General features: G+C 39.4%; 1 protein-coding gene and 1 non-coding gene across 3 annotated transcripts; both read left to right on the forward strand.

Moving 5' to 3' along the window:
- The first annotated feature begins 657 nt into the window (after positions 1-657).
- Positions 658-58,416, forward strand: LOC114216115 (ABC-type organic anion transporter ABCA8-like). Of its 2 annotated transcripts, none has more exons than XM_088027259.1 (38): positions 658-753; positions 1,840-2,044; positions 5,281-5,445; positions 8,343-8,446; positions 9,691-9,917; positions 11,500-11,641; positions 11,982-12,167; positions 14,189-14,336; positions 16,343-16,511; positions 18,294-18,352; positions 19,055-19,165; positions 20,407-20,582; positions 21,232-21,351; positions 21,594-21,732; positions 22,328-22,418; positions 25,520-25,659; positions 29,117-29,236; positions 30,111-30,309; positions 32,045-32,211; positions 35,301-35,434; positions 36,450-36,587; positions 39,045-39,152; positions 43,213-43,386; positions 43,581-43,694; positions 45,426-45,572; positions 46,427-46,468; positions 46,922-47,013; positions 48,217-48,337; positions 49,203-49,320; positions 49,971-50,062; positions 52,610-52,770; positions 53,603-53,678; positions 53,754-53,848; positions 54,597-54,716; positions 54,928-55,068; positions 56,512-56,591; positions 58,133-58,188; positions 58,318-58,416. In XM_088027259.1, the coding sequence occupies exons 1-38, from the start codon at positions 658-660 to the stop codon at positions 58,414-58,416; spliced, it is 4,872 nt and encodes a 1,623-aa protein (XP_087883385.1). The 2 variants fall into 2 exon arrangements, with proteins under 2 accessions (XP_087883385.1, XP_087883386.1); XM_088027260.1 differs by having other exon boundaries at positions 45,426-45,545; positions 46,403-46,468.
- Positions 39,853-39,959, forward strand: LOC114216339 (U6 spliceosomal RNA). The gene has a single exon (XR_003610761.1). It is a non-coding gene; the product is annotated as a U6 spliceosomal RNA (small nuclear RNA).
- Positions 58,417-72,089: the final 13,673 nt, after the last annotated feature.

A 72,089-nucleotide genomic window follows, 5' to 3' on the forward strand; every position in this document is an offset into this window, starting at 1 on the left:
GTGTGTTTAGATAGGTGTTGTTGCAGCCCACGGAAAGTCAAGCCATGGGCACAAGGAGTGCACTGACTTTGCAATAGGGAATCCAAAGGAAACAAAACTCTGGGGGAAACGCCCTAGCTGTCTGGGGCTCCCAGATACATTACTGATCTTGAGTCAAGAGTTATTGAAAACACACAGTGAAACTTTCACCGTCCAGGCACTTTGCATTGAAGAAAATCATTTAGTCTGAGCAGCGGGGAAAAAAAAATACAGTCTCCAGGAATGGGGAAAATGGACCACTCTGACATCAGAAAGGAAGGCCTCTTCTTCCTGCAATGTCTCTTCGATCCTCTCTGCTGACAAAGCTTTACATTATGCCGGCTGGCAAAGAAAACGACTTAAAAGGCCGAGATCCATTTTCATAGAGCTGAGGCAATACGTTGGTCACTGACACAATGCATCACCAAAAAAATAAGGGAGTAAAGAGTTTGGAAGTGGAAAGAAAAGAAAGCCAGGGGAGTCATAACATGCTAACTTTGGAACTCACAGAGTCCAAGCACTCATTTATAACACTGCAATTATCAGGCTGCTCTTTTTCTGTTTGCAGGGTATGTCTTCTCATGAAGATCGTCACATTTACGTTATCTTCTCCTTTTCTTTCTTATTAAACAGGGCAAAATGATTAAGAGAGAAATAAGTGTGTGTCAACAGACATGGGCATTATTATGCAAGAACCTTCTGAAGAAATGGAGAATGAAAAGAGAGTCCTTGATGGTATCATTCAGTATCTCTGTCACTTCTTATTTACAGTATGGAAATGTGTATTTCCTGGGAAGTAACTATACTTTATCTCCCCTTCCAAAAACCAAACCAAACCAGAAAACCTCTCTACAAGAGAAAGAGCTCTTTCTCAAACTGCAATCTGTCTGCAGACCTTTCAGTTGACACAGATCCCAAGTTGAGGTCTAAAGTCACTGATGCTGGCCAGCAATAGAAAATCCAATAAATGTTTTAAAAGTCAGTGGTCACATGTTTGCTAGGGCTCCTACTTATGGATAGTCAGGTTTAGACACTGAGATTTTGAAGGCATGGTTAATTAACCCACGGAAGTAGGTAACTGGTATATTCTCTTTTGAATTTCTTTCTCTTTTTAAAAATAAATCATTCTCTTCAAAAGAGTAGAAAACTTGGAAATGTTATTAGTACTAAGAAGAAAATTAGCATTAGCTCCTATCATTTTACCATATAGCAAAAATCCTGGTTGAACTTCAATATCTTCTGAAAATCAGATAGATATAAATTAGTAGCATTTTTAACTAAATTAGAATTTTACTGTCTAATTGTGAATTTTTTCTATCATCATCCATTTAGGAAATAAAGTGATGTCTTATTGGAAGTTTGCAGGTGACCCATAATGGTAACTAACAAGACAGTGTTTCTCAGTTGCCTGAAATGTACTGAGTTTCCAATACCAGGATCTTGGCATGTAGCCAGTATATTATTACTCAGTAAGCAGTGCCTTGGAACTGTCTCATGGAACACTAGGCTCTCAAGTAGAACCAGATACAGCATGAGTAGGTCATACCAGCTGGTAATAATTTATAATAGCTTGCCTCTCATACTTTCATGATCAGTGCATGCTTTAGACTGGTGCTGTGGATCAATACACTTGAATACCTATTAAGAGCTCATTGGAATTACTCAGACTGCTGAATTTTGTACTGTACCTATTTTAAACAGTTCATAATGTGGCGTATATTGAAAGCAGAAAAATGCACAAGACAAACTGTATGACCAAATGATTGTGGATAACTAATTCAAAATCATAATTTTCTTTATTCTTTCTCTTGGATTGTGTAGGAATGGTTGACCGCATTGCTCCTCCTACTTTGTTTGTATCTATATCCTACTAATCATAAAGTTAATGATTTCTCTTCACTGCCTGCTGTGGACCTGGGACCGGTAGACTCATTTAAAGATTCTACATTTTCTATTATATACACACCTGTCACCAATTCAACCCAACAGATAATGAGTAAAGTAGCCTTAGCCTCCTTCATGAAAGGTGAGTTTTCTAGTAACCAAGAGGAATTCCGGATGTCAATTTTTGGTTCATTTGACTGCAGACATGCATTTAATTTGCATTTCAGTTGATAAACTGTGTTGTCAAAATTTATAGATTATGTGAAATTGAGTGCACGGTCTCTCAGCAAAGAAATCTTGATCTTGCATAGGGTTTGGGGAAGCATGGAATATAGTGTTTGGCAGACTTTGAAAAGCAGGAGTGTTTAGGGAATTGTTGACATTTGGCTGTGGAAGCCTTATTACTAGAATGAGACTGTCACTCTAGTATTTGCTTATTATTAGAGACAAAAACGAGTCTTCTCTTGAATTTGATTATGGGAGTTCCCTCTCCAGCTTTTTACGACCAAAAATTGTCTTACTATATTTGAAGATTCTATTGATGAGTATTCTGAGTTTCAAGTTTCCACCCTTCAGTGTTAAGATACTTATCAATGAAAAGTAAGGAGAGCATTATGACTGTCAAAGTCACTTTCCTTTAGAATAATTTTCTGAAATCAGAAGAGAAACAGCCTAGTGCAGAGGCAAGAGAACTAGTCTTAGAGTCAAAGAACATTTGACTAAAAGTACTTCTGTTACTGGGTCTGCAGTGGATTTTGCAAGTCATCAACTTCTCTGAGCCACATTATCACCATATTCAAATAAGATTAACAGTACTATATTTTTCATGAATACAAATGAGAGAATCCCAATTCAACTTGTCTCATTGAGAGGGGAGTATCTTTTGTCTAAGTTTAAGGAAATGAGTATGGATAGAGATGGGTCATCAGTAGAGGAAGAAATATGTCTCCGGTTGTCAGGTTTATAGTATTGTGTGCTAGCCTCATCTCAGGTTGGCTCTCCCCAGATAGAAGCAGACTTAGTCTGCAGAAGCTCCAGATTTATGACCTACCAAAAACAACTCCAGTGAAAAGTGTACAGACCTTTCCCAACAGTTCAAAATAATTTCAGAAATTAGACCCATTGGAATGATAGTCTACTTTGGATTAGTGTTGGTCTTGGTCCACCAAGAATGAATCTCACTGGATAGAAGAATAACAGTAATGTCACTGCCCATTGGTTGGGTTCCTAGGTCATGTTGCAAACCATATTGAAACCACGTAGTATGTGAGTGGAAGAGTGGCAGTATCCCAAATGAATTTTAGAGTGTTTACTAGAAGGGGGACTGAATGTCAGGCGAATAAAAACAATTCTTCTTTGCAAATATAAATGCATACCTCAAAGGGAAATCTATGGTGATTGGCCCATAAATGTGAGTTGAGTTATAATTTAAAAACAGTTTAGAGCTTGCACAACTTTGTGAATATACTAAAAATAATGAAATTGTACAGTTCAAAAGGATGAATTTTATGTCATATGAATTATATGTCAATTAAAAAAAACATAAAATGTGACTTGGGAGCACCTGGGTGGCTCAGTTGGCTAAGCATCTGACTCTTGGTTTTGGCTCAGGTCATGATCTCAGGGCCGTGGGCTCAAGCCCCACACTGGGCTGTGTGCTAGGCATGGAGCCTGCTTGAGAGTCTCTTTCCCTTTCTCTTTGCCTCTCCCCACACTCAATAAATGAATGAATGAATGAATAAAGTGACTTGGAAGGTACTCAATATCAATTTTAAACACCATAATTCCCCACCAAGAGTATTACTGTAAGGGGAACTTTTAGATCTTGCTCCACCCAGTCACTGGAAGTCTATTTAAGGTCTCTTCTGTTTGCTAACCTATGTCCCTGATTCTACTACAGCTTATGTAACCATTAATTTTGTGCTTGGATCCTAACTGTATTCAGTATCCAGAAGTCCACCTCTCTGTAATCTGTGTTCAGTCTCTTGCTCTTTGGAGTCTCTTATGGCCACAGTTTCCAAATTATGTTGGACTTTTCCTTCCTGTCCATGCTTCATTGCACACTGCTAGGACAGGTGGATGGTTTACATCTAAACTTGCTTCCCCATCATGCCTCACCAACCACCACCCCCTTACTCCCACCTGAATTGGCATGTTTGCACTGTGCATCTTGCCTACCAACACTGACTTCACTTCTGATTCAAGATCACAGTCTGATCTGCACTGTCCACCTAAGGTCTGGTCTCCCTGTCTATCCCAGGGTGTGTTTGCCTTCACCCTCTGGTTCACAGATGTCCTCCTGGTGGGGTGCAGGGCTCACAACACATAAATTTGTGCCTCTCAACAACACCCTGGTTCAAGGTCCCATGCAACTGGGTTAATAAATATTCATTAAATGACTACTGTGTGCAAGGTCTTTACATCAAGTTTATCTTTACAATGAATGCATTATTATCTTTGTTTCATAAATGATATAACTGCAATTATGATAAATATTCATTAAATGCTCTCATGCACTAGATTTTATAGAGCTTTTATTCTGTAGTAATAGAATATTATTCTGTGATAATATTATTCTGTATTATATTTTTCTGTACTCTGTAGTAATATTATGTACTAATAACAGATAATATTGTTTATCTTACAAATAATGGAAATTGAGTGATAAAGCTTACATGACTTGCTCAAGATCACATGGATTTAAGGAATAGATTCCAGAAAAAGAATAGTTCTATTAAAATACGTGCTGCCTTTTTCCTCCACTTGCAGCTTCAATACTCCCACCCCAGTCCAGGACTTTCTTTGCATTCCTTCTCATTCTTTCAGTCTTAGTGAGACCTCTGTATGGCATTAAACACAGTATCTGCTGAAAAGAGGGATTATTTTAGTGATGTCAATATAATCAATCGACGTATTTTTAAAATTTTTCATTCTTCTTTTTTTTAGTATATTTACCATACTGTCAGGATTATTAAAGGAAAGTGAATTTTTATAATTATTTCCATCTGCTATAAGCCAGAGCCTAATTGTGATTTAAACACAATGACCTACCATTTGTGACCATTTTTTTTTACTACCATTGTAGATTTATTGCAATGCTAATTCTCCTGTGAATAGTTTAATTGGTATGGAATGATATTATATGTGATTGAAATTGGTTCAAGAACTACAAATGAAAATAAAATAACTAATTTTCATGTAGTTCTTCTGAAGAGCAATGTCTCTTCCTAAACTTTACTCTGCCTGACCTACTCAAAGTTGATATTTGATTTTGTTTTATTTCCATAAAGAACTCTAGTAAAAGTAATTTATCATGACATCCTGAAGTTGATCTCCTAGTAATTTACTAACAAATATATTCCCATCTTGTAATGGCAGATATAAAAGTTTTGGGGCTGTCCAGTGAAGAAAATATTAAAGAATTAATGCCAGATTATCCTGAGGAAGTAATACAAGTCATCTTCACTAATACATTCTCATATCATTTGAAATTCTTGCTGGGATACAGAATCCCAGCAAAAAAGGAACACAGGGACCATGAAGGTAACTTTCCAGCTATGTAATTCCAGTGCTCTCCACTTCAGTTATGTCATAAGTTATATATAGGGATGGATGTTAATACAGCAAATTTAAAAATCCTTATCTGCAATGTGATGTCAACAGGATAATCGACAAATCTTAAGAATGTACATTGGTTTTTGGATTTATTAATATACTGTATTAGATAGTTGTTATATATGGTTATATATATATATAATTCCATATATGTGTGTGTACATATACATATATATAAAATGCAATATGTGGTTATAATATATATTGCTGAAGGAAAGTAAAATTGTTTATGGATAAAATAGAAGAAGCTTCTCTTCAAATGTCTGAGTAAGCTTATTTTTGAGGGCCTAAAATGAAGAGGGCACCAAATCCAGAGTGATTGATTATTGTTAATGCTCTATGATTTTGCCAGTCTCACCAACCAAGAGGTTTGGGTTTTAGCTACATGAGAACAGGCGAGAAGATCTTGGGTTTATATGAGATGGACATTTCTGTATTAATTTGGAACCTGGAGAGACTATATACCCAGTGAATGCATAGACAAGAAAAAAGGCCAAGATGGTTTTTAAAAAGAATTAAATAAGTAATTAAGAGAGTATGCTATTACCATACTAAAAGACAGATAGACCAATGAAATAGAAGAAAGAAACCTGGAAAGCTCTCACATAAACCTGAAAACTAACGTATGACTGAGAAGACACTGTGATTGGTGCTGGGAAAAGCATCTCTCCATAAAGAACAAAATGAAATTGTCTCATACTAAACAACCAATTTCCAGGTACAGAACTCAGTGAAAAAAAAAATCCTGTAAACTTTCTAGAAGTCAGTATAGGAGAATATCTTTATAACTGTTGGATAGAATAGAATTCTTAAACAAAACAAAAAATACATTAACTATAAAAGAAAAGTTTGCTTAATTCAACTAGATCAAAATTAAGTAAATATCTTTATCAAAAGACATCAGAGAGTGAAAAGTAAGGGCAAAACTTGTGATGAAATATTTATGCAAATGAAACTAACAAAAAGTTAATACCAGAATATATAAAGATTTTCTCTGAATAAATAAGAAAAAAAAGCATAGAAATGGGAAAGAAGTGAAAGATATAAATAGGAACTTCATAGAAGGAGAAACACAGATCAAGAATAAAGACTTGGACCTACATTAGTAATCAGGGAAATGCATTTTGAAACCACATGTGATATCATTTTGTATTTAACAAGATGGGCCAAAAACAGTAAATAGAACAATACAAAGTATTGACAAGGCTTTGTAGCAAAGAAAACCCAATATTATAAAATATTTTAAACATTTAAAATTGAGAAATTTTATTTTTATTTTTATTTTTTTTATAATTTTTTTATTGTTATGTTAATCCCCATATATTACATCATTAGTTTTTGGTGCAGTGTTCCATGATTCATTGTTTGTTCATAACACCCAGTGCTCCATGCAGAACGTGCCCTCCTCAATACCCATCACCAGGCTAACCCATCCCCCTACCCCCTCCCCTCTAGAACCCTCAGTTTGTTTTTCAGAGTCCATCATCTCTCATGGTTCGTCTCCCCCTCTGACATACTCCCCTTTTTTTCCTCTCCTGTTATCTTCTTCTTTTTCTTTTTTCTTAAAATATGTTGCGTTATTTGTTTCAGAAGTACAGATCTGTGATTCAACAGTCTTGCACACTTCACAGCGCTCACCGTAGCACATACCCTCCCCAATGTCTATCACCCAGCCACCCCATCCCTCCCACCCCCAACCACTCCAGTAACACTCAGTTTGTTTCCTGAGATTAAGAATTCCTCATATCAGTGAGGTCATGTGATACATGTCTTTCTCTGATTGACTTATTTCACTCAGCATAACACCCTCCAGTTCCATCCATGTCGTTGCAAATGGCAAGATCTCATTCCTTTTGATGGCTGCATAATATTCCATTGTGTATATATACCACATCTTCTTTATCCATTCATCTGTCGATGGGCATCTTGGCTCTTTCCACAGTTTGGCTATGGTGGACATTGCTGCTATAAACATTGGGGTACACGTACTCCTTCGGGTCCCTACATTTGTATCTTTGTGGTAAATACCCAGTAGTGCAATTGCTGGATCGAACGGTAGCTCTAATTTCAACTGTTTGAGGAACCTCCATACTGTTTTCCAGAGTGGTTGCACCAGCTTGCATTCCCACCAACAGTGTAGGAGGGTTCCCCTTTCTCCACATCCCCGCCAACATCTGTCGTTCCCTGACTTGTTAATTTTAGCCATTCTGACGGGTGTGAGGTGGTATCTCATTGAGGTTTTGATTTGGATTTCCCTGATGCCAAGCGATGTTGAGCACTTTTTCATGTATCACCTTCTCTTTAATGCAGTTTAATACTCGATGGACTGGTAGGCTTTTTTTTTTTTTTTTGATAAGATGTTTTTTCTTCAAAAGATGTTCTGGTTGACATGATTTAAACATAGTAAGTTATTTCCTCTGAACTCCCAGTTGCTCATTATTGCCTGTGTTGTATGTAATGTTAGGTAAAGCTCTAGTTCTCAATCTATATGGTTCTCAATCCATAAAAGACCTACTAACCTTTGAAAAACATAAAAAGATTGTTTCGACAATACAAAATGATAGAAGGGAAAAGCTCCACAAAATTCTTGATTAGGTGAAGATAGTGTGAGAAAGCATAGTATATTCTAATATAATGCAGAACATCCCCTATAAGTGCTCTGTCTGCCCTGCTTTGAGAATCATTACTCCAGTTTATGTTTTCACAGGCCTTGAGTCAAAATAACAACATTTGGAATGTGAAGCCATTGTAAAGTGCACTGTTTCCTATAATCAGGACTGAAATAATCCATAATGATATTTATGGCTTTCTTTTTTTTCTTAAAGCTCATTGTTTTAAAATGAGTGGAGGTGTTAACTGCCAAGTTTCACAATACTGGGAGAGAGGTTTCGTCGCTCTTCAAGCTGCTATCAATGCTGCTATTATAGAAGTGAGTACAAATGTTCCATGCTAACTAATGTTGCATGCAGACTAATGGTATTAGAGGCCTCAAAAGGTTCATGAAATAATACATAAATGGGTAGCCTGTTCTTTCACTTAATCACTGGTTTCTTTAGTACAAAGTTTATTTAAGTTTCTATATGCCATGGGGGCTACAAACATAAATAGAAGAGAAATTTTCTCTCCCAAGAATTCAAACTTGTCAAGAAGCCAGGCATATAATAGGAATATTATTAGCACCCAAATATCCATCAGCTGATGAATGGATAAGGACGTTGTGATACATATATATATATATTTATTTCCTTTATATTTGTCTTTATATATTATCACATATATATTATATATATATCACATATTATCACATTATATATATACACACACGCATATATATAATGGAATATTACTCAGCCGTCAAAAAGAATGAAATCTTGTCATTTTAATGATGTGCCTGGAGCTAGAGTGTATTATGCCAAGCAAAACAAGTTAGTCAGAGAAAGACAAATACCATACGATTTCACTCATATGTGGAATTTAAGAAACAAAACAGATGAACATAAGGGAAGAAAAAAAAGAAGAAAGAGGAAGGCAAACCATAAGAAACTCTTAACTATAGAGAACAAACTAAGGTTTGCTGGAGGGGAGGGGGGTGGGAGAGGTGCTAAATGGGTGATGGGTATTAAGGAGGGCACTTGTTGTGAAGAGCACTGGGTGTTGTATGTAAGTGATGAATCACTAAATTCTACTCCTGAAGTCAGTATTATGGTATATGTTAACCAACTAGAATTTAAAGAAAGAAAGAAAGAAAGAACATTATTAGAAAGGGAGAAGTAAGGTATCAGGGAGGTATAAAGGGTCTGTAAGTAAACAAGCCTAACTTCTCAGCCTAGAGTGCCATGAAAGAATTCCTAATTGAAGTAACATTTAAAACTGAAGCTTAAGGTAAGATTTGCCAAGTATACAAAGTCATAAATGTATTTCAAGCACATTATAAGGCAGTGTTAGGCAGGGAAGTGATAAAACACATCGTAAATTTTGAGAACTGTGAGAAGCTCAGAATGCCGGGAGTCAGGGCCCCAAGTGGGCCAATGGTGGAACATGGAAGTGAAAATTTAGGCTAGGATCAGATCCAGATTGATCAGTTATGTGTTCAGAGGAAAACAGATGACTGAAAGAAAACAGAGCATGCCATCCATGAATATACAAATTTTGTTTATTAATATATTTCTTCAGACTGCAACAAATCATTCAGTGATGGAGGAATTGATGTCCGTTACTGGAAAAAACATGAAGATACATCCCTTTGTCAGTCAAGGGGGCATTGCAGCTGATTTCTTCATTTTCTTCTGTGTTATTTCCTTTTCCTCATTCACTTATTATGCATCTCTTAACATTACAAGAGAGAGGAAAAAGATGAAGGGCTTGATGAGGATGATGGGTCTTCAGGATTCAGCATTCTGGTAAGTAAAGTGTAGGACAAATAAATGTAGGGATTCAGGAAGAGTGGGCCTCTTCAAAGCATCAGTATTCAAACCTAATGATTTTCTAACTCTTCCCTATGAATGGGATAAATTGTCATTGATGTAATGCTTGCCAAGTTAAGGTTGCAGGTTACTGTGCTTCTCAGACTGAAGAAAGAATAGCAGGTTTGGGTTTGTGTGGTGGTTGTGAGGTAGGGATAATGAGGGATGGCCAATGAGTCTACTGGTTGTGAGGTAGGGATAATGAGGGATGGACATTGAGTCTACTGCTAAGAGTGCTGTAGAAATGGTAGATTTGAGTGTCAAAGCCGGATGGAAGTGGAATTCAAGCCAGCATGGACGGAAAGGGGGAAAAAATAGGTCTAAGATCAGGAGCTCTTTTGAGACTAAAGATCTGGTATGATGGATATAGTTGAAGGAAGAAGCTGGCAGAACAGGATTGTGAATAGGGGCTGGGTAGTTTGAATTTAAAATGTCAGAGGCTGTGTAATTCCAAGGATGGACAAGGCCCTGTGTGAGAGAGAACTTGAGAATGACTGAAAAAAGTATGGAGGTGATGTTCGTAGTGAAGAGAAAGTAAAGTAACACAGAGGCTAGGAAGCCAGGTGGAATATGCAAATGTCAACGAATTTGGAGTCTGGAAGAAAATGCTATAAGTCAATATTGAACTGTTTATTGAATTAATATTGGAGGGAAGTATGACGGAGCAGCAAAATCTAACGACTCTAGAGCCAAAATTCCTGGACTTGAAATCATAGTTACTTAACATCTTTGTTCAGTAGGTTCTTTGTCTAGAAATTAAGAAAATAAGGATGCTCCTGCATAGAGCCTTTGTGAAAATAAAATGATTTTCTATTTGCTAAGTTCGTAAAACATTTTCTGGCACAGAGTAATTGCTATATGCGTAGGCTATTACTTTGTTGGTTTTGCTGCTGTTTTTGTTTTTCATTATTTCATTATACCCTTCAAAGAATAACGATCAACGTGATAAAAGAATTGAAGAAAGGAAAGTGAACTATCCTATATCTTTGAGGAAATCCATGAAGCTCCTCACCCCTAGAAAGGCCTGAGAGGAGAAAAGGATCTGAGATTCACTGAGGAGTTACCGTGTCCTAAGACAGTGTCCCACATAGACATAACTTCACTGAACTAAAACTGTGGTATTATTCCTAGTGTACAGAGCAATAAAAAAAAGAAAGAAAGAAAGAAAATGTTGAGGGATTACAGAGTTTGCTCAAGGTCACAGAGTATGAAGGCAGCAGAAAAAAATGTTTGAACCAAAATCAATCAGACTGGAAGACTATTTTCTCCTTTTCCCCACAGTGGTGTGTGTGTGTACCTGTAGGTGTGTGTGTATTTCTGGAACTAATTTTAGGACAAAAAATATCCCTAATTCCTAAAGAATTCTTCCCAAAATATTTATCTTGTACTTACATATCCTGAAACTCAATAAGTATCTACTGAAAGAATGAATGAATCAATGAATAATGTTAGAATCCATTCTAGATCCTCCTTTCAATGGAACATGAAATTCTAAAATAACATCTTGTTTCCATCCTAGGCTCTCCTGGGGTCTACTCTATGGTGTTTTCATCTTTATTATGGCACTTTTCTTGGCACTTATTATAAAATCTGTCCAGTTTGTCATTCTGACTGGCTTCATGGCGATCTTCACCATCTTTTTCCTCTATGGATTGTCTTTGGTGAGTTGGTGAATTAAATTGCTTTCTATCCAATTTACCAATCTACCCTAAGGATCAAGTGTTGGTTTCTAAATAGGTAATTATTCTCCATATCCCTTTTCTTCACTGTCTGCTCTTTGCCCGAGAACATCTATGTGTATCTATGTATTTGATTTGTAGTGTTTTTTAAAAAGATTTGCAGTGTTTTGTAATGTCAACTTATAGTGCAATTTGTAGAGCACAGTTTTGTATTATAGACAAAAAAATGTAACTCTAATTTTGTATATTCAATCCCTTATTGTGTTATGCTAAGAATAATCCTTAGAGAAATATAAACCAACTGGATCTTCTCTCATTTTAGATAGCTTTGGCTTTTCTAATGAGCGTCTTGGTAAAGAAATCTTTCCTCACTGGTCTGGTCATGTTCCTTCTCACCGTCTTTTGGGGAAGTTTGGGATTTACAGCACTGTACAGGCAACTTCCTACATCCTTGGAGTGGATTTTAAGCTTTCTTAGCCCGTTTGCCTTCATGCTTGGAATGGCCCAGGTGAGAAACAATCCAATTGTTGATTGATGGAATTTCAGAAACATCTTTTTCTGTCTGGAATTCAGTTGTCTATAATCATGTCTATGATTAGCATTGTCAGATTTAAAGCCTCCGTGCAGATTACTGTGACATTGCAAAGATGAACTTTTTAAAAAAGATTTATTCATGTATTAGAGAGAGAGATTGGGAGAGAGAATAAGGGAGACGGACAGAGGGAGAGGGAGAGAGAATCCCAAGCAGACTCTGTGCTAAGTGCAGAGTCCAACACAGGGCTCAATCCCAGGACCCTGAGATCATGACCTGCACTGAAACCAACAGTTGGTCACTTAACTGACTGAGCCACTCAGACACCCTGCAAAAATGAACTTCTAAAAGCTTTGAGCATACTGAGCTCAGCAAAATAAGCCATTTGGTGAGTGAAAAAAGGGAAGGTCAGCGTATCATTCTTCATAGATGATCTAAAGCGTTTTCTTGACTATTAATTATTATTTTTTAAGATTTTATTTATTTATTTGACAGAGAAAGACATAGTGAAAGAGGGAACACAAGCGGTCGGGGGGGGGGTGAGAGAGGGAGAAGCAGGTTTCATGAGGAGCAGGGAGCCCTACGCGAGGCTCCATCCCAGGACCTGGGACCATGGCCTGATCCGAAAGCAGACATTTAACCGATTGAGCCACCAGTGCCCCTTTGGCTCTTAATTAAATATGGATTTGATATTGCAAATCTAATTCTAATTATTCCAGCTCGTATTTTGACTTCGTAACTGAACAACATACATGAATCTATAAACTACCGTATAAAAGAAAAGAAAATCAAAAGTTAAAAACACATTAATTGACCAGCAAATTACATTTCTCCTTGTCAAATGTCATTTCTCTTTATCTGATTCTCAGATTGAACTCACTTTGCTGTCCCTGCATTTAAATGGTAACGTCGATCATTGCACACATACCCGTTATTTAGTTCTTAATGAAAGGATAATTAGTTACAAAAGACCCATTAACTTGAACATTATAGACAAGCCCACTTTTCCCACAGGTTCTCCTTAAACACACCAGTTTTGTTTTGTTTTGTTTTGTTTTTCCAAGAGCATGAATTCTCTCTCATGTAGCCATTTTCAAGGAGGACCACACTTTTGTCCTATATCCTATTTGGTAAAAATTTATCTAAGGTTGAACTCAAATGTCATCTTTTCCCATACTTCCCTGCCTCCTCCTGTTAGGAGTTCATTGGACACTTAGGTAGTCAGGGCCAGGGTCCCCAACAAGAAAACAGAGACCTGGACAGCTAAGACAAAACCATTCTAGCATCCTGTTTTACGGATTAGACAAAACCACAATAGCATCCTGTCTAGTAGCCTCTGCAGAAGTGACTTTTGCAAAACATCCTGAAACAAAACAATTAACCATAAAACGTGGGTCACTACCACAAGCTGAGGCAGTTTGTGTCCAAATGTCAGCCCAAAAGACCATCAACACATGAACAATAACCCAATAGGTAGACAGGTGTGTGATCAAAGCCCTGATTGGCACACAAAGCCAATCCACAAGGGGCCCATGCTCAGAATGCTCAAGGTACATCTGCAAAAGAGCTTAGAAAAACCCTTAGATTTGAATACCAAAAGGGCAACCCTCTCAGGTCCCCTCCCTCTCCGGGAGCTTTATACTATCGCTCAATAAACTTTGCTTTGCTGCCCACCACTCTTTGTCTGGTCTACCTCTTCATTCTTCGAAGCAGCAGGACCAAGAACAACAGGCACTAAGGGAACAAAAATCTTGTAACACTCCTAATGCTCCAGTTTCACTGGAACATACTTTAATCAGAGCAGTTAATAAATTTCATTATAGTTGGTCACACACCTATGCCTTCCAAAAGAATTGAGAATTGTAAAGAAGGCAGTTTCGTTCAACTTTGTGTTAGTGAGAGGCAAAAAGTAGCTCTTACACGTTTACGCTAAACCTAATTGTTTAAAATTTATCACAAAACTAACGTCCTTTCTTTAATTACTTCTTAATTTTCAGCTTTTGCGCACAGACTATGATTTGAATTCCAGTGCATTTCCTAATCCATCAGACTACTCAAATCTGATAATAGCAACAAATTTCATGTTGGCTTTTGATTTTTTCTTCTATGTGGCATTGACGATTTATTTTGAGAAAATTTTGCCAAGTGAGTACTGATCTGATTAAAATCGAACATTATTTCCTAAAGGCGAATCTCCTAACACATGTGTTATTTATATTTTTAAAACTACTTTGTGCATCAAAAGGAAGGCAGTGAATAAGGTCATTGCCAATGACCACATTAGTTCTTTATTTCTTGCTACTTGACTGGTCAGAACTACAGCTTGAATTTTGTTTATAGGATCACTGATCTTCGAACTTCATTGTGCTCTAAATGTAGTTTGTTTCTTTTTAAAAAGATGCTTAGAAAACTATTTCCTAAATGGGTCTGGCTTGGTACTTAATCATGGAAATTTACAGTTGCTTTTGCCTAATTATTTTGCTCAGTTGTTCTTAGCCCTGGCTATATTTCAGAACCACCTTGGGAACTTTAAAAAAAAAAATACCAAACACAATTCAACCCTAAGAGATTATGATTCATTTCATCAGTGGTGGGACTAGGGCATCTATATTTTTAAAAATCTCACCAGAATTCTACAATAGGGAAGTCAATAGGTCATACATTTTTACTTTTATAGTAGATCTCGGGTGTTTTCACCACATACACACACACACACACACACACACACACACACACACACAGAAAAATGATAACCATGTGAGGTGATGATATGTTAATTTGCTTGATGATGGTAGTACTTCACAATGTATGCCTGTATCAAAACATCACATTATATACCTTCCGTGTATACAGGTTTTATTTGTCAGTCATACTTCAATCAAGCTGTAAAGTTTATGGAAGTTTCTAATGAAATAAACACATTGAGTATATATTTTTTTAAAGTCAAGGATTCAAGACTTGGTCAAAGGGACAAAGGAGAAAGAGTGAGGGCGAAGGTGCAGAGAAACATCTGGAAGCAGTGAATTGATCATGTTGTTGTTTTAAGATAATCCCTTAAGAACAGTAACTGTCTCTCCCTTTCAGAAGAGACCAGAATAATAGAGGCCAGAATCTACAATTTTGGCTAGAACATTTATTATACACTTGGAATTATTTTTATCATCCATTCACTAAGCCTGAATGTAAGCTTGAATTCAAACAAGGTAACTCTGTTCAAAATTCTTTGAAAGATAAGCAATATCAATGAGAGAAAGGAAAATTAACTGGCTAAAATGACAGAATCATGTAATGGGGAATCTGGTGGTAGAATGGACCCAGTCGAGCTATATACTTTCATTCAATAGATTTCCTCATGAAGGGAAAGAGATAAGAACTAACTAATAACATACCAAGTGACAGGTGTTTAGAAAGTGTTTGGTCAATATTGCACCAAGGAATGACTAAACATGTGAAAAGTACACATAAGTTTGAAAACCCATCATTAGTACCCTGGAGGTCGTTGCAAAATATTAGTGAAATATAATGTTTTTTTCATTTCATAATGTCTCTCAACATGTAGGGAAACAGAAATGATAATTAAATGCAAATACACAGTGGGTTAATTTCCAGAAAGAGGGTGATGAAGAGTAAATTTGAATTGCACTCTGTTAAATTTCAATAAATTATTTTGCCTCTTTGTTTCCCTTTGTTACAGTGTGTCCACATTTTTCAATAAATCCTGTTCTGTTTTCTCTTGGAATATTTGTATCCAATAATAACATTGGATACAAATTCTCAATTTCTTCTTCCTTTATGGGTGGCATGACACCTGGGCTCCTAGATACCATTTGGCATGCCCGGCATATCTTGCATTTGTATTCCAATAGCTGGCTTTCTTGGGGTCAGGGAAAGTCTTAACATTTATTTAAGTCCCTCCTGGATTTTTTAAAATTCCAGTTTCCTTTCCTCCTGTAGGAACAATGATTATAATAGAGACATCTTAGTGATTTTTTTTTCCTTATGTAATTACACCTATCAAGGAAAATGTGTGCATTCTGTGTTGATGACGTGTTCAGATGTCTGGGCAAAGAGATGACACTGTGCTGCTTTATTAGGATGTCTCTTTCCCTTAAACTGGTGATTGACCCAGTATTTTTCTCCTGGTCATATAGATGAATATGGACATGGATATCCCCCCTTGTTTTTCCTGAAGTCCTCCTTTTGGTCACGGCAACAGAAAGCTGATCATGTGGTCCTCGAAGATGAAATCGATTCCAATCCTTCATCTAATGACTCCTTTGAACCAATGCCTCCAGAATTCCATGGGAAAGAAGCCATCAGGTAACAATGATGCAGATGGAGAGCAGGCCAAAGACTGAGAAGCTCAGTTCTCTTTTGTGCCCTACAGACAGCTCCCACCTATAACCCCCCTTCATCATTTCCCACTTCAAGTTTACAGAAAAATTCCTTTAACCTGTTTTAGATCATATTGTTGACATTTACATTAAATACAAACTTAGATTTCACCAACAAAGATAATCCAAAGAAAACCTTGCCTGGATTCTCAATCTTTTCTCTGCTGTTTCTCTTCTCTGTCCTTGGCTTCTCTCATTTCTTTGCCTGGTCTCATTTATTCACACCTTGCCCCACCTCCTTTATCATACTCCCGATTTTTTTCTCATAGTTTTTTAAACTTCTCTTTCCTCTTCTCTCGATTGCCTTTTCAAAGGGAATGAAAGAGTAGGGGAGTGGAGGGGAGAAAGGGTCTGGAGACAGACACACAGGGAATTGAGGAAGGTATGCCTTAGAGTGTCATGCACATCTTCATTTCCAGATGTGTGTTTCATTTGGGACCAGCAACTTTTCTTTCCAGATAAGAAAATAGGAAGAAAGTCCTCAAGATCCCTGACTGTTCACATCTTTCTTGTCCGTCAGTGATCCCCATCTGTCAGCCCTCTGTGAGTGGTCTCAGGTTACCCCAGCCTACAGAGTTTGTGGAGCTCATGTCAGTTTTTATTTTAGCCTGTTTCATATTTATCTTCTATCCTTATATTTGTCCTGTGACCTAAGCTAGGTTTAACTTCCAGCAGAGTAGCTGGGAGGGAGCAAAGTAATGGCTTTATTTAATGTGTTTCTGTGTTTCTTTTTGTATTTCTTCTATCTCTTCAGCATCTCACCCAACTATAAGTGCTATGGAATGATAGTAAATGGGATTAAAATAGAGTTAAGAATCTAATCAAACAATCCAATATGAATGGAGCCTGAATCCTTTGATGAATCGTAGATGACAATATAAGAAATATAAATTTGGTTTAGTTATGGATTACGTATTTATCTGATAGACTAAAATCAGTAAAGTGCCTAGGATACCAGATTTGTAACAGCACTGGGCATATGTTAATTCTATTCCTTTCTATTATCATAATCAACTAATCTAACTGATACCATTTTATGTTTATTGAATATTTATCATGTACAAAGCACTGTGCATGCAAGATGAAATATTTTACTCATCCTTCAACACAACCCTAAAACACTCGAAAGTTTCAGGTTGCAAAAGCTGAAACTTACCTGGAATAAGTACATTGGTTAAGGTAACATGATTTCAGTTAGGTAAGACTACAAAACCCACGCTGTCACTGTTACCACCTTTGTGTCTCTTCCTTACTCCACGCTTGTACCTCTTACCCAACTTCTGCAGACCTTGACTCAAGATAACCAAAGATACCTCCAACCTGAGCCAGTAGTTCATAATGAGCCTTTCAGTATTGGATGCCATGTTACCTGTTGGTCTAGCTTTCTTGGCTTGCAGTTTAGAGATGATCCTGTTCCTCAATACTAATGCCAGGCCATACCCTAATCTTTGGAATCAGAAGATCTGGTGATGGGATATAAGCATAGGTAAATTTATAAATTTATAAAACTCCTCAGGTGATGCTAATGTGCAGCCAGGACTGGGAATCAGCAAAGCTGATTCTCTCACACAACCCTGACTTCATGAGAGTGAAATCCCAGATCTTCCTGTACCCTGAGCATAAGATTTATTTAATCCTGTCAACCAAACCTAGAATTACAAACTAAAGAAAATTGTCATACTTTGAAATATCTTTTCTTTTTTTTCAGAATCAGAAATGTTACAAAAGAATATAAAGGAAAGCCTGATAAAATAGAAGCATTGAAAGGTAAGGGGGGGGGAAGGAACATTTAGTTATTATATTGGTACCGATTTGTAATTTTAATTCAATTTCTTTTTTGCTCTTGGTGAGCAATTCCTGGTAGTATTTCAGATTTGAAATGAATTATTTGAGCCACATGATAAAATTTCCTTTGTAACACATGCTTTGACTGCATAAAAGTTAGAAAAAAATGATTATATTTTAGAACTAGATGTACTTGAAAGATGTATTGTGTAATAGTGAGGAAGTCTAAGGATTTTCTTGGAGGGGTGGTTTCTACAGATTCAAATTTTTCTTCTGTCATTTCAGAGCTGTTGTAGATATTGTATATTTTTTGTGCAAAAAGAGCAATTTATCTCAAAAGATTTTTAGCCACATAATAATTTAATGAACCATTAATCTGTTATTTAGTCCATAAATATTAACATCCACCTACCATATGCCAGGCAATGTCAATGAACCTGGTAGTATTAGATATGTTACCTGCTGTGAAACCACATAATTTCAGAATTTCAAAACAGGATAGACATTTTATTTAACAACCCAGTGTATTCATATTTAGAAAACAAGGCCATTCAAGGATATAAAAAGGCAGTCCATTAGTTCCATAATACAGTTTTATTTGTGATTTTGTTTTCTTTCCTGTCTCCCTGCTACTTTCCCTTCCTTTTTCTTTCTAATCTTTTTTCCCTTTCTTTTTCTTCCTAGATCTGGTATTTGACATATATGAAGGCCAAATCACTGCAATACTTGGTCACAGTGGAACTGGAAAATCAACACTGTTAAACATTCTTAGCGGGCTATCTGTTCCCACCAAAGGTAGGAGGTTTTTTCCCAAAGTCAGGTCAACATATAAATCAGCCATTAATATAAAGTCCTTCTGATTATCAGTCACAAACACAGACAACTATGGAAAAAGGGAACTTAACTTATAGGATTCGTCTATAGAGGTATATGATATTTAATTGGTATATATGAAATTTGAGTTGTTCATGAGAATCATCATCATGGTCATTAGTTACTATTTGACATTCAAACTTGTACCTGTTAGCTTTTGCTGCATAACAAGCATTCCACAAATTAATTGGCTTAATATAAAAATGTTTTATAATGGGGCACCTGGGTGGCTCAGTTGGTTAAGCGACTGCCTTCAGCTCAGGTCATGATCCTGGAGTCCCAGGATCGAGTCCCGCACCGGGCTCCCTGCTCAGCAGGGAGTCTGCTTCTCCCTCTGACCCTCTTCCCTCTTGTGCTCTCTATCTCTCATTCTCTCTCTCTCAAATAAATAAATAAAAAGTTTATTAAAAATGTTTAATTATGTCTCATGATTCTGTGAGTTGATTGGAAGTGTTTCTCTGGACTTAATTGGCTGGTGCTGAATGTTTTGGCATGTCCTCACTCACATATATGGGGCTTCAGTTAAGACTGCTGCTCCTCTCTGCTTACATGGACTTTCATCGTCCAAGAATCGGTCAGGATTCTTCACACAGGGGTCCACGATCCCAGAAACCAAGAGAAGGCACATCCCAGTGCAAAGGCATCTTCACAGTCTCTGCTTGTATCCCATTTGCTAGGATTCTGTTTGTTACATAACCACACCTAAATGGGAGGGGTGGATAAATAGATGACATCTTGTTGGGAAAAGCTGCAGATGGGACTTTTTTTTTTCCTTCCAGTATACCACACAACTATAGTGGAAGCTTGTAATGCCTGAATTGTAAAAACCTTGAAGAGAAAATCATGTGTCTAAAATGTAATAAATATATAGTGATTTTTCATCTAGAAAGATCTTTTCTTTTTACGTGTTTGTTTCAATTCCAGTTAGTTAACATACAGTATAATATTAGTTTCAGGTGTACAATATAGGGATTCAACACCTCATACAACACCTGGTGCTCATCACAACAAGCGCCCTCCTTAAGCCCCATCACCCACTTCCCCCATCCCCCCAGGCCCCTCCCCTCTGGTAAACATCAGCGTGTTCTCTATAGTTAGGAGTCTGTCTAGAAAGATCTTATTTCAGGCATTACCCTGATATTAACTTTTAACCTCTGTTATAGGCTCAGTCACCATTTATAACAATAAACTTTCAGAAATGACTGACCTAGAGAATATCATCAAGCTCACTGGAATTTGTCCACAATCCAATGTGCAGTTTGACTTCCTCACTGTGAAAGAAAATCTCAGGCTCTTTGCGAAAATAAAAGGAATTCAGTCGCATGAACTGGACAAAGAGGTACTAAATAGAATGAATGAATGTACTGGTCAAAATGAGATTGTTAACTCTACTTGCATGGAATTCTTTATGCTTTCATTAAAATATATTTGTGCAAATCACGTCTAAATGTTGGGCCAAAAAAAATCTAATTTGGAAAACAGCTAACATTTATGTATGATTTACAATGTGTCAAGCATTATCCTTAATTTCAAATATAACAATTGACTTATTCCTCACAACAATGCTATGAAATGGATACTATTATCATCCCCATTTTACACATGTAGAAACTGAAGTTCAAAAGCAAGTTATTGCCTAAGATGATGCAGCTAGCACTTTAGTAGTGTGGTTTTCAAATCCAGGCATTCTGCCTCAGGATCCATGCTTTTAACCATTACACTTTACAGCCTTGTATTTCCAAATGGAAAGGAAAGGAAAGGAAAAGAAAGGAAAGGAAAGGAAAGGAAAGGAAAGGAAAGGAAAGGAAAGGAAAGGAAAGGAAAGGAAAGGAAAGGAAAGGAAAGGAAAGGAAAGGAAAGGAAAGGAAAGGAAAGGAAAGGAAAGGAAAGGAAAGGAGGAAGGGGGAAAGGGGAAAGAAAGAGGAAAAGGGAAAAAGGACAAAGGAAAGAAATCTTGGTTTGTGACATAAATGTTGTCATTTGGCTAGATACAGAGAATTTTGCTGGCATTGGAGATGAAAAATATTCAAGACGTCTTGGCTCAAAACTTAAGTGGTGGACAGAAAAGAAAACTCAGCTTTGCAACTGCTCTTTTAGGGGATCCTCAGGTAAGTCAGACTAAATTTAGAGATGAATTCAAATTTTTAAAAATGAAACTTTAGTAGTAGTTCCAATCTTTTATTTGCAAAGGAGATCTGTGATAAAATAGTTGTGGTAGAACATTAAATATAATAACCAGGTCCTAACTGCAATATCCTTTTAAATATGTAAGTAATATGGTTTCTGCATGTTTTCTGGAAGACCTGCACTTTTCCTGGAAACACCCTTTATATACATCCATCCTTGGTAGGTTTTCCTATTGGATGAACCAACTGCTGGATTGGATCCCTTTTCAAGGCACCAGGTTTGGAACCTCCTGAAGGAGCGGAGAGCAGACCGTGTGATCCTCTTCAGTACCCAGTTCATGGATGAGGCTGACATCCTGGCTGGTATCTGCTGATTTCCCCTAAGTGTCCTGATGAGGTCTTTATGAGACTTGAGAAATATGGATTGGTATTCTGAGCAGCTGTATTTTATAATGTGGTCATCTAGCTGTAGCTGGCAGTCTGGACCGATGGTAGTGATGTGAACTGGGCCCAAAGAGTCTCACTCCCAACCCTTTCCATTTATCTCCTCGAATTTTTTATCATTTGATTACACAGGGGTATCATCTGCCAGGAAAGTCAATTATTGTGAAGTGAGAGTCTGTATTCTAATACATTAATCCTTTTACACAAAATTAAGGCAAACCAACTTGAAATATTCAAATGATTTTGGTGTCTGGTCCATTAAAATAAATAACGTAATGGGAGTCTATTTTAGGAGACTTATGCACATAACCTCCCTGGCTGGCTGGATAGCAAAACAATAGCCTGAAGTATACAATAAGATTAAAGGGTACCTGTTTCAGCGAGCCTTTATTAAGCCCTGGATTTGAACATGCAAATGATCCTAAATTAGAGTTGGGTCATGATTACCTGTCTTTTCTTGGGAAAGAATGGGTGACTTCTTAACAAGCTTTCTTCTTTGCTTCTTACTTTTCAGATAGGAAAGTGTTTCTCTCCAATGGGAGGCTGAAGTGTGCAGGTTCTTCTCTGTTCCTAAAGAAGAAATGGGGCATTGGATATCACTTAAGGTAGAGCCACGTAAGGAGGCTGGGAAAATGAGAAATGAGCTAGAGGAGGCATGATGCTTGATGCAGCACATTACAACACATGAGAAACTCTTGATTTGTTACACATAGATGTTTGCATATACATTGGTGGAGATACTTGTGTACCTATATGGAATTGCTGTGTGTATATGAGAGATATCGATTGGTAGATTTTAGAGATTGAAAATTTAAGATCACTTTGGGGTGCCCGCCTGGGTGGCTCAGTCGGTTAAGCCTCCAACTCTTGATTTCATCTCAAGTCATGATCTCAGTGTTATGAGAGCATGGAGGCTGCTTAAAATTCTCCCTCGCCCTCTCCTTCTGCCCCTCCAGCGCCCTCCAAACACATGTGTGTGCATTCTCTCTCCCCCGCAAAAAAAAGAAAAGAAGAAAATACAATATAACTTTAAAAGTTGAGATAAATGCGATAGAAAATATATCTACAACACATTGTTTGTTAAGGAAAGTTTGTATAAAGGGAACTTTCACAACTGACACATTGTTTCATACACCCCGCGCCTCTCGCCCCGACCTGTTAACCTAGTATCTGTTCTTATCGGTCTAAGTAGGGCTCCTTGCTTCTCCTCCTCCCGGCTACACTCTGTTCTTGTGTTTCCTCTTCTTTCCATACTCTTCATTTTATTTTTGTCATTATGTTGAATAGTAGCATATTCTAGCTGTTATTGAGTCACTCAGAGATAAGATACTTATTACTTTATTTAAATCTTTTGTCTTTTGAGATAGAAACTCTTGTTACTTTTACTCTACAGATAAACATTTGGTCTCCCTAGGTTCATAAATGATAGAGCCAGGAATTTAACCCGGATGTTTCTAACTTTGAAGACTAGTATCCATATCCATATTTTAAATTAATTTTTAATTTGTTCATGAATTGATCAGTTTGTCTAAAGTACAGGTCTGATTTAGACCATCTATACCTTAAAAAGAAAAAATGTATATGACAACAAGACCAAGCAAACAAAAAAACTTTAATGGTTCCATTTTACCCATTGGAATCCAAATTTTGTAGTCATGTGATGCTGGTGGTGGCCCACCCTATCATGATTTCCTTATTATTTGCCTTTAGCCAATTCAATATCCTTTAGTCAAAAATAAAATATTCATTGTTCATTGCATATGTCCTAGCGTGACCTACATTTCCCCTTGTTTGAGGTTATTTACTGAGCTTGGCAGTTTTCTTGGACCCATTACCGCCTGTTCAAGTCCTAAAGCACTATTTGAACGCCATCTCACATAGTCTTTATTAATCTTCCAGCTCTTTGTATTGTTCCAATATTTCATTTCCTAAGCCACGTTGTTTGAATTGCTTCTTGGAAATTAATTAAACTCTCTGAAACTCAGTTTTCTCACTTATGAAGTGGGAATAACAATTCCCAGCTGCAAGTAAAGGTTATAGAAAAGTAAATGACACGGTGCCTAGCGCACAGCATGGCAACAGAACGTGTTCTCAAAATAAAAAATGCTCATCAGGATCCCTGCCCAATTCACAAGTCTCTTCATGGGCTCCTGGACAATACTTTGTTTGATTGCCTTATTTCTTCTTCTAAATCAGGGTCAGCCAACTATGATCCACGGGCCAAATCCAGCCCATTTCCTTTTGTTGTAAATAATGTTTGAGTGGAACATAGACATACCCACGTGTTTAGATATTGCCTATGACTGCTCCCACATTGCAATGGCAGTGTTGAATAATTGCAGTGGAGATCTACTGGCCTGCAATGCCTGAAATATTTATAACCTAGTCATTTTCAGAAAAAGTTTGCTGACCTCCATTTCCAAGCTATACACTCCTTGAGAGATGATACACGCACTGCTCATACTGTTCTCTGGTGCCCCACACAAATTCTTATAAGTGACCAAGAAGTATTTCTTAAATTGTTCTTATTTCAAGGGGGCAGCAACATCAAGGAAAACAACTATGATTTTTTTGGTTTTTGCTTCATTCCCTCAGTGGGTTTCACGGCTTCTAAAAATAGCATATATTCTCAGATGTTCTTAATACTTGAGTAAATAGCATAATTTCAATATAAGCATTTGCTCAAATAAAATAGGCATTTTTAAAGGACTTGCTAAGTGCAAACATCACTATTATTCTGTTCTTAGGACAACCTTAGATGTTAGGAATCATTATTCCATTTTTGCTAATGAGCAAAGTGTCCAAATAGGTTAAGTAATACATTTCAAATGGCAAAACCAGGGTTAGAAGCCAAGCCACTACTGATAGTTTGTCCACTACATACTTTATAATCTTGATTAATACATTTTTGTTTGTTTTCCTACACTGGGGAGTTATCCATGGTATTTTTAAATGGATAGATTGGTTTTCTCTATGATTGTTTGTTCTTAGTCAAAGTTCTGAGTTTAGCATACAAAGAAAGCAAAAATTAGTGATCTCAACAAACCATACCCACGTTCATTCACAGTTAATTTCTATCTATAACCCATTTCCTTCATAGCACGTACTACTATTTTTAATCATTTCTTTATCTGTTTGTTTATTTGTTTTCTCCCTGTTTCCCTATTAGACAGTCAACTCCATAAGAGCAGGGCAATGCTCTTTTATTCACCATTGTACCCTCAGCATTTAGGGATGTTTTTGTCACATACTAATAACAATAAATATGTATGAAAGAGTAAATTAAGTAACTGAACCTGCTTTGTGTCTTTGCCTATCAAAAATCCCTTCTTCTTGCCCAATGCAATAATCCTATTAACTCCCTTTGAAAAATCCACACCATTTTCCATTTTCTGTAGTCCTGGTTGTGTCCCTGTTATCTGTATTCTGCCACTGTTCTCCTTTTAAGGACTTGAGTGAGTACCAACCTTGTCTGGGCATCATAACCTGAATGCCTGACCAGTAGTTCTGATTTGCTGCCCCTGCTTTCTCCCATTACATTTATATGATCTGATTTTTTTGTCCTCTCATTTCATGTTTGAATGGCCTATCTCTTGCATTGGATTTTAATTGATTTTTCTTTGTCCCCTAGAAGTTAGTAATTTTCCTCATGCCACTGGAGACCATGTCAAATAACATAGATCTTTTTTTTTTTTTCAAATACCAGTTTGCAGTTGAAAGAAATGCATGTTCAGGAAAATATAACATCACTTATTAAACAGCACATCCCTGATGCCAAATTATCAGCAGAAAGTGAAGGAAAACTTGTCTACACATTGCCCTTAGAAAGAACAAATAGATTTCCAGGTAATGTACAAGAACACTATGAAATGAAATATGTAAATAATATTCATAGTAATAATGATGATTCCTATATATTGAGAGCTTACAATGTGTTCAGCTATTTGAAACATGATGCAAAGAATAATACAGTAACTGGATGATTTTATCTACAGTGAGAAATACTATATTCTTGTAGTTGCATTACAGTGTCTGGGTATTTGGGAAGCTTTTTTAGTCATTCATTCCCTTTGTAGTACATAGCAAAATATTCTAGTGTTCATAACTGTGAATGAATACAAATGGTTAAAAACCTCTGGCTTAACCATTACAAACAGCCCCATGATTCTTCTCTTAATAAGACTTTTGTGATGACTTTGGGGTTTTTAGGCCAATGCATAAAAGTTTACTTTATGACAGCTTTCTTTTCTTTTCTTTTATGACAGCTATTTTGAATTCTTTGTCAGGTAAATCATATAGCTTCATTTCATGAGGGTCTGTTTCTGGAGGTTTATCTTGTTTCCCTTTCGGGAACATCTTCCACTGATTTTTCATTTTCCTTGACACTCTGTGTTGATGCCAATGCACTAGATAAAGCAGGCACCTCTTCTAGTCTTCAAAGATTGGCTTTCTGCAGGAGAAGACACCCAGAAATCAGCCCAGTCAGAGATTCTGAGTGCCCCCATCAACTCTTTCGAAGCAGGCAGCTGTGGTTTTGGTCAGGCCACTCTGTGGAGAGTCAGGGGAGTGAGTTATAGCATTATGTAAACTAGAATAATCAAGATAATGTGTTATTGGCAGAGTGATCAATGCAAAGATAGATAGAACAGACTCAAGAACCCGGAAATAAACCTACACAGATATGCCTCACTGATTTTTGACAAAGGTGGAAAAGCAATTCAATGGACAAAGGATAACCTTTCCAACAAATGGAGCAAGTAGATCCACAGGCATAAAAATGAACCTTAACCTAAATCTCCCACCTTATTATACAGAAATTAACTTAATGTAAATCATGGACTTAAATGTAAAATGTAAAACCACATTTTTTTTAAATGAATAAGAGAAAATCTGCAGGATCTACTACTAGGCAGAGTTCTTAGACTGGACACCAAAATTACAGTCTATGAAAGGAAAAAAATAATAAGTTGTTCTCCATCAAAATTTAAAAATTGCTTTGTGAAAGATCCTGTTAAGAAGATGACAGAATGAGCTATAGATTGGGAGAAGGTATTCGCAAACTATGTATGTCACAGAGGACTGGTATCTGAACATATAAAGAACTCTGAAAACTCAACTGTAAAAAACAAACAACCTAATTGGAAAATGGGCAAAAGATAAGAAGAGACACTGAAGATGACATATAGGTGGCAGAGACACACATGAAAAGGTGTGCAGTATCATATGTCAGTAGGGAACTGCAAATTAAAACCACTATGAGATCTCATTACATACTTAGCAGAATGGCTAAAGAAATTTTTTTTTACACAGTGATCATATCCAATGCTGGCTAGGATGTGGACAAAATGGATCACGCATACATTGCTGATCGGAGTGTAAAATGGCACCGCCACTCTGGGGAAAAGCTTGCAGTTCCCGCAACTCCCATACAACTGAATCATTTCACTACTGGACATTTATCCTAGAGATATGAAAACATATTCACACAAAAACTGGTACATGAATGTTTGTAGCAGCTTTATTTGGAACAGACAACAGCTGAAAGGACCCAGATGTCCTTTAACAAGTAAATGGTTAAATTGTAGTTCATTCATGACATGTAATGCCGCTCAATGATAAAAAGGAACAGGCTACTGACTGGCATATGCAACAACCTTGATGAATATTCAGAAAGCTATTCTCAGTGGAAATAGCCAGTTCTCAAAGTTTATATACTGTAGGACTCAATGTATATAACATTCTTGAAATAACAGAATTCTAGAAATGGAGAGCAGATTAGTAGTTGCCATGGGTTGGGAGAAGATGGGTCAGGAGCAATGGGTGTGGCTGTCAGTGGGTAGCATGATCTTTGTGGTGATGGAAATGTTCTGTATCTTGATTGTATTAATGTCAATAGCATAGTTGTAATATCCTACTCTGGCTTTTTAAGATATTACCATGGGGGGGGATACTGAGTGAAGGGTACAGATCTATTATTTTTTACAACCCCATGTGAATCTGCAATTATCTCAAGGGACACCTGGGTGGTAGTTGGGTAAGCGTCCAACTCTTGATTTTGGCTCAAGTCATGATCTCAGGATCGTGAGATCAAGCCCCACATTGGGCTCTGCTCTGGGTGTGGGGCCTGCTTGGGATTCTCTCTCCTTCTCCCTCTGCCCCTCCCCCTGCTCACACCCTCTCACTCTCTCTCCCTCAAAATAAAATAAAATAAAATAATCTCAAAAAAAGTTTAATTCAAAAAGAAAGAAAAAGTTTACTTATTATGTATGTCATTCAGAAGATTTGCTCCCTGGTAATGGGGTAAAATGAGGGCCATGTTGGGTGTTTGAAGCCATTAGCCTGGCCCTTAAGTGTGGTTAACAGACACTTAAATTACCCCACAAAGTCATTCAAATATACATTTTACAGTAACAGCACCAAGTATTCCTTAGAGCCATCAGGCAAAATGCTAACTGAACCCTAATTAATGTGTTTTCATACTAGCTATAATTTAGAGGAAGTCTGTAAAATTTTAGGTGAAATGAAGAATGACACATAATGCTCATTAGCAGTTTGAATCTTCTTTTCTGCTTTTCTGTATATGTTCCTCTCACCAAGACAGAAAGCCTTTAACTTACCCTTTTGTCCAACAAGAAGCTGCACATGGAATCTTCAGGATGTCTATAATCATACTAGGGTTTAAAATTAGGTTTTTATTCAAGCTTCATTGAATTAACTGTTATTATTCAGATCCATGTAGGCAGGGACATTGTTCATTGTTGTAAGAATACCCGAAGTATTTTTTGGTAAACAAACTAAGGAATGAGTGGATAACAGAATTGCTAGCGGGAGACTGGCTGCCACTTTCCTACTATTCCAAGATGCCCTGAGTCAGCTGTGCATTCTCTGTGAGAATTGTGAATTTTTTCTTCCACAGTCAAAAGCTGAAATTAAAAAAAAAAGGATTTATAATTTATGTCCTTCCTTTAGCAGATATTTTCTGAACTGAAAAAGCTTCTGCACCATGCAACTAATTCTCAAAAATATTAGTTCTTTCCTTTGGGTCGGTTAAAACAGGTGGCTCTGGAAAGGAGTCTTCAATTAATTCGAGTTAATTAATATATGGGCTGTAACACAATATACAATTAAAAATAACAGACAGGATTTGAAGAATAACATTCCTTATTAGGAAATATGAGTTTTAAAATGTCTGACCTATCACAGGTATGACTTCATATATTTGTGCTTTTTAGTTTGAAAGGTTGTCCTCAGCTCACTTGTGATTTTTGTTGTTTTGATTCGCTATTGTGTGTGTGTTCTGCAGCACTTTATGAGGATCTGGATAGACGTCCTGGCCTGGGGATTGAGAATTACGGTGTTTCCATGACAACCTTGAACGAAGTGTTCCTGAAACTGGAAGGAAAATCAGCTGTGGATGAACCAGGTAACTAAAATGCATGAGCACAACCATGTAACGGTATTCACAACACCTCATGCCGTATATATTTCCGTAAGACACAAGTCCATTCCTAGACAGGGATAAATAAAACCAAAATGCGTCCCTGTGACTTTTGTTACCTTTTCTGCCAATGTTGCCTTGTTATTAGGGATGGCCCATTTTCTTCTAACCAGGGCTCGCTGCCTTCATCCCACTTCCCAAGAGCAATTTCAGACAAAACACTGATTTTTCAGTCTCTCTTCTCAAGCATTCTGATTGCGTCCTCTCACTGCCTGCTAGCTTCCTCAGTTTCTGATGAGAAGTCAGCTTTAGGTCTTACTGAGAATCCCTTGTGGAAGGTGAGTTGTTTTTCTCTTGCTGCTTTCCAGATTCTGTTTTTGTCTGACAGCTTCACTCTGATGTCTTTAGGTGTTGATCTCCTTGCATTTATCCTGCTGGGAGTTTGGTGAGCTTTTTATATGTGTGGTTAATGTTTTTCATCAAATTTGGGGAGTTTTTAGCCATTAATTTTTCAACTGTACTTGCTGACCCTTTCTCTCCCAACTCTCCTTCCAGAACTTCCATTAATGTATGTGGTAGTGTATGTTAGTATAGCAGGTATTCTTTTCTTGGTAAGAGAGGTGACAGTCTCTGGGGTGCCTGGGGGGGCACTATGTGATCTTGCATATTCATCGTAACCTCTTTAATGTGTTGTCTGTGTCCAAATGATCTAAGATTCCCTTGCACCACATAATGCCTACAGTTTCGCAGAAGACTGTGATATCATTGGTAAAACAACTCCTCCGATGAGCTCTATAATGTCCATCTGAAGTGGGGTTTTATGAATTGTTTTTTTGTTGTTGTTGTTTTGTTTTTGCAGATATTGCCACGTTGGGAGAAGCACAGGCAGAAAGAACCAGAGACACAGAGAGGCTTGTTGAGACGGAACAAGTTCTCAGTTCACTCAATGAGATGACAAAGACAATAGGGGGCCTGGCTCTCTGGAGACAGCAACTCTGCACGGTTGCACGGGTTCGCTTCTTGAAGTTAAAGCATGAAAGAAAAGCTCTCTTATCTCTGTGAGTGTCAGAGGGCCACAGGCAGTTTTGTTTTGTTTTTTTTCCAGTCAATACATTAAAAGACAAATCTAAGATGTTAAAACAAGAGAAGACGATCAAAAAATAAAAACACATGTCTGCACCTACAAAACTGGATAAGGAATAATACCCAGTTGAGTAAATGATTTCAGTGGTTACCTGTCGGCATTCTAGCAGGGGAAATTTATAATGTTTTTGGAGGCCATTTTCAGGAAAAAGTTGAAGTAATGTAATTTTCCTGTGTTATTCCGTCTCTTTCAAGTTTTCCACTAGGGTAGGTGACTGAAACATTAGGATGTGGATTTTTTTTTTTCCCCTAGCATATCCATATGCCAATGCCTTATTTTGGATACTATACAGTAATGCTCCTGACTCTTCCCTGGATGTCCTGACTCTCCCACTGGGTTCTACTTGCGCTCATCTACATGTCATAACTTCCCACCAGCCCTCTTAAGTGATGCTAGTTCACCCTCCATACTTCCTTTTTTTTTAAGATTTTATTTATTTATATATCAGAGAGCACGCAGGCTCCCTGCTGAGAAAGAAGCCCGATGTGGGGCTCGATCCCAGGACCCTGGGATTATGACCTGAGCTAAAGGCAGTTGCTTAGCTGACTAAGCCACCCAGGCGCCCCTCATTCTGTGTGCACGGTGGTTACTGTCCCTGCTCCTCAGATTCACATTACCTCTCATTGGCACCTTGTGTCTGGCTGTCAATCAGTACCTGGTCTATGAATACTTTGATTAAGCATCAAAAAGATATTATAGGGTCTCAATAAATACTTACAAAATAAGTAATGGGAATTCATTGAGAACCTTTGACAAGGAGAGAGCATGATTTAAGAAAAGCCTTTATTATTAATCTGGCAACCCTGTGTAACAGAGCCTGGACAGATGCCAGGCATTTAGCAAGAATTCAAACAAGATGTAATATTGTGAAATTAGAAATTAGGAATAGAGAAAAGTTTTGAAGTAAAATATGAAGAACAATAAAAATTTTCAACTGAGGGGTGACTGGGTGGCTCCGTCGGTAAAGCGTCCAACTCTTGGTTTCAGCTCAGGTCATGGTCTCAGGGTCATGAGATCAAGTCCTGTGTTGGGCTCTGTGTTCAGCAGGGAGTCTGCTTGGGGATTCTCTCTCTCTCCCTCTCCCTCTGCCCCTCCCCACCTCACTCATGCCTTCTCTCTCTCTCTCTCTCTCTCTCTCTCTCTCTCTCAAATTAAAAAAAAAAAATTCAACCTATTTGAAATGGAGAATACAGGAGAATAAAGAGTAAAGAATAATTGAAAATTTGAGTCTGGAGACTAAAGAAATTCTGCTCTCACTAACAGAAATAGGGACCATGTGAAGAGGAGTAGATGTGAAGAAAATTGAGCACCGAGCGCAGATGGATTAACTAGCGGGAAGGGGGGGCAAAGAACTGGCGTCTCAGGAGAGAAACCGAATCTGCAGGCGCAGTTAAAGGACACCTGCCCCTTGAAACCGTGTGGGATATGCAATAGCCAGAGAGTAACAAGAGAAGTGAGCAAAGGATAAATCTCCATCTTGTTATCTTTAATTAAGAGGTAGGAAAAGGGCAAAATACTCAAAAAGTGAGTCAGAGAGCTCTAGGTTTAATTTTCATAATCTTTTGGTCTCATCACATCATCATCTGCTCGGACAGTTCTGAAAGGTTCTGAAATGACTGCATTCATGCTGGCCCTTTTCTTCTGTGTAGGCTCTTGATTCTAGGAGTTGGAATTTGCCCTCTTCTTTTGAAGAATATCATCACTAAAATATATGAAAAGAGCTACACTTGGGACCTTTCTCCTCGTTTATACTTCCTTGCTCCAGGACAGCAATCACATGATCCTCTCACTCAGTTATTGATCATCAATAAAACAGGTGAGATGGGGTGAATACTCCATTCCTAAATGCATTCACTGTTATGAAGGTTACATAGACAACATAAAACACGAGAGAGAAAAATGAGCTTTGGACTTCTTCAGCATAAAACTGCTCATGAGGCTTGAGGATGATGAATACAAGCCCAAAATGTAGAAGGAACTAGGAGAGGATTTGCCGAGGAGAAATAAATTTTCTGGCAGCTGGTGCAAGATGAAAGCATTTGTATCAAAAAAAGAATTTTGTAACAGCTTGAGATATAACTCACGTGCTATTCCACTTATTCCAAATGTACAATTCAGTGGGTTTGAGTGTATTTCACAGAATTGTGTGACCATCATTACAACTTATTTTAGAACATTTTCATCTCAAAAGGAAATCCCATACTTGTGAGTACTTACTCCCATTCGCTCTGTCCCCAGCTTGGAGAAACCACAAATTTTCTTTCTGTTTCTATGGCTCTGTTACTCTGGACATTTGATATAAGCAGAATTATACAATGTCTGATCTTTTATGACTGACTTCTTTCACTTAACGTGATGTTTTCGAGGTTCATACATGTTGTAGCATGTTTCAGTATTTAATCTCTTAATTGTGGAATAATATTCTGTTGTATGAATATGCTACATTTATTTATTATTCACCAGATGATGGGTATATTCCTGGCTATTGTGAATAATACTGCTATAAAGATCCATGTACAAGTTTTTGAATGAATGTATTTTTTTTTCACCTCGTTGATGAAACCCAGGAATGGAATTGTGGCATCATATGGTGACTATATTTAATCTTTTGAGGAACAGCCAAACTTTTTTAAAGTGACTACCCCAATTTATTTTTATGCTAGCAGTTTGTGAGGATTCCGGTTTCTACACATTTTCACCCAAACGTGTTATTTTCTTTTTTTGTCTTACCCCTCCTAGTGTGAATCAAGCAGTATCTTTTTTTTTTAAGATTTTATTGATTTATTTGACAGAGAGAGAGACAGCGAGAGAGGGAACACAAGCAGGGGGAGTGGGAGAGGGAGAAGCAGGCTTCCCGCTGAGGAGGGAGCCCCATGCGGGGCTCTATCCCGGGACCCTGGGATCATGACCTGAGCCGAAGGCAGACGCTTAACTGACTGAGCCACCCAGGTGCCCTGAATCAAGTAGTATCTTGTGGTTTGATTTGCATTTTGCTAATAGCTAGTGACCTTAGGCATCTTTTCATGTGCTTACTGACCAGTTGTATATCTATCTTTGGAGAAAGGTCTTTTTAAAAAATGGGTTGTATGTCCTTTTTATTGAGTCCCAAGTGTTCTTTATGTATTCTAGATACATGTCTCGTATTAGATGCAATAAATCCTCACTATTCAGAGATTCTGTATTTGTAAACTTGTCTAGTCAGTAAAATTTATTTGTGACCCTGAAACATGGTTTCATGTTTCTCATGGTTCTTTCATAGTCATTCACAGACATGCTCAGAGAACTGAAAAATTTGAGTCACCTGATGCACAATTTCCAGCTGAGGTAGTGATACTCTGCCTTCTTGTTTCAGCTTTCATACTGTACATAAATATTCTTTCTATGGTCTATTTAGTGCCATATTTTTGACATTTTCATGATTTTTTTTGGTGATTTTGCTGTTGAAAATGGCCCCAAGAATAGTGTGGAAGTGCTTTCCAGTGTCCCTAAGTAGGGAAAGCTGTGAGGTAACTTACAGAGAAAATACATGTGTTAAATAAATTTTGTTCAGGCATGATGTTATAGTGCTGTTGGCTGTGAGGTCAGTGTTAATGAATCAATAACATATACACCAAAACATATATAAAATATGGTGATACATTGATTGGTCAGAGAAACTGTTGTGACCAGAGGCTCACAGGAAACTAACTTTGTGTTTCCTTTCAGAGCAATAATTAAGAATTCACTAATTCAGTGTTTGTGGTGACATTAGAGAATATATGTACCATTAATAATGAGAATCGACTTCAAATGTTTTGCAAATATTTCACTTCATCCTGCAGATTGCCTTTGTATTTTCTCATCGGTGTCCCTTGAAACATGTTTTAATTCTTATGAGGTCTAACTTATTTTTTTCCCTTGCTTGTGCTTTTGGTGTCACATCTTAGTGAGCTTTACCTAACCCCAAGATCACAAAGATTTATTTACATATTTTCTTCTAAGGTTTTTATACTCTTAGTTCTTATATGTAGGTCTGTGATCCATTTTGAGTTAATTTTCATGTATGGTGTGAGGAAGGGATGCAACTTCAATGGCTATCCAGTTATCTTCCTAGAAGGGGCTGGCCGCCAACGTCTCTCATTCCTTCCAGTCCCGTGTTGCAGAAAGTCCATCCCAGGCAGTGAGAGGTCTGGAGTTCTCTTCTTCCATCCATTCTCTACTCATAAGATGGAAACTCTATTGTAGGCACAAGTTCTGGGCTAAATACAGTCAGAGTGGAGCTTCTGTCATACTAATCAAGGACAGGGAGTGAAGGTACAGGTTTTTGGCTCAAATGCCAGTTTCTTAGTGTTCTTCCCCAGATTTATTAGATTTTCTTAAATAAATGTGTGGGGTTTTTTTTCCACTTTCTCTATGCCCTTAAGACAGTCAAGAGATTTTAACTTGTTGGATTTTTAGTAATTTTCACAAGTTATGGTTATTTTTCTAGGGGAAGGCCCACGAACCTCTCCATGCCTTCATCCAGCAAGTTGTCTTGCTGTTTCAAGACACATTTTGAAAGTCAGTTAATAATGTAGCAGTAGTGAAGTGAGATTTAGCAATTTTGGTGGTTAGTTACTAGAGATTTAATTGTTACGGCCACTCATTGCAATATTCTAGGGGAATATATCTAGTCCAAATGCCATATGGTGGTAAAAAAGACTTTTACCTTTCACATTAGCAGTAATCAGAGGCAAATAAACATTATAAAGTAAACTGCATAAGTGAATAGACTTTTAATTCACAGTAGCAAGTATGTCCTTATGTGGAAAAATATCCTGACAGTCCATATTACAGTAAGAATCACATAATGACATTAATTATAATTTCACTGTACAACCTGATATTGATTTTCTAAGTTTTGTGATATACCTAACTACAACTTAGGGACAAGCATTGATGATTTTATACGTTCTGTGGAGCATCAGAACATAGCTTTGGAAGTGGATATATTTGGAACTAAAAATGGCCTGGATGACCCATCTTATAATGGAGCCATCATAGTATCTGGTAATACAAAGGTATGCTGGTCTCTGTTTCATAATGTTTCCCGGAGGTGTGGAAAAGCTAATATAATATCAGTGTACTCGGTTCTCCCCTTTAGGAAACAAAATGAAAAACAAATACTGCTTTTATTACTTAGTGAATGGTAGTAATATGATGAATAATTCATATCTTAATCATTGTCTACCAATACAAATTGTGTGTATTAACAAAATAAATACTATATCATAGCCACTGTCAAGTGCATATTTGAGTCCAAAGAACTCAGATTCCTCTCCGTGATTTTATAATACATATATTCTGAAACCTCTGTTTTATTCTTAAACAGTAATACTTGATTCTAGCCTTAAGCCAGATGTCTGGTGGCTTAGATACAGCCTACATATATGTTTTGTTTTACTTACACAGTGTTTGTTTTTTGCTTTGATTATTTGACATCATTTTTTTCTTTAAATTTTATTGTTATGTTAATCACCATACATTACATCATTAGTTTTTGATGTAGTGTTCCATGATTCATTGTTTGTGCATAACACCCAGTGCTCCATGCAGAACGTGCCCTCTTTAATACCCATCACCAGGCTAACCCATCCCCCCTAGAACCCTCAGTTTGTTTTTCAGAGTCCATCGTCTCTCATGGTTCGTCTCCCCCCTCCGATTTACCCCCTTCATTCTTCCCCTCCTGCTGTCTTCTTCTTTTTTTTTTTCTTAACATATATTGCATTATTTGTTTCAGAAGTACAGATCTGTGATTCAACAGTCTTGCACAATTCACAGCACTCACCATAGCACATACCCTCCCCAATGTCTATCACCCAGCCACCCCATCCCTCCCACCCCCCACCACTCCAGCAACCCTCAGTTTGTTTCCTGAGATTAAGAATTCCTCATATCAGTGAGGTCATATGATACATGTCTTTTGACATCATTTTTAAAACATGATCTTTTCATCAAAATATTGAATTTTGACCTCTTCAGCAAAAAAAAAATGAAGATCTTTGAGAATTTATAACCTTACTTTTTATATTTTAGAATTACAGATTTTCATTAGCATGCAATAGCAAAAGACTAAATTGCTTCCCGGTTCTTATGGATATTATTAGTAATGCGCTACTTGGAATGATTACACCATCAGCACATATCCAAACTGACAGAAGTACATTTTTAAGGGTAAGTATATTGACTCTCCTCCATCAGGATCTGGACTCTCCTCCATCAGGGATCTCCCCGATCACTCTTTTAAGTGCTGTGATCTCACTCTTGTTGAGTAAACTACTGCATAATAAATTACCATTTGTATTCATGCTAGCTCCCGGTTTTGAAAAATCAATACACTTTTTAGAGCTTCAATTTTTTAAGTCATCTCTACACCCAACGTGGGGCTTGAACTCAGAATCCCAAGGTCAAGAGTCACACGCTCTACCAGCTAAGCCAGCCAAGCCGCCCCTGAGCTTCAGTTTTTTAAATGCAAAACAGAACTAACAAAATATTTTTCAAAGAGAATGTGAGGTAATGAAATTGAACTCATGCAGCTCTGAGACTAGCACAAAAATAACAACAGATGGAAGGAAAGAAAGGAAGGAGGGATGGTGGGAGGGGAACAGAGAGGAAAAGAAAAGAGAAGAAATTGAAGTCTTATTAGTACTTTTAGAAAGGCTACAAGAGGAAACAATTTAGGACAAAGTTCAGGCCAAAATTGCAGACTGGTTACATTAAAATTACTCCAGTTCCTTGTAATAAATACTCATTATCTGAGCCAACCCTAGACCTACCAAACCAGATTTTTCATACCCGGGGGGGGGGGGGGGAAAAATCCTTATTTCTAAAAAAAAGCCCAGGTGATTAGACTGTATACAGTTTTGTAAGTTTAGAAACCAGAATACCTGTTAGAGTTTGTAATTATTCCTTTTTTCTTACTTCCTAAATATAGTTCTTCCTCTTAGAGAGTTCTTTGAACACAGAGAACATGTAATTTTTTAAAAGATTTTATTTATTTGACAGAGAGAGTGAGAGAGAGCATGAGAGTGGGGTGAGGGGCAGAGGGAGAAGCAGGCTTCCCGCGGAGCAGGGAGCCCGATGTGGGGCTCCATCCCAGGACCCTGGGATCATGACCTGAGCCGAAGGCAGACACTTAACCGACAGCCACCCAGGCGCCCGAGACCATGTATTTTTAACACTACATAATATTTTGTACCTGAGATAGGGCCTGGAACATGATAAGCACTAATTTATTTGTTAAATGCATAAATGAATGTCAGAGGTCAGCAAATTATCTATATTCCATCCCAGTGTAAGGTTTTATGATAATATATATGGCCAAGAACCAGTTACTCATGTGTATATAAAATGAACCCACCATTATTTTTATACACTCCTGCAAGATCTTGAGTTGGCTTCTCACAACATACCTCATGGTGTGTTCAGAAAATGAAAATCCCTTTCATTAAGAATATGTAAGAAGCTAAATCATTAAAGCAAAAAGTTCTAATTCTCCATCAAGTATTAATTAATTTTAGAACGTATTCTATGGTTCGTTTAATTAACCTCCTATCAATTTTCTGATTTCTGAGGGAGGCTACAAATTGAACAAATTACCTTGAGCTTCCATCTATGAAAACATTCTGTTTTAGCTGCGAAGAGTTTGATACCAATCACTTTGTTTGATCTTGTACTTATGTGCCCAACATTTGAACTTTAATATCTCCAGCAGCTCATTTCCTGTTCTATTTGAATTTACCCATTCATTGCTCAAGTAAGAGTTTTCTGTAGTTTCAGACCTTGTGTCTTTCCTGTTCAAAGTCACGGACTTACCACTGAGTCCTGAACCTACCCAGCATGTAAGGTATTCTGAAAAGATCCTGTCAATAAGCTTAAATCTCACCTTTCTGTAGTTAGCAAGTGGGCCTCTAATGGCCAGGCTGAAAACGACCAGACTCTGCTTATAATAACTTTTTTTCAGTAATATGTGTAATCAAACAACACCTATGTGGATCATATAAGTAACATGGGAATTGCTTTCAGGGCAGTCTGTGAATCCTCTGTCCTCAAAGATTGTTCCAAACAGGAGCAACAATATGTGTAGCCAAGTGCAAAGGTTTTTCTTGGAGATTTCACTTCCCCTTCTAGTACTGTACTTCATCTCTACTTTTGAATCCTCAACCAATATTTAGCTGGTCTCATGGTGTACCTAGAAAGATACTTAGTATCACTCTGCCCATAAAACATCTGATACGATTTTTTCACTCAAGCTATCCCATTTGAAATAATTAAATAGGAGTTAAAAATGGAATGTTTCAACTGGGAATGATCATTATTTACTATTTAGCATCAGAATAAATTTTAGAAGCATAACATAAGAAAATGACAAATATTACTCCTTTTTTATTTTCCAACTGTGTTGAGTTATCAATTCATTCACCTTCTTTGAGTCATTTTCCTTATCTATGAATTTGGATAGAAAGCCAAGAGTTAAGCTTCAAAATTGGATGGATAATGAAAGAGTTTGGGAACCTCTACAGGGACCTAAGGCAGGAGTATATATCATCAGTTTAATATTTTTAAAAATGTATTCCAGAAAACCAAATTTTGAATTTGTTATTCAGCTCATTGTATTCTTTGCATTTTCAGGACAGAAGGAGTAATCCATATGAATTCCAGGGATATTCCATGCCCTGGTTGATTTTGATATCCTCATGTACTCCTTATATTGCCATGAGCAGCATTGATGATTATAAGGTAATAATGAAACCTTCATTACTTTGTATGAATAGAAGCTGAAGAGTAATAAAATTACAAGATTTTCCTTAGGGCTATTTATACATGTTTAATAGAGCAGCCAACTCAGCAGTAAGTCCTAAGACATAAAATTTTTTTAAGTCTTTATAAATATAGGGATAAATAAATAGATTACAGATAGAGAATGATTCTAAAATTTACATGGATATGCAGAGCCTAGAATAGACAAAATAACTGAAGAAGGAAAAAACAATGTTGGGTGAATTATGCTTCTGATTTCAAAGCTTACTACAAAGTTATAGGAATGAAGAATGTGTTGTATTTATTTAAGAGAGTCATATGGGCATATGAAATGAAATAGACAATTCAGGTATTCTCAGTTGATTTTCAGTAAAACTCCCAGGGAATTCAGCAAAATTTACCAGAACAACCTGATATTGGTATGAGGAAAAAAGAATGTTCTCAACACTTACCTCACGCCATACAGAAAATTATTTTGAAATAAATCATGGATTTTGTGGTAGGGAGTTATTTCCTAGATGGGACAGAATAAGCATATACCTTCAAAGAAAATGAGAACTTGAAACTCATCAAAGTTAAAACCTTTTGCTCTTTGTAAAACACCAATAGTAAAATAAAACACTTTGGGCTGGGAGAAAAATATTCACAATACTCATACATCTAACAAAAGCCTTATATCGTGCTTACGTTGGCAGCACATAAACTAAAATTGGGAAGATACGCAGAAGAGTAATATGGTCCCTACACAAGGATGTCACAAAAATTTGTGAAGCATTCCATATTAAAAAAAAAAAAGAAAAGAAAGATTTGTGTCAAGAATATAAAGAACTCTTAGTAATAGAAGATAGCCTAATTTTAAAGATGGGCAATAAAAGATAGCCTAATCTTAAAGATAGCCTAATTTTAATAAAATATAGCCTCAGTAATAAAAGATAGCCTAATTTTAAAGATGGGCAAATATTTGAACAAACACTTCACCAAAGAAGATATATAGAAGGAAAATGCTCCAATAAAAAGATGGCTGATATCATGAGTAATCAGGAAAATAGCTCCAATGAAGTCCCTCTGCTCATTAAATAAAATGAATAACATTAACATGACTGAAAATATCAAGTTTGTGAGGATATGGAGACACTGGAACTCTTATGCATTGTTGGCGGGAATGTAAAATGCACAATCACTTTTGGGCTCTGTCTTATACAATTAAAAATACATTTATTGTATGGTCCAGAATTTCTCTCCTAAGTATTTACCTGGGAGAAAAGAAAACATCTTTCCACATACAGACTGGTACATTACCATTCTTGGTAGCTTTATTCCATAATAGCCTACAATCTGAAACAGCCCCAATTTCCATCAAGCTGTGAACTGATAAATAAATTCTTGTGAAGGAACAACTAAAACTGCATCAGCATAGGTACAACTCACAACCATTACACTGAGGGAGCGAAGACAGAAAAGAGTAAATCCTGAATGATTTCATTTTTAGGAAATTCTCAGAAAGGTAAAATAAATTCGTAGTGACAGAAAGCAGACCTGTGGTTTCTTGCAACCAGTGATAAAGGCTATTGACTGCAAAGGAGCATGGGAAGTTGGGGGGTGGCGGGTAATGAAAATGCTCTATACTTTGATTGTGAGTGTGAGACAAGAATACATGCACTTGTCAAACCCCATGCAACTCTATACTTAACAGGGATATTTTTTTATTGTTTCAAAATTACATTTCAAAAAAAGTTAATGAAAAAGAGATGACTGAAATAAAAGAAAATGGTATTTTGAAAATGTGAGAACTTAGATAAAAAATAAATTTCAATGTTTAACTGACAATCTGTTTATACATGTTCATTCACAGACACTCTTTCATTAATCCCAATGAATTTTTAATGTATCTACACATATTTGGAGCATCTTGTAAGGTGAAGATTCTGATTCAGTAGTTCTGGGTGGAGACAAATTTTGAGTGGCAGTCACAGGGTGGTAAATTTATGACTAATTAACCCAGGCCAACTTGCGTTAGTTTTATCTACAGATCCTAATAAAATATCCTTTAATGGTTCCATTTTTGTAACTTAATACACAAAATGACCTTGCATAACCATCTTTATCTGTTTCAAACTTCCTCCCTCTCCCAAGCAATTCTGTTGTCCAAGGGAAGGGTGTGCTATCCAGAAAATGTCCTCTTCTCTTCCTAGTGTAGAACCTCCAGGAATCTTGGGGAATGCCATTTGCTGGCCTGATGTGACTGTCAGTCATCCTGGTGTTAACACAGTCCTAATTTAAAAATGTCTCCCATGGGAAACACAAACACTCTCTTTCTCTGGCCACAATTCTATCATGGTTCTCCCAACACCGTGGCCACTGTCCGTCTGCCTCCGTTGGAACTTCTAATTCTTCCCCATTGTGTCTAAATTCTGGAACCCCTCAGAGCTCATCTCTTAGCTCTCTCTTGCTAGAGTCATTCTCTCTTTGGCAAGCTCATCGAACCCGAGGGCTTCCAACCCCCTTTACCTAACCCGTCACTCACAGCTTTTACCCCAGCCCAGATCTCTAATTTCTAACACTACCTCAAGGGCTGATCCGAACTCCCTTCTCAGGGTCGCTACTGGGAGCAGCATCACAGACTTAAACTTCATGTCTCCAAAGCTGAATTTATGATATTCTTGAATGTGTACCCCCTTCCATATTTCCTGCCCCCATAGATGGCAGCACCACGCACTCAGGTGCTCCGTCAGTAACCTAAAACCACAATTCGTCCCTCTCATGGCTTCACCCACAGATCAGTCCAGCACCAGAACCTTGTCAGTCATGCAAACCGAACAGGCTTATGCTGGGAGATTTTGATACGTATCCTTAGGTCAGATTACATCTAAGACGGGAGCCTCATTTAGCTAATCAGAGACCACCAGCAAATGAATTTAACTATTTATAAGTAGTTAAGTATTTTTAAGTAGTTGATAAGTGGTTTTAAAATATGTAATTTAGTATGTTTATTCAGAGAATGACAAGGAATGCAAAATACATAATATTTATGAATGTAATAATATTATATATATATTTATTATATACAAAGAGACAGCACAAGTCTCTCCCCAAAGATGATATATTTTATAGATATAAAATACTATACCTTATTTATTATTATATTCTACATAAATATATAAAATAATACGTATTCTTATATACATATAAAATTGCTTTATTCTTTTCGTTATAAGTAAATGATGCATTGGGGTCATTTTGACATAGCACGCATTCAAATATTTATTACCCATCCAAATATTTATGCATACATACATTAATATTATTACATTCATAAATATCATGTATCTTGTATTCCTTGTCATTCTCTGAATAAACATGCCAAATCCCGTATTTTAAGATTACTTATCAAGTGATGTGGGGTTTGGCACAAATTAAACAATTATAATAAACAATTAAACAAGTTTGAATATATTTTTTCTTTTAAAAATAATTAAATTCAGGGTGCCTGGGTGGCTCAGTCTGTTAAGGGTCTGCCTTCGGCTCAGGTCATGATCTCCAGGTCCTGGGATCGAGCTCCATGTCGGGCTCCCTGCTCAGTGGAGAGTCTGCTTCTCTCTCTCTCCCTCCCCCAATCATTCTCTCTCTCTCTCTCTCTTTTGGTCTCTCAAATAAATAAAATCTTTAAAAAAAATAGTTAATTTGCTGATAGTCTCTGATTAGCCAAATGAGGTTCCTGTCTGAGATGTAATTTGATTTAGGCTCCCATACATCATTAATCTCTGTATTGTTTCCTGCAGCGTTAATGCCTTGATTACACTTAGCTCTTCCTTCACATATTTCTACCAGGTGTGTGATGAACATCAGTGTTGTTAATCAAACCAGCAAACTGACCACTTATGCTTGGAACTATCCGTATCCCTTGGTCCAGATGATGCTTATAGCATGATGCAGACCTATTACAAATGAAAATTTTGTTTGAATGTTTCCTTACATAAGCCATATTTTCTTAAACCTCAAGTTGAAATGCCACTTTGTATTTTTGCTGTTTTTTAATCAGAGCAAAGCTCAGTCCCTGCTATGGGTTTCGGGCCTCTTCCCTTCTGCATACTGGTGTGGGCAGGCGCTGGTGGATGTTCCGGTGTACTGCTTGATCTTCCTTCTTATGTATTTGATGGACTACGGTTTAAATGCCCAAGACACTCTATTTACAGTGGTAAATCAGATTATACAAGTAAGTGACCATCTTCATAGAACAAATACCCTGTATGATTTAATGAAAACAGTTGAAGGGGCAAACTGTTCACGTTGTTAGTTACATTGTCATAAATGAAATAACTGTAGAACCCTGTGCTCTAACAATCTTCTGGGCCCTAACGTTTTCTTAGAGTGCATTTGTCTTTAACTAAACATTCCTGTTGATTTCAGATCCTGTGCGCGGTTGGCTATGCCGCCTCCCTTATCTTCTTGACATATGTAATTTCATTCATTTTTCACAAGGGGAAAAGAAATAGTGGCATTTGGTCTTTTTGCTTCTGTATGGTAAGTATATTTCTTGTGAACATTCATTTTATGCATTTAAATATACAATTCTGAGCCAGTACTTTAAAATGTGCCCTCAGTAGAGTGAAAAATTAGTATTACAGTCTATAGTATTTTGTTTTCCTTAGGTAGGATCCTTTTCAAAGTCTGCACCTTTTTCCTCTTCCTAATTTCTACCCTTGTCTCTTTTAAAAGTGGCTAAATTGTTTCTAGAACCATAAAGTGTTTGCTAGAAGGCAACCTGGAAGCCATTTGTGTCTTCTTTTTACTGAAAAAGAAACAAGCCCAAAGACCTCCACAAAGATAATACAGGATTATAAATATTGTTGCTAGCATAGTTAAAACTAGAAACTACTTCTCCATACTCTACTAGAATTAATTCCATAAAAGCAACACTTATTTTATCTAAATTAGGAAGGAAAAATATGTGTTATCTCCTAGTATCTATTCTGATTTCCTGTCATTTCAACTGCCAAAAAGTAAATTATCATTTCAACAAATATTAGTTGGCTTCCAACAATGTGTCACAAACGAAGATCGATAATGCAGAAAAAAATAAGACAGTTTCAACCCTGAGAGGGCACTCAGAGGGTAAACAGAGAACTAAATAGCCACTTACTAAAGCAAAGTGATAAGCAAAAGATTATCTCCTCTTAAAAGATTGTCTCTATGACAACCAGAGAAGGGAAAGATTAACTCATGAAAATGAGAGCACAGATTTCCTTGAGGAACTGAAACCTGAAGAGTAAGATTTTAGTAGCCAGAGAAGACTGACGAGTCAGTGAATGAACAGAAACTCAGGGGAGAAGGTCCAGGCTTATCCTGAGAACTGGTAATAATCTGGCACGGATAAGGGAAGAGAACAAAGTGCAGCGTGGGCGTGGCCCTACTTATGATAAAAATATTGGTTGGAACCACATTGGCCTTTAATGATGCACTCAAGAATTTATTCTATAGGCTATGGGAAGCCGTGGAAGCTTAGAGGGCAGAACAGAAATTCGATCAGAAATATACTTTTAGGGGCGCCTGGGTGGCTCAGTTGATTAAGCAGGGGACTCTTGATTGCAGCTCAGGTCCTGATCTCAGGGTCGTGAGATCAAGCCCCACATCCGGCTCCACGCTCAGTGGGGAGTCTGCTTGAGATTCTCCTCCTCTCTATACCCCATCCCCCACTCGCTTGCTCTCTCTCTCTCAAATAAATAAATAAATCTTTAAAAAAAGAAGAAAGAAAGAAATATACTTTTAGGAAGAATATGCTGAATGCCATAAAAATGGTAATTCGTAACAGAAAGAAGTACAAAAACTGTTAGGAAGCTTTTATCATTGCAATGTTCTAGAAGAAAACGTCTGAGAGCTCCCCTTGTCCCTGTAACTCTCTCTTATCCCTGAATTTTGAATTTGAGTACTTCCACTGAAGCCACTCCGGGTTGCTCCATGCTTCTCTTTCCCCACTGGTGTCCCTAACAGAAGTCTTCTCTGTTGCCGATGCATCATCCCCAGGAGATGTCAATTTGTGTTGCCTCTGATTATTGCTTATCTGCTAATTTTACCTCCAAAATCAATATAATGCCAACTTTCTTCCTTTTCTGTAATGAAAGTAAGTTATCTATCAGATCCTAGATTTATCCAGTCCTGTCTCATTCTTAGGAATATCCTCAAGATGAGCCATCTCAATTTGGAGCATGCATGGAAATGCAGAGTGGTTAACATGCATGTTCATATCTTCTTTAGATCACCATCTTCTCTGTGTTTGTATTGCTGTTTGAACACTATGGACATGTCGCACTGTACTGTGTCACCTTTTTAGTACCACACGCCACGTTAATTGGCTGTATGTTCTTATATTTTCAGGTAAGTAATGCTGCTGTCTGCCCCAGTGTCCTGGGAACTCTTAACCAGTTGTGGAAGCTATGCTTGGGGTTTGGGGCTCTCCTCCAATGCTGAATATACATGGCATTTAAAGATTTCTACCTCATGGATTCCAGTTGAATTTCTTCTAGATAGGGCAGTGTGCTCCAGCTGAATCGTGTTAGAAAACCTGGTCCTGGTCCATGTGTGGGGAGACAGGGTAATAGGTGGTGGGAAATAGAGCAGCAAATAGGTGAATGAAATACCCCTAATCTTCGGGATCTCAAGATTCTAGAGAGGCATTCAATAGGAATAAAATATCCACCCCCCCTTTTTTTCTAGATAGAGAAGTACCAGCTTCTACAACTATGTGGATAGAGATGTGGAAGTACCAGCTTCTACAACTATATAGATAGAGATGTAGAAGTATGGACTTCTACGAAAGGAACGAAGATGCAGTACATGAGTGAAGACGGGGAAAGGGGAGGGAAAAAAAGGAAGGGGCCTTCTGAAGGATCAATGGACATGGGAGGGTATATGAAGCTCTGGGGGATAAGGAGAAAACACTGTTGCTCTCTCGTTATTTGGGGAGGCTAACACAGATACCCAAGATTGTCTCACCAGGTAAGGAGTAGTTGCTGAATCTTACTGCTTCAGATAAAAGCAAGTACCTCGTAGACCTTGGGAGGAAGGAATACCACCTCTTGCTACACATTTTGGAATAGACATCTACCAATACCCATGGTGAAATCAGTGCACGTGTTAGTAGGACCGTTCAGCGGGTCAGTTCACAACTATATAGATAAAACTCATGAAACCAAAAAACTTCCTATTTAACCATTGTTTTTTTCCTTTTGCAGGTGTTCATATTTTATCTCCAGAAGGAAGAATCCAGAAGTACAGGGCTATTTCTGGTATTCTTAATTGTAAGAACACACTTGTCTTTAACAATCTTCGTGTCTTTTACTATACTGAGTCTTTTTAATTCCTGTACACACAGTGAAACTCTTTTTTATGAAGGTAAGCATATGGATATTTGTAGCCCATGGAGATAAAGTATTTGTAAAATACAGAACAAATTTTTCTCTAAAGATTGACCAGATAATATGCTTCCCAAATTTTGAAAACACTGTACCAGTATTAGCAGAAGTGGCATAAAGTAATGGTATTCCATAATTATATTTGTTTCCAATGCCCCGTAAACAAGATTGAAAGTGAATTTGATAGTTTCACAATTTTAAAATAGACCATTGGAAATTCGTAATGGTTTTTCCAACTGTATCTTTGGAGAAGTCCGACTACTTCTAATTCACTTCTGATGTGAAACATTTTTCTTGGAGTGCTTCTAATCATGCATCTCTCTCTCTCTTTCTTCCTAGCCGTTCCTGCATTTTATCATCTTCCTTTTTATTCTTCGATGTCTGGAATGGAAGTTTGGAAAGAAACCAATGAGGAAGGATCCCTTCTTTAGGTTGGGAGAAATCAAATTGGCTTCTTTTATTTCAGTCATTAATACTTAAAATTTTTTTCATGCATAAATTAACAATCAGTAAAGAACTGCCAAGTCTGAGGTAACAACCATATGCCAATACAAAAAATAGAGATCCAGGTACCTAAATCAAAGAGGATTTTAAGTAGAGAGGGAAACAGACCTGAAACATTGATTATCAAGGGCTCTGAATAAAAGGGTGGGAAAAGCTACATGCCACTACTTCAATTTAAATAGCAATCCATTTAAATAGATTCGGAGTTGAAGGAATGCTGCCAATCCAGGAAGGAAGGATGGAATGATCAATAGGCCAAAAACAGCAGTAATTGTTCTCTTTTTCTGTGGTGGTAAGAAGACCAACTGGTAGATCACAGATTGGTCCAGTTATTAATGGGACTTAAAAGCTGAGACTGTTTTTTTACACCGTGCAAGGACACGGCCATAAGCATCTCACTCCCTCTGTATCTCCCATTGGTTTCATCTTTACCTACTACAAACAGTTGAGTGGGCAACTTGCAAGATGACCTTTAACTATTTATCTATTCATCTTTAACTATTTACAGACAGTTGAGTGGGCAAGGAGAAAGATGACCTTTAAGAAATCTAAGATCAGTATGGGGGATTAGATTGAGGTAAGAGAGAATAGAGTGACCTATATATACGGGTATGAAGGACCAGACTTAAAGTGGGGGAGAAAGTGAATCTGACACACATTCCCAAGAAATGGCCAGGTTTCCGAGGAGATCAAGCATCTAACTTGTATTTTCTGAGACCGTCCTGACTTCAAATACTCTGACTCAGTATCCCCATGGGAATGTAATAATGCCAACATGGCCGTGGTATTAAAGCTAAGGTTTCCAGAAAGATAACATCATTAAATTATGCTATTAAAATCTTCTGTGAGATAATAGATACTAAGTTGCCCAGTGATAATGGAAAAAGAATCTTCCACAGAGAAGTAGGATGAAAGGTAGGTACGAAGCAAGGGTCACTAAATACAGCAGTACTGCTTATCAAGATAAGCACTAGGTTGGGAAGGGAGGAAGAGTCACCTTACTGAAAGGGGGTTATGATAGTTTATTAATTACCCAACCTACTCAAAGCATAAGATTTAAAGAATGCCGTATTCTTAATACAAGGATGAAAACCCCATATTGATGATTCATGGATGGCTCTTGACTCTAGAATTCCTCCAAGAAGCAATGATGCTTATCAAAATCCAGAAGCACCAGAAGGGGAGGATGAAGATGTTCAACGGGAAAGAATGAGAACAGCAGATGCCTTGAATTCCACAAGCTTTGATGAGGTAACACCTATGAAGTACTCATTTCATCAAATAACACAAATGTTTGTCAGTTAACATAGTCCGTCTACGAGTCTGGTCCTCAAATAATCCTGGGTTCCTCTGGTCCATACAAGCACAGATCATGACTTCCTTTTAGTAAGTAATCATCTTGTTTACGTTGAAACGAACAGATTAAAAGTCACGTCACCTCAGTTTGTCATTCTTGGAATAAAAACCAAGAAGTGGAGTACAACTGAAGTTGCAAAAGCCAAGGAAGAACTTTATTTTATTTTTTAAAGATTTTATTTATTTATTTGAGACAGCACACATGCAGGGGTGGGGGAAGTGGGGGTCGGGGGAGGGGAGGCAGGGCAGAGGGAGAGGGGAGAAGCAGACTCTCTGCTTAGCAGGCAGTCCTAGGTGGGGCTCGATCCCAGGACCCTGAGATCGTGACCTGAGCTGAAGCCATGAGGCTTCACTGACTGAGCCAGCCAGGTGCCCCAGAACTTGTGAATTTTAGAAGGGGAACACAGGGACACGTTAGCACTGCTCCTTGGAGAATGGCACTGTACGGACTGCAGGGCAAAATCTGGTCGGCAGCCCGTTGTCTTGTCCTTAGAGCAGGACTCAGTACTTCTCCAAGTCTCTTTGCTCCTGTTCTGCACAGAATACTGTGCTTCTGAGTAATTGCCTTGGTAGGAGGGGAAAATGACCATCTCCTCCCTCCAAGACCGAGGACCAGGATTGGAGAATGGCCAGGAAAGTTGTCCCCTCATGGAAGGTCTCCTGTGATGGCATGGCTTGTGTCATGAGGGGCCACACCAATGGGAGGACAGAGCTTCAAAGTTCATGGAGAGAATTAAGGTCTGATGTGATTTACTTACAGAAACCGGTCGTTATCTTCAGCTGCCTGCGCAAAGAGTATGCAGGGAAAAGGAAATGCTGCTTTTCCAAGAGGAAGAAGAAAATCGCCACAAGAAATGTCTCTTTCTGTGTTAGAAAAGGTTTGACCCCTATGGCCCTTCCCCTGGTGGCCTGGGGCCCTCATGAGCTTTATTATGTCTTGATGAGAATCGTTCTGTACATCGCCTCGCGGTTTCCCACACAGACCCATCAGCAGGTGACCTTGACAGTACCTTCGTTCAACATGTCCCATTTCTAAGTAGAATTAATCAACATCTACACAGAAACCATAAGCACTCTATTAAAACAAACCGCTGAAGCCACGACGTATCTATTTCGTGAGCATGATTGGTTTCCTAGTGTTTGTTCTATTTCACAAGAGAATGAACTGGGGTTTTGCCAGTGCAGTCTGAAGGCTTGGCCAGCAGCCGTTGAGATGACCTCATTTTGTGTACTGACCACAGTACTTAGGGTCACAGGAGACAGAGTCTGACACACTGGCTTCCAAGAGGGGCTTTACCCCTTCCCATCTGTGTGACCGTGGGCAGCTAACCTCATCTCTGAGAGCCGTCCCGAAATATGTACACAGGGATCATGACAACAACCTCTCAGGCCTGACGAGTAAATGAGACCCCGTATATAAAGCACAGAGCACAACGCTTGTCACATAGCAAGACTTTAGACTATGTTTTAGACTTAATTTTACTATTAAAGTCAATTCATATTAAGTGCAACCAATTTTTTTTTTCAGGTGAGGTTTTAGGATTATTAGGACACAATGGAGCTGGGAAAAGCACATCCATCAAGGTGATAACCGGAGACACAAAACCAACTGCTGGACAGGTAGGTGAATTGTGTGGAGAATGTGCTATCTCGTGGTGCTCAGAATAAACTTGTAAGATGTGAAAGCTTTGTAAAGAGCAAATCTCATTTAATCATTAGATGACAGAAGTAGTTAAAGTTGCAGACTAACATATTCACAAAGTTAACATGTTCATACATGGAAAAATTAATCACTGGCAGGGAATAATTACTTATGCCTTCAACGACATCTAGAGGCAATGTCCAGTATCTGATTAGAAAGCAACATCAGAATCTATACAGGCCTCAGTTATCATACCATAAAACACATGGAGTTGCACTTTTTTTTCTTGGCAAACTATCTGCTTCCATGTATTAACGGTGAGTGCAGTGTAACACATTACATTTTTGGTTTTGATTTTTTTTTAAAGATTTTATTTATTTATTTGAGAGAGAGAGAGACAGAGAGAGCACAAGCAGGGAGAGGGGCAGATGGTGAGGGAGAAGCAGGTTCCTCGCCGAGCAGGGAGCCTGACATGGGGCTCGATTCCAGGATCCTGAGATCATGACCCGAGCCGAAGGCAGATGCTTAACCAACTGAGCCACCCAGGCGCTCCCCCCACTTTTTTTTTTAATGGAAGTATAGTTGACATACAGGATTTGTACTTTCAATGGGCATTGTCTTCCCAGTATGTAATGCTTTAATCTTGAATTAAAATGTTTAAAAAAGAAAACAAAAACCCTTTATTAAGCCATTATATTCATTGTCCTTCACAAAGTGCCTGGATCCTGAGACATATATTTTTGTAGAAATACACTATTTCTTGGGAGTGTTTTCAAAGAATGATTCAAAATTGAGCAACAGGGATATGAAGTGAACTTGAGTCCTACATGCAGTTGAACCATATAAGATGGTCAGACACCAGAAAAAGAGCTGAGATTTAGCAAAGAGGGAGACCACACAATAGAGTATAGAGAACATATTTCCCCCCAAATTCTATGGCAAAAATAGACCACTTTAAAAGCTCCTTTGGAAAGGATGTCCAGGGATTTTGGAGAACAGAATATAAGGCAGAGAGATGTCTGTGGCACCACACCAGGGGAGAGGGGGTGGTGCTCAAGCCCGGAAGGGAAAAGACCTCCGGGAATGTGATTGATAAATATGCCACCAAAGATGGAGGAGAAATTAAATATTCACAATCCCTCCAAAGCCGAGATGAGAGCCCGTGATGGTGAATGGGGCTACTCAGGGATGTTGGTGGCTCACTCAACCCTAACTGGACTCCTTAGCTTAGTGGAGACCACGTTCCAATTGAGTCACCATCTAGACCCTAAATCGTTATTTCATTTCTCGTTAAGCATGGGCAAAAAAGGAGGTAGTAACTGTTCACAGATATATGATAATGAACTATTTGAAAGGTAAGTAAGATCTGAGTTAACAAAGCAAACTATTTGGGTGTCATGAAATTAGCTTTAATCAGATCAGCCAGTGTGATCTTTATAAACAGTACCATCGTCCTACTTCAATATTTTCAACAACCTCCTACTGCACTAAGGCTGAGGACCCCCCTCCCCGCATCCCTCTGGCTCATCTGGAGGGGCCGATTATCACATGCCTTCCTCACTCTGCACCCAGGCCCCCAGCTTTGCCTCGGGTCTAAAAACAGATGGAGCTTCATCAGGGCACAGGGCTTTGCTCTGCTCCAAATTCCTTTCGTCTGGGCTTTTCCAAGGCAGGTGCCCTGTCCCTCTTCTGCCCCAGGGGTCCCTCAGCAGACAGGACCCTCTCTGATCATCCTACCTAGTGATGTTAGTTAGTCCCCGCCCCCAGCATCCTGACTACTTCCATTACAGCACCACTTAGGAGCTGTCTGTATTCCAGCCGCTCATTTTTCTACTTGTTTATTGCCCAATTTGCTCAGCAGAATGAAAACACAAGTAACAAAGGTGCTGGCTATTCCATTCCCCACTGTATCCAAAGCAGACAGCGCAACATATGTTACGTGCTCAAAAGACATGTGCTCACTGAGTGTGTTCAATAGTGAGGAATTCCATTCATAAATTCATATACTTGTTTCCTGATTGTGATAAAAAAAAATTGGATATAACCTGTTGGCCATGATGGCAAGACATATTTGCGAGATACTTGATTTTTCAGCTTAGATTAGGGGGTGCACACCCTTGTTTTCATGTGTTCATTCTCTGACGACCTCTCTCCAACACAGAATGATTATAGATTATTCAGCCCAATTAGGACTTAGAGAGTTTCTAGTTTTTCTAGGTTTGTAAGGAGAAAGAGGCCATTGTGGGGCGCCTGGGTGGCTCAGTTGTTAAGCGTCTGCCTTCAGCTCAGGTCATGATCCCGGGGTCCTAGGATTGAGCCCCACATCGGGCTCCCTGCTCCGTGGAAGCTTGCTTCTCCCTCTCCCACCCCCCTTGCTTGTGACACAGCCCTCTCTCGCGGTGTCTCTGTCAAATAAATAAATACAATCTTAAAAAAAAAAAGAAGAAGAAGAAGAAGAAGCCATTGAGAAATGCAGGAAAAACAAACCCAGAAGGCAGGCCCTGAGAGTGAACTTTTCTCTGCAGGTGCTACTAAAAGGGAGCAGCGGGGAGGGCTCCTTGGGCTTCCTGGGGTACTGTCCCCAAGAGAACGTGCTGTGGCCCAATCTGACTGTGAAGGAGCACCTGGAGGTGTTTGCTGCCATCAAAGGACTGAGGAAAGCGGACGCAGCCATCACCATCTCGAGGTGGGTGGGAGCCACCCCTGTTCTATACCCTGTGGGGGCAGGAGACAGTTGGGAGTGAGGAGCTTCACTGTCAGTTCAGGACAGGAGACTCTGAACCCTGACCCAGATCACACTGGGTAGATTCCCCACTAGAAACTGGTTTCCCAGATTTCAAAGTGTTAATTTTCTTCTCATAGTAAATATAAAAATAGTAACCGTTGGTGAAAGTTATCAAAAATACTAAAATTTAAGTATAAAGTATTTCTCATAGACCAACTATTTAAAAATCATGAAATGGGCTTATATTCTTTTAAAAGGGAAAACTATCTATCTGGAGGGATCAAACCAGCCAGTTTAAGATTGCCTGGCCTGGGGCCCCTGGGTGGCTCATTCGGTTAAGCGTCTGCCTTCAGCTTAGGTCATGATCTGGGGTCCTGGGATCGAGCCCCAGCTTGGGCTCCCCGCTCAGCGGGCAGTCAGCTTCTCCCTCTCCCTCTGCCCCCCCAATAAATAAATAAAATCTTTAAAAAAAATTTCCTGGCGGGCGCCTGGGTGGCTCAGTTGGTTAAGCGACTGCCTTCGGCTCAGATCATGATCCTGGAGTCCCGGGATCGAGTCCCACATCGGGCTCCCTGCTCAGCAGGGAGTCTGCTTCTCCCTCTGACCCTCTTCCCTCTCGTGCTCTCTATCTCTCATTCTCTCTCTCTCAAATAAATAAATAAAATCTTTTAAAAAAATTGCCTGGCATCTATTTTCTGAACTGTATTTCTGAGCTGTGCTCCCCATCCCTGTGCTGTGTGGCCCATCCCCCTCCCAACTTCCTTACTGTGATGCTCCAGTGTCTTTGCTCCAGGTTGGTGGATGCGCTCAAGCTGCAGGACCAGCTGAAGCTGCCCGTGAAGGCCTTATCCGAGGGAATAAAGAGGAAGGTAAGGGGGGGGGGACTCAGTGTTACTCTGCGCACCCCACACGTCGGTGCCAGACATGCTGTTCTCCCGTTCCAGGTGTGCTTCGCGCTGAGCATCCTGGGAAACCCATCGGTGATGCTTCTGGACGAGCCGTCCACGGGGGTGGACCCCGAGGGACAGCAGCAGATGTGGTGAGGGACGCTACCCAGGCACGGACAGCCCCAAAGCCTTGCAGGAAATTTGTGAATTGTTTTACTTGTGTAAAAATCGTCCCTTAAACAGTTTCTTAATGGGGAGGGTGAGGGAGAACACCTCTCAATATCATTAGTAACACCAATATTTTCCGAAACAAACACCAACCCTCTCCCTGATTATATTTCATCATTGAAGAGAAAATAAGCATTGGCAGGACCCAGCCACACTCACTGTAAGTCGTACCATTGCCCCAGTGATCTTTTAGGAAGGGGTGGTGCATCCCTGGGCCACGGTGACCGTGGCCAGTGCTGGGGGAGGGGGGGGAGCAGTGATTCCCATTAGGTTGTAAAGGTGGGGGCCGCTTCTGGATGTTATCTTGAACATTTATTCTGCATTTATTTTCTCCTACTAGGTTGTGCCCCCCCACCCCACCCCCCCACCCCCCCGTGGTTGAATTCTGTCTCTCTGTTCCTTGGCACAGCCCTTTCATGAGCAACCTCTTGCTCAGCGTTTCTCAACACAAGCTCGGGATAAACTGTGTTCTCAGACAGCTCCTCTTCCAGCGCTTGCCTCTGCCTCACGCCCTCACGGGGCTCACCCTTCCTCCTCCCACCTGCCCTCTCGGGGGGTCCTCCCTTGCTTGAGCTCCTTTGGCTAATTACTCACAGGCATGCCGGTTAAAAATTCTTTTCCCCGCCCATTTATGATTCATTCGAATCCCCCTCTTTTCTTTTGACGATTTAGGCAGGTGATCCGGGCCACCTTCAAAGACACAGAGAGGGGCGCCCTCCTGACGACCCACTACATGGCGGAGGCTGAGGCCGTGTGTGACCGCGTGGCCATCATGGTGTCCGGAAGGCTGAGGTGGGTGCCCGTCCCCACCCACACTACCCGCCCCCCCAACAGGTGCATGGCTGGAGGAGTTTGTCCGTGCACAGCATGGCTCTAGATACTGCCTCTGGGTCTAAGAGTGACGCCCTGGAGACAACCCTAGCAGTAAATCAAGAGTCTCAAACATTGTGTGCCCAGTCTCTTTCCCCTTTCTGTGACGACCTCAACCTCCTCTGACCTCCAGATGTATCGGTTCCATCCAACACCTGAAGAGTAAATTTGGTAAGAATTATCTGCTGGAGATGAAGGTGAAGACCCCCGAGCAGAGGGAAAGCCTCCATCGTGAAATTCTGAGGGTTTTCCCCCAGGCTGCCCGGCAGGAAAGGTAAAGTTGGTTGCTGCGTTTGATCTGATACCAAATGTCAGCTTTTCCTTGCTGGTTTCATTCACTTGTTGTCATTAGAGTCCACACTTAGCCCAAAAGGGAACCTAAAAGAAAGTATCTGTTGGACCCTGCAGAAACTAAATTAGAGAAGAGGAGAGCTGATGGAAAATTGGAGGTAGCATGTGTTGCTGTCTTACTAGCTGCAAGATACCGTTCTGGTCTCGTGCTGTCGTATTTAATCTGCACTGAAATTTTCGTAGGTAGACACTGTTTTTCCAGTGAAAAATGAGATGATTTCAAAAAAGCATTGTGAGCGCCTGGCCACTACAAGGACCTTAAGAAATGGAATTGATTGTTATCTTTAAGGAAAGGAAACTGAGAAGTTAGGTCACGCGACAGAGCTAACGAGTGGCATAGGTAGAATTGAAAGCTAATTATTTTCTTTCAAATCTATTAACACTTCCAATTTTATACACAGTCTGATCATGGAACAGTTCTCAGGAAAATCATACAGTAAAAATCAAAGATTAACTTTAGAGTCATTTTTAACACCTAGAATTTACTGCAGAAGACAGATGATTTAGGAGCTGGGGGGAAAACAGATAGAAAAGAATAATAAGAAGTCATAATGACACGGTGGGAAAATATATTTCTACACTGGAGTATAAATGTCAAAGAAAACGCTGTATCTCAATGGGCAGCCCACGACTGAATAGAAATAGGTCATAAAGGCACAGGGAATGAGCAGAATAGATGAGAATGATCGCACCATAAATAGAGGAAATGGTATCTTATGAAATGAAATTTAAATCTTCCTGATTTTCAAATGATAAAAAGACAAACGTTAATCTGGGAAACAAATTATTTAAAAAAAAAAAAACTGTCCCTGAACATTATTTGGTGCTGAATTCCTGGCGATTTCCAGTCTCCTCATCAGAGACTCAATGAAACCTAAATTAGAAGAGTAGTTTGGCAATGAATCATGGAACACTACATCAAAAACTAATGATGTAATGTATGGTGATTAACATAATAAAAAGAAAGGGGAAAAAAGAAAAGTAGTTTGGGTAGCCTGGGGCAAGTTGGAGAGGTAAGAGTTCTCTAGAGAAAAGACCTAGACCCCCACCTGAGTTGAGTGACTTCAAGAAATTATGTGGCATCAGTCCCTGGTGGAAGATGAAGCTCGAGAAGCAAGTGTTTAGCTGAAAAGATAAGGTGGCAGGCAACTTTGGCAAATGTCCACGTTTCATCTGCCCCGCACCTGCTCCTCTCCATGCGGAGCCTCTCCCCTCACCGGGTTCTCCTTGTGAACAACCTCACCCTAGGCATTTCGCCTGCCCCACACTGACTCTTACTTATCAGGATAACGACCAGAGACAGGGTCGCAGCCAGCTTGCACCTGCACAGGTGGTATCAGCCTCAGCCCCGCCTCTCTCCCCGCAGGTACTCTTCTGTGATGGTGTATAAACTGCCAGTGGAAAATGTGCGACCTTTAGCACAAGCTTTCTGCACATTAGAGAAGGGTAAGAGCCATAAACTCAGAAATGAGATCCCAGGAAGCAGCTAATTCCAGATCATAGACTAATCCATCGGCCTGACAAAAACAGAATGTGAGCTAAGGTGTTAATTTTAAAGATTTTATTTATTTATTTATTTTAAGAGAAAGAGAGCACGAGTGGGCCGGGGGGGGAGAGAGAATCTCAAGCAGACTCCCTGCTGAGCATGGAGCCCAACACGGGGCTCGATCCCACGACCCTGAGATCCTGACCTGAGCCGAAATCAAGAGTCAGACACTTAACTGACTGTGCCACCCAGGCGCCTCTAAGGTGTTAGTTTTTAAAGTTAAAAATCTCCAGTTGAATTTTAGGGCACAAAAAAAATCAAAGAAGTGGAGGCATTCTGTGTGTGTTGGGGTGTTGGGGGGCAGGGGATTAATGGGAGTGACTTTACTTTTGCTTTGCGGTGTTTTTCCATGTGTTTTTTTTTGTGTGTGTGTGTATATATATATGGAAAACCTAAATCAAAATTCAGTTGTGTATGCATTCAAGGAGGACACTTTCTTTGGGGACATTGATGCATGATGCATGTTTACAGTTTAATTTCATATGGACTTGCATGTTACTTACGGCCTTAGGCTGTGTATTAAGAAACTGGCCTCCTGTCTGGTTATTAAAACAATCTTCCTGTGTCTGTTGCACTTCACAGCTAGCCACACTGCATCTGTCACCACCACCCCATGTTTGTCTTGCCACCTGAGCTCATTAACCCTGCCTCTGAATTGTGCTAGCCAGAACTCCCTCCCTATATTCTCTTTTTCATTGTCACGGCTCAGTGATCTTTTTGCTTGCTTGTCACCTTCCCTAGGGAAGAGATTCAAGTCTCCTGGTTCTAGAAGACTCTTTGTACTCCTGCTGATAGCATTCATGGCCACAGGGACACCCCCTTTCCATTCTCTGCGCCGAGCACCCCAACTTTCTGGACACGTGATCATGCAAACACTCCCAGATTGGCACCGTGGCCAGTACTGGCCTGGTACTGTTGGTGACATTTCCAGGCTGCTGCCTCCTATCAGAGCTCTGACTACCCTTCCCATCTATTCTGGTCAAGGAGAAAGGTTTTCAACTCACTTAGCAGCAAGCGGTCATGGTAGAAAGAGGGTCACAAGGGATACCTGCTCCCAGGAAACCGCAGACATCTTTCTCCATAATCTTCTGAGGCTTCCCTTTGCAAAACATGTCTTCCTTCCACCTCTTCCTATGCTGAATGTGCAAAAGCACTAGTTCACATGTACCGGGAAGGAAACCTTTGCAGCACTGTTTCCTGCTTAAATAGAAATCTCCAACACTGTGCTAAATGAACATAGCATGCATACTTTTCTCCCCAAACCCAAGTGAATGCATGGGTGTATTTTTAACTGCATGCCATACTTAAATCAGGAACATTTTTATCTAAACTTTTTTATTTAAGATTTTTTAAAAATTGTTATTTGTATGGTATGCTGACTTCTGAGACCATGTGGGTATAAAAATAGATGAACTCCTAACGTCCGTCCGTCCTTCTGCAGTTAAACAGAGCTTCCACCTGGAGGAGTACAGCCTCTCCCAGTCCACCCTGGAGCAGGTGGGTCAGTGTGCGTGACTCAGTTCATCCATGCACTATAAATGTACAGTGTGAGCAGATGCTTTGCACTCACTTGGAGCTACGGAGGCAGCGTGACATCTCTCCCTCTTTATTTCTTGTCCGTCTCAGGTTTTCCTGGAGCTCTCCAAGGAACAGGAGCTGGATGACTTTGATGAAGAACTTGATCCTTCAGTGAAGAGGAAACTCCTCCCACAGGAAGACCCTTAAAGCCCCAAATACCCTATGTTTCTGTTCAAGCATGTGGTTGTTTTTTAAGACTTTTTTTTTGTAGCATCAATGTCATATTTTTAGAAACTGTATTATAAACACTGACATGGTTCTTCCTGTGGTGGAGAGGAGGAGGGAGCAATGCCTGGGCAGTTCCGGCTACCGTGTGGACAGAGGCCTGTGGCTGAGCCCGCCCCCCAGTCACTGCCTCTGTGTCTCTGCAGGTCACCCTGATTCCACTTTTCTGTACAATACTGAATAAATAAATTTACTTTTATGAGGTCGTTTCATTTTTTTTTTAGTATCGTAAGCACATTTTGTTTAATTTTTTATCAAAACCTTAAAAAATACTTTTTTCTAACCTGAGCTGGGAAGTCTGTACATTTATTCTTCTACAAGTTTGATACTTTGTGAAGCTGGTATTTTAATAAGAACTTTAAGTGATCATGTCAAAAGCATCATACTTTTTAAAATAGATTTTCATGTATATTCTTATGGCTTAAAAATATTAAACCATCATTGGCCATAATATCTGATATCAATATATTTGAAAACGTATCTGCTGGTAACACTTATCAATATTATAGACATAGTCTGATACTTGCTATTAGGAATTTATTGTACTTTTTGAATTTCTGTGAATCAGTGAAGTCCCACTTTCATTGTATTTTAAAATCGAGGCTTTAGAGTTACCTGTTTTTGTAACTGACCTTTTGTGGATATTTGCCACTTGGTCTAAGAATATTGATCCATGTAGTAAGAAGTCAAATGACCAAGTTGGTGGGAAATAAAAATCTTATATGTGCAGTTTTGAAATACATTTTCTATTTCAAGTATTTTCACGTGTCTTTTTCTCGACTAAGTGGCCTCCCTATTTACAAATTCGTTGAAATCAAATTGAAAAAAGTTCTGATATAAGAGCTAGTTTACTGCTTTCATCAACATGTTACCAAATTGTAAAGAAAGAAAAAACACCACACCATGATTAAGGAAGTTAAAGGTGGTGGCAAACAGAGACATTTCCTAGAACAGTGTTGGGTTTTTGGTTTTGTTTTTGTTTTTTAAATACCGGCTGTGATTACCTTGCATAAAATGTAGTTAAACAAGATTTTCTGAGTTATGAAGATGATTCTCTGAGCAGATTTCCCCTCCAGTTCTGACTTTGCATGTCTTTTCTTCCCTTTGGAATCCCTGATCCTCTCAGACTCAGATAATTTTGAACAGCTCGGAAAATTCTGTTCTGGAGAGCACACCTCCCACGCTCTCTTCCCAAGGTCCATTTGCTCATCTTGTGCTGGTGCGTGGTATGTGCCGGCAGGCTGGTTTGTGCAAACGCACCCTGATCGCCCCTTTAATCACTATCTCGAGAAGGTAGGGATCCTGTCCTCCCTCTGTATTCCTATCAAGCAGAATATGCCAAAGAACATGCTGTTCAGGGTTCAAGGTCAGGGCTCTAGGGGTGGCCAACCTGGAGGGGCTCCTTTGTAACGAAGAATATCCAGATGGCAGGTTTTGCTCTCCTGGGAACTCTGCTCGTGCAAGAAGGGGAGAAGCTACAAGTGAGTAGTTGCGAAGCTAGTTACTATGCTATCACTGCAGATGGGTCCCCACAGCGGACGCTTTGTCCCAGTCGCCACTCCTGGACACCCAGTGCATAAGGTCCCCCCAATAAACCTACATCTCCATCGCCGTCTTGGGTCATCTCTTCAGTCTTTCTGGGCCATCACCCACCCTCGGCTTAGAGTCTGCGTGGTTGGGGGACACAGCTAAGGACAAAAACATGAGCAAAACTCAGTTCCTGCCTTCAGCGACTGATACAGTGGTTTAGAGGTTGACCTAAATTCAGTCTGGGGTCTACCATTTACTACTTGTGCACACCTAGTTTACTGTCTTCAGCATGGAGGTACTAGTACCCACCTCGGAGGGTTACCGTGACCACCCAAAGCGACAAACACGGTAACAGCGTCAGCTGCTGTTACACTGTTAACCAGCGTCCAGTGACTCCAAGAAGCTCTCCCCTGCCCCGGACGGCTCCCTCTCTCTCCCATAGGCCCTCAGTTCTCAAGGATGCATCGCCATGGACCTGTTTCACCGCATTTCCTAAGGGCCAGCCAAGGCAGCTGTAAATAACAACACCAAACAGACTTCTTTTCAGACACAAGCCATGTCTCCTTGACGTCCTACACCTGGTTGAAAAATAAAGATATTGGTCCATTAGCAGAGGTATTGTTTCTACCAAGCCAATCAATTTACTTTAATTGAATGTTTCCCTTGAATACTATTTTGTTGGAGCTCTACACAACCAAAGGAAAGACCAAACAAACAAGTAAACAAAGTCATAGAAGACTTCACATCACAACCCAAAGAAATAATACAAACTAGCTCTGTTTTCTTTGAAGTTATCTGGGAGCGCAGTGGGAGAGACATCCTGACAGGAGCAGAATTTCAGCACTAATCGGCTTTTTACTCGGCCTGTGGATCGAACCAGCCTTAACATTACAGCCAACCATGTCTGTGGACAAATGAAAGTGACAGTTGTGTCAAACTGAGCTTAAGTTTTGTACTTTTTCTTTTGCAAGGAAAAACCTGCCAGCTCTTCACATGGCTTCATGTGGGACCAGCGTCTGGGGCTGGCTTCATCCGATACACCTGCAGAGGACATCTGCTGTATCACAGACTCGGTGCCACACAGAGCATGGTGAACTATGAAATGTTTGGTGACCCCATGGCAGATGTTGACATTTCTGAGGCCAGTAGGGAGACCAGAAACTAAAAGCACAGACTAGTTCTGCAGGTCTTACCCCCAACCTGGAGCAGCCCATTATATCTGCAGGCCCCAGAAGACAGGGAACATTGCTGTGCTAAAAATCACTCCTTGCTCCTTGTGGTCAATCTTACTCTAGCCATCGTTTTCCTCTTCATCTTGCTTGTACCCTATAATATTCTTCTAACTTCCTTTGGTTTTTTTGTTTGTTTGTTTTGCCTTTCCTTTGGTTGTGTAAAGATCCAACAAAATAGTGTGCAAGGGAGACATTCAATTAAAGTAAATTGATTGGCTTGGTAGAAACAATACCCCAGCTAATGGACCAATAGCTTTAGTCTTCAACCAGGTGTAGGACGTCAAGGAGACATGGCTTGTATCCTGCTGTCCCCAGCTCCATCTTATTCCGATCTCCATGCTTGATTCCTTTCCAGCTCACTTGTTGGTTTCCCCTCCTTCTAACCAGATTGATGCCACTTTCGGAGCCTTTCCTAAAATGCTGAAGTAAAACTGTGAGGGAGAGATTTTCCCACAATTAAAAAAAAAAAAAAAAAAAGCAGTTTTCCAAGATCCCAGAGAGTACAAGTAATACATTATGTTGAGTAACAAATGCTAAAGGCATCAGGAAAAATATGCAATGACTTTAAGATGGTGGGAACCAAGTGTCTCAGGAGAATCCTGTATCTACTTCATCCAAGAAGGACATGCACAGATGTGCAAGAATTGAAGGGCTAACTAAAGCGGGACCAACAATGTCACACAGAGGAAATGCAACATTTTGAAGGAAGGAGGCTTAATATTCTTTTTATAAATTCCAAAACGTCCTTATGTTCTTCTGTTGATTTGAAACTTGTGTCTTCTTCCTGCTCTTGATGTCCACGAAAAAAAAATACACCACATCGAAATTAAGTAGAGATTCTAGAGTTGAGGTCTTAACCCCTGGAAGCCTGAGTGATCTAAGTCTCACTTTGGGGATTGAGAGGTAGCCTGTACCCAAATTCTAGACAGGCCAAAGTGGCTCGGCTGCCACCAGTCAGAGCACTCATGAGGACAGACCATAAAAAAATGACAAGAATTCTTATTATCCTGGTGAGTTGAAATCTGATTCCCTGGACTGGTTGGGGTGGCCCTGAAATGAAGGACAGGAGAAATTTCCAGCCTCTACAATACTGGAAAGTGTCCCGGGAGGAGGATGGAATAAATGTTGGAGTCTAATTTATCAAATGCAATGAAACTCTCCAATAAAGCAGGGCAGTGAGTGAGGGTGACTGGGAGCTACTTCAGACTGGGTGGTTAGGGTGATATTTTAGAAGAGGAGGCATTTAAGCTGAGGCCTAAAGGACAATCAGCCAAGCATATGAATGTCTGAGGGAAGGAAGTTTTGGCAGAGGGAAAAGTAGTTGCAAAGGTCCTGAGGTAGGAACAATTGTTGGGGAGTAAGAGTTCCCGTCCCTTCAAAAATCCTTCTAGCTGGACTAAGAATCAAATTGACATAAGACAGGGTAATAGGAGAAAATCAGATTTCATAGGTGTACATATGGCAATCCACATAGACATGGAAATTCCGAAGACAGGCGAAATGAGGTCTATATGTCATTCTGAACTAAGGAAAAGGGGGAATGGATCTGGGATTTCAGAGGACAAGAATGCACTTCATAGGGTGGCAAGAAGAGCAGATGTTTGGCAATTAAATGTTTGCCCAACCATGCAGATGGGTCACTCAGATAAAACTTACTTCTGTTAATAACCCTTATTCTGGCAAAGACTCCTCCCCACCGCCGCCAATTTAGATTCTTCTGTGTAGTTAAGGAAAGACAAAAGTTTCTCTTGCGCCCACAGGGTTTCAAGTGTCTTCAGCTCAAAATAATCTACATGCCAAAGTGGCCCATTCGGGGGAGGGGGTGGGCCTGTCCCGAACCCCCTCACAATCTTGATGTGTTTAAGGAACAGAAAGATTCCATGTTGCTGGAGTCTCAGAGTGGTGGGCAGAGGCCACATCATATGAGGTTCGTAAGCCTGAACAGGGAGCTTGAATTTTATTTTAGTGCAGTGGTGGATTTAAAAGAGAGAGAGAGAGAGAAAGATACCCAGGAAAACTGAGAAACTCCCTGCAATGGCCCAACCATCACCCTAACTGCCATTTCCAGCTAAAAACAAAAGATGTTGGGTGGTGGGGGAGAGCCAGGTATGGGAGGTTTTCAGGAAAGCACAGTAAAGAAGGGTGAGGTTGTTGTTCAAGCCCATGTCTTCTCCACTGATAACGGTTTCTAGAGATTTTTGTCACCCCCCACCTTCCTAGTACAGCCAGGGAGACACCCTTACACAGGGAGATTGCCCTTGTAAATGTAAATTTCCCTTACAAAAGGGTAACTTCAACTTGGTTTTTCAGAGCTTCTCCTGTGTCTGCTGTTTCTTAAAAATAAGCAGCTCAAAATAATCCCTATGCCAAAAAGGCGTATTTTGCAGTGGTTCATTTTGTTCCCTGACAAAGGGGAAGGACAATGTCTCATTTGTCTTTGTATCCCCAGCTCCCAATACATACTATACACTCAGGAAATGTCAGGTGAGTACTCCGAGAAGTGGAGAACATCCGAGAGAGTAAGGGGAAAATTATCTGAGACAAATTGTTCTTACTTCAAAATAAGGTACGTGGCTGAAAATAACCTGAACGTTGCTAGACCAAAGGGCTATGGGCCATTTGAGCAACAGTGACGGATTTTTCTAATTACAATCTGTGAGCTTCTGAGACACCCCCCAAAATTTGAAAATTGAATTACAAATGAAAATCACAAAATTCATGACTAGGAATATAGATTCAAGGTTGAGAAGGGTGGTTTGCTTCTTTCAAGATGAAAAATACATGACATGTAATATACGCTCCTGGAGAGGTCTTCTTAGTCATTTCTTCAATAAGTAGGTACTTAGGAATTCTTTCTGTGCCAAACACCAACACACTTACAGGAATGGCAAAATAAGTCAAACGCTTTCAGGAAGGGGAGTGAAGAGGACTTCTGTTAATTAATCATCTTCTCTATCCCAGACATTCAGGCTACAATCTTAAAAGGACGATTATTATCACGTCACAGTAAGAAAACTGATTGGCAGTTGGAGTAACTCACCTATAATTACGTGGTTGGCAGAGCTGGAATTTGAACCCAAGTTTGTCTGGTTCCAAAGCCCCCATGATTATTCCAATGTATCTAGAATGAAAATTGAATATGATAAATGCCATGCAAACATAATTACCTAAAACCACAGTGGGAGAAAAGGAGCGTAATTGACTCTTGGCTCTTTCTGGTAGTAAGCGTAAAGTTTGAAGCAGAGAAAACTTCAAGGTGTCCTTTAAGTGAGGTCCTACAGGATGAAGAAGTATATGGCAAGTCATCAAAAGGGAGAAGAAAAAGCAGGTGGAGTGGTAGGGAGTCCTAAAACTGACTAACCCAGTGCCCATTCCAATTTGGAGAAGACCAAAACCAATAAACTGTAAGATCATTATTTTACTGCCTAGAGAATTGAAGGAAGGGGATCGGGAAAGGGAGACCAAAAAAGTTCCCAGAGCCACTTTTTTCAGATCTGAGCCTGGAAACCAAGATTATTTGTTTTTTTTGTTTTTTGGGTTTGTTTTTTGTTTTTTGTTTTTTTAGTGGTCATGGCCATGGTTTGTGGCCATTCGGTGTATTTTCTTAGATTTGTTGCAACATGCAAACCACAGCAGCTGGGCATTTAGCTGCTGCTGTCTAAGCAGTGACACATCAAGTCTGTGCTTGTTGGACACTCTGTGGGTCCCTTTGCAAATAGCCATTTCCCTTATTTTCTCTGAAGAGGGACTTCGAAGAGCAGAGAGGCTTAAAAACAAATACAGGAAATTGCTATTTCTATGTGAACACAGATTTCGGCACTCTATGCTGAATATCTGCTATTCAAAAAATGGGATGTTATGAAGAACCTGTGTTCTGTGCTTCAGAAAGGTGGAGAGCCTGGCTCCTTCAAGAAATCCCAGCAGGGCAGAAAGAAGATGTTGGTAAAGAATACAGAAAAGGAGGAAAATGAGCTGTAGGATGAGAGGGATGTGCCAGGGGACCCCAGACTAGAGAGAGAGGGAGCTGATTTCCCATTTTGTGCACTAATGAAGTATTTGCCAGAGTTCTGGAAGGATGAATGTTTGCAAAGTTTGAATACAAGGACCACTTGAGCAGGTGGTGATCCAGGCTGTCTGCCTTTCCCAGTGGATCCATGTTGCATCTAGGCTTTTGATGCTACCAAATCAAGTAGCTAATTTTTTTTCTGAGCCTCTAATTACATTTGTGAATTAAAATCAAAGTTGAGAAGTGTTCTAACAGGATACAGGACTCTACCTCCTTCACTGGGGTTCATAGATATTAAACTGATATGTTGAGGTATCCTCAAATTAGTCAAGATGACTGTATTTTGAGAATGAGAATGAACTTGGGAAGTAAAGGGAACTTGGTTTTAAAAGACTCAGAAACACAGGTTCCACAAATTGAGGGGTTTACTTGTTGTCAGTGATTTGCGCACTTAAGATTTTTGTAAGTATTAGAAGCAGAAAGCACAAGGCTGGTTCTTCAACAGATTGTAGGTGTCCATATAGTGACTGTGCCTCTTAGCTTAAATGTACAAGAATTTTAGAATAAAATGATTGAATTAGTGAATATAATATTCTCATTTATTATTATTTATTATTAATACCATCTAACACTGATAAAAAGAGTTGAGATAGCTTGCACTAAACAAAATACAATCCAACTATTCAGACAAGGGTAAAAGAACAGAAAAACTAAAACAACAACCGAGAGAACCTAGAATGCCAAGAAAACACACAGGAGGAGGAGGAAATGGGTGGATAAAAATTTAGGCACGTGTAAAATGATACACCATGTCTGCAAATGAGTTTAAGAGGGAGTGGAATAATTTTTCATCATTAAAAATGGCTGTAGTCGTATCTCAAAGGAATTCATCTAATCTGGCCAGCCAGATTTCACAATAGATGAACACTTGGAAATACTGCAGCTGCAAAAGACCTCTGAGAGAGTGAGCTGTATCAGCCTGGAACATTCCACAAAACAAAGGGGAAATAAATTGCCCTTGTATGTAGGTAAGAAAATACTTGCATAGTGGTGACATTCTATTAAGAAGAACTTTATTTTTTTCTGCAAAAGGCATAAACACTGGTAGGTATGTGAGAACTTGAAGTCATGTGGAAATTCGTTTGTCTAGTTTCATAAGCCAAAGAGCAATTGTAAGACTACTTTCAGGAAAAGCATCATGGAGCAGATCATTTTCCTTCATAGAAAACAAGTATAAAACTGGACAAAATTGTTGCAAACAACCATTTGAAGGTACCATTGAAAATTATCAATGGAAGGGTGCCTGGGTGGCTCAGTCAGTTAAACAGCTGCCTTTGGCTCGGGTCATGATCCCAGGGTCCTGGAATCGAGTCCCACATCGGGCTCCCTGCTCAGCAGGGAATCTGCTTCTCCCTCTGCCCTCCTCCTTGCTCGTGCTGTCTCTCACGCTCTCTCTCCAAAATAAATAAATAAAAATCTTAAAAAAGAAAAGAAAATGATCAATGGAAGACAACAAGCTATGGTGATTTCCCTCCTGGAAAAGTGCCCCTGGACCTGGTAGGGCAGTGGTGAATGCATGGCATTCTTGCCTGGACACATCCAGATGAGATACGTTGTCATCCCTCCTATATATACCCAGGCAGCAGAACCTGCAGGATTGCCCTTGAACCGAGAGGTCAGGAAGCTCACCTTCCTACTGGCAGCAAGGACCCCCAGCTCTACTGTCGGAAGCAGGGCACTGAATTTAGGGCAGCTAAAATTGTAACAGAGAGATTCTTGAAGTCAGCAAGCCACAGGAAGATCGAGAAGATAAACTCACCACGTGTGGGTGACTGTCTACACACCCATGAATGCGGTGATAGCCTGGCAAACAAGTGAATCCTGACAGAAGTGGAGAACTTGCTAGGACTTCGAATGCAACCCTTAACTCACATACAGCTCAGGCAGCAGAAGGAGGACACCTCACAGGCTCCAAGTGTCTGGAGCAGAACTTCTGCCCAAATCATTGTCTGACCTCCAAAGTGCATGGATACTAAGGAGAGCCCTAAGAAGCCAACAACAGTCTACACATGTGCTTCCCCATCCTGTGATCCACTGTTCCCTCTTTTCTAACACAATCCTGGTTTTGAGGTGGCTTTGGGGCATTTAGGGACAAGGGGTAGGATCCTTTATTATAAATCATGGCTACCTACACAGCAGGGACTGTGGGTAAGGTAGAGACAGGTATGCATCTTATGAAATATATGCAATAGACACACAGAACAAGGCAAGACATGGTTCTCACCCTCTAGAGAGGACTTTGTATGAGTGTGTGTGATGTGGAAATGGGCTCATTGGGAAGAAAAAGGCACGGGAGTGTCTAAATCTGAAGAATTCCTGGTTGGAGTCAGGTCCCAGCATGAGTCGGCAGACACAAACCCCTCTGCCTTCCTGAATGCCTTTTAACCAAGAGTGAAGATCATAAAAAAAGGTGTGGATTAAGGTAATGAATTCCACTGACATTTGTTCTTTTCTCTCTGTCATCTTTCTGCAGACATAAGCTAACTGATCTATATGATGACTCATGGATAAGGACATCCCTAGTTTTGTGCCACCTCCAGAAACTCAAGAAGGGTCCCACTCAAAAGCCAAAGCTTCGTTCAATGAATAGTTCTGTAGATTATGTAACAGTCTGGTTGAAATAATAGAAACCAAATCTGGCAGCTGTCAAAGCCTTTATTGTAAAGATACTGGGAACCCACAGAAATCCTGGAAAAGCTAAACACCTAGTCTCAGAAAGTGGTCAGGAACCAGAGATTAGGCAGGAGGGAAATCACAGCTAATGTCACACTTCAGGGGCCATCTGGGTCAAGGTCACAATACCGGCACCATCACTGCAAGACGGTTGACGCCAAGAGCAATGGCCACAGCTACTGGATTCTGGATGTTGTCACTGCTGCTGGACTCCCAGCACTGCCACCACGAAGACTGTCTCTATTATCCGTACTTCTTTACCTCATTTCCCCCTGGGTTCAAAGACTCAAGCTGGAGCATTTTACTGGATGTATTGAGAGGGAAGATCGGTCCATTTGGCATACATGGTGGGTAGCCAAATCCTGCCTTCCACCAATGCTTAAACTTTATCAGTTTTGCTCAGTGTAATGTCTGAAAGAGATGTACTAAATTTAAGAAAGTTTGCATGAGGATGAGAAAAATGGCTTACTTGGAGCAAACAATGCTTCAGGGAATGGAAAAGATGGACTTATCATGGAAGGAACACATCCCCTGTAAAAGACAAAGCTTCACAGGAGAGAACATCTTCCAGATCAACAGCTGTGAAAGTATGAGAGGATAAAGATGACTCAGTGACACACAGAAAAAAATCAGATTTATCATAGGACTTTCTTGTTCTATTCTTTCTTGTGGTCTGTTGTTTGTCGCTACTCCAGGATCTCCACATTCTTCTGGATACTCATCAATTACTAGCTATCTTCAGTTGAAAGATTTTAAATATTTGGACTTCATATGAGATTTTCTTCCATACCCGAATAAAATATCTTGAACCCCCAAAAATTCACTAAACAGAGGCTCTTCATCTCATAAAACTTACTCGTTTAATGCTTTTAGGTATGTTTTTGTATGATGGAGAAAAGAATAACAAAATTGTGTTGATGGTTGGTTCCTTAGATTAACTGATAATTCCCAACATGATGACCATAAGACCTCCATGAAGAGTTGGTTCTATCCACTTTGTTGTACCTGTAAACCACGATGCTGGTTGCTTTTGAAGCATCCTCCAGATTTCAAATAACTTCCTGCATGTTGAGAAGATGGATGACCACTTTGTTCTAGTTCTCATTCACTCTTTAATGACACAGTGATGACACAGTTGAGACTTTCCAGAGTCACCAAAAATTTTACTGGATTCCAACTTTCTTTTAAATCTATACTCTGGGGCCTTCCCCCCTCTCTCCTGAAATCCAAACTTGCAATGTCTGTACATTTTTGAGCCAAAACATTGAGATCTTCCTTCAACGAGGGACATTCTACAATTTGGATAGTTTGCCAAGTGAGAGCTCTTCAACATCAAGAGGGAAATCCAAAATTTCACAAACTTTGGATTAAATAAAACCAATAAAAGAAAATCTTTACAATACCATTTTGCTTTCAACTAACGGAAACTCTGTCATTGTGTCATTAAAAATGGAGTCTGACTGATTTTGTGCCTTTTACAGTCAGAAAACTAGGCTCAGATCAGAACCTATGTATATTTGATAAAGGCTGGAAGGAAAACAAACCACTAGTGCTCTTACATATCTTAGCTTTTAAAAAATCAATTAAAACCAAGTGCATTTTATCCTTTTGCTTGTTCTTGAGACCGGCACAGAGTAAATCCAGTTTTCAATATCCCATCTTTTTTTAATTATTTTTGTATTAATATATAATGCATTATTTGTTTCAGGGGTACAGGTCTATGATTCATCAGTCTTACACAATTCACAGCAATCACCATAGCACATACCCTCCCCAATGTCCATCACCCAGCCACCCCATACACCCACCCCCCTCCACTCCAGCAACCCTCAGTTTGTTTCCTGAGATTAAGCATCTCTTATGGTTTGTCTTCCTCTCTGGTTTTGTCTTGTTTCATTTTTCCCTCCCTTCCCCTATGATCCTCTGTCTTGTTTCTCAAATTCCTCATAACAGTGAGATCATATGATAATTGTCTTTCTCTGATTGACTTATTTCACTTAGCATAATACCCTCTAGTTCCATCCACGTCATTGCAAATGGCAAGATTTCATTTTTGATGGCTGCATAATATTCCATTGTGTGTGTGTGTGTGTGTGTGTGTGTGTGTGTGTGTATACATCTGGTATGTGGTATATATATATATATATATACCACATCTTCTTTCTCCATTCATCTGTTGATGGACATCTAGGCTCTTTCCATAGTTTGGCTATTGTGGACATCGCTGCTATACACATTGGGGTGCATGTGCCCCTTCAGATCACTATGTTTGTATCTTTGGGGTAAATACCCAGTAGTGCAATTGCTGAGTTGTAGGGTAGCTCTATTTTCAACTTTTTGAGGAACCTCCATACTGTTTTCCAGAGGGGTTGCACCAGGTTGCATTCCCACTTTAATATCCCATCTTGCGATGACTTGAAGAACTCACTCCTCACATACAGACTCAAGATTTCGCTTAAACAGGAGGACAATGGATCCTAACACTTCTTTCCTTGACTACCTCAATTGTTCAGTCAAGTCTTTATGTAGAGCAATATGCCCATTCTTTCTCAAACATACTAGAAGGTAGGGAGTCTTTTGTCAGGGGAGAATGGAAAGAGGCTGATGCTTGGTGTCCTTGTTATTTGCTATCTCAATTTTAAATGGAAGATTTCTGTTTCAAGATAAATAATTACCTCCTTCCCTCTCACTCAAACTCCTCCGAGATTATGAAAAGATGCAAAAACAAATGAACAGTGAGTACGAGAAAAAACATAGACAACTGGTAAACCCGGAACTGTGAAGAAATCCTCAAAAAAATAAAAGCTACCAAAAGCACATTGAGAAAAGGAAACTTACCCCAACACGTGGATCAGAGAGGGCTATAAGAACAAGTAGGAGTGATGCAGCGCTCTGCACTCAGCAGAGGTGATACCAGGAGTAACAGGAGCCCAAGGCCAACGAGCAGATGATTTTTTGGAAATGCTGACCCTGCACAGCACCCTCCGTTTGGGCCAGGACTGCTCATGCCACATGGTTGCCCAACATCAGAGAGAAGAGATCAGTGCGTGACCAAACAAGACTGAGGTGCAGGAATGTATTGGGACCAATACTGCATTCCTGAGAGACCAGTACTGATTCCAAGTGCCTGCAAGCATTTCACCTCATTTGGTATTTACTTGAATGAAGCCACATCTGTTCTCCATATGAGCGGGTTGTTTATGTTACATTAGACATAAATTCTTCCCCACTGAAGTCGTTAAGCTTTGTCCTTAATTCTCTCCCTGGCTTGATTCTCTTTCCTTCTAGCAAAATCAGGCTTGTTCTAGTGAGGATTGTGTGGTCTCTGAGGGATATTCCAGCCTTGATTTCTCTGAAGGAGCAGCTCAGGATCCATCACCTCCTGACCTGGGCATATCGACGTGGTGTGTTACTCATCTTTGCCTCCAAGTATCTCTGGCTCTGGTATCCCCAGTGGTTCACACTCTCTGCCATGTGTCTACCTCTGCCTTCCCAGACTGTTTTAATAAAAAATTGAGGGACACCTGTGTGGCTCAGTTGGTTAAGCGGCTGCCTTCGGCTCAGGTGATGATCCCAAGGTCCTGGGATTGAGCCCCGCATTGTGGGGGGGGGTTCCCTGCTCAGCAGGGAGCCTGCTTCTCCCTCTCCCACTGCCCCTGCTTGTGTTCCCTCTCTCACTGTCTCTCTCTATCAAATAAATAAATAAAATCTTTAAAAAAAAACTCTAAAAATCTCTAGATCTCAAAAAAGAAAATTTCTCGATCTTCCCCTCAGAGTCTTACTGCTTTGTCTTTTAGATGATGAATATTTAAAGCATATTTTCTTTACAATGGCAAGAGGAGTTTTATCCCTGTAATCTCTAAAACTTAGACAAGAAAAATACAAATCATAGCATACAGTTGTTCCTCTTACTTTCTCAGCATTTCTTTCGTCTTATTCTTCAACCATGTCCTTTTTTTTTTCTCTCGAAGGAATCCCATCTCCCTATGACACTGCGGCAGGGCTCTACTGTACCCTGGCAAGCTGGGCTGGTCTTATGTTTCACTCCCTCTCTCCCCAGCAGTTAGCTGGCAGCAGTGAGCTCATACCCAAAA

Source organism: Eumetopias jubatus, unplaced genomic scaffold (assembly GCF_037043125.1).
Source record: "Eumetopias jubatus isolate StellerSeaLion01/CBP00866 unplaced genomic scaffold, mEumJub1_p1.0 scaffold_10, whole genome shotgun sequence".
Lineage (NCBI taxonomy): Eukaryota > Metazoa > Chordata > Mammalia > Carnivora > Otariidae > Eumetopias > Eumetopias jubatus.

Excerpts from the sequence above, each read along its gene's own strand:
- LOC114216115 (XM_088027259.1), top strand. The coding sequence starts at position 658 with ATGATTAAGAGAGAAATAAGTGTGTGTCAACAGACATGGGCATTATTA. Across the intron at positions 14,337-16,342 it reads TTTTGAGAAAATTTTGCCAA|ATGAATATGGACATGGATAT; the intron begins GTGAGTACTGAT and ends CTGGTCATATAG. Across the intron at positions 47,014-48,216 it reads AGGAAGGATCCCTTCTTTAG|AATTCCTCCAAGAAGCAATG; the intron begins GTTGGGAGAAAT and ends TCTTGACTCTAG.